This window comes from Schistocerca americana, chromosome X (assembly GCF_021461395.2).
Source record: "Schistocerca americana isolate TAMUIC-IGC-003095 chromosome X, iqSchAmer2.1, whole genome shotgun sequence".
Classification (NCBI taxonomy): Eukaryota; Metazoa; Arthropoda; class Insecta; order Orthoptera; family Acrididae; genus Schistocerca; species Schistocerca americana.
Window position 1 is genome coordinate 66,919,535 of NC_060130.1, and position 72,089 is coordinate 66,991,623.

Here is a 72,089-nt window from a genome sequence, read left to right on the forward strand (position 1 = left end):
TACTCCTGCCGGGAGCTCTCGAGTTTGCCGATGTATTTCGCCTGTTGACGAGGCATTTGGTTACCTTAAGAGAGTCATAGTTACCTCTTGCTGTTGCTCCCCATTTTACAACAGGCACATCTACAAGCTTACTCTGGCCAATTTATCTGAAGCGATACGCTAATATCTATTGACATAAAGACTTTCACAGTACTCCTGCCGGGGGCTTCTCGAGTTTGCCGATGTATTTCGCCTGTTGACGAGGCATTTGGATACCTTAAGAGAGTCATAGTTACACCTTGCTGTTGCTCACCATTTTACACCAGGCACATCTACAAGCTTACTCTATCCAATTCTGCTGAAGCGATACGCTAATATCTGTTGACATAAAGACTTTCACGGTTCTCCTGCCGGGAGCTTCTCGACTTTGCCGACGTATTTCGCATATTGACGAGGCACCTGGCTACCTTAAGAGAGTTATAGTTACTCCTGCCAGTGTCTCTCCGTTAAACCACATTCACATTTACAATTTTCCTCTGCCCCTTTCACCAGACACGATACGATATTATTCTTCGACATTATGACTTTCGCAGTACTCCTGCATGGGGCTCCTCCAGTTTACCAATGTATTTCGCCTGTTGACGAGGCATTTGGCTACCTTAAGAGAGTCATAGTTACTCCTGTCTGTTGCTCCCCGTTTTACCACAGTCACATTTTCAATCTTATTCTGGCCAGTTCACCTGAAGCGATACGCCATTGTCAGTCAACCTAAAGAATATCACAGTACTCCTGCCGGGAGCTTCTCGAGTTTGCCGATGTATTTCGCTGTTGACGAGGCATTTGGATACCGTAAGAGAGTCATAGTTACCCCTTGCTGTCGCTCCCCATTTTACAACAGGCACATCTACAAGCTTACTCTGGCCAATTCTCCTGAAGCGGTACGCTAATATCTGTTGACATAAAGACTTTCACAGTACTCCTGCCGGGAGCTTCTCGACTTTGCCGATGTATTTCGCCTATTGACGAGGCATTTGGCTACCTTAAGAGAGTTATAGTTACTCCTGCCAGTGTCTCTCCGTTAAACCACATTCACATTTACAATTTTCCTCTGCCCCTTTCACCAGACACGATACGATATTATTCTTCGACATTATGACTTTCACAGTACTCCTGCTAGGGGCTCCTCCAGTTAACCAATGAATGTCGCCTGTTGACGAGGCATTTGGCTACCTTAAGAGAGTCATAGTTAATCCTGTCTGTTTCTCCCCTTTTTACCACAGTCACATTTTCAATCTTATTCTGGCCAGTTCACCCGAAGCGATACGCCACTTGACGAGGCATTTGGCTACCGTAAGAGAGTCATAGTTACTCCTGTCAGTTGCTCCCCGTTAAACCACAGTCACATCTACGATTTTCCTCTGCCGCTTTCACCAGACGCGATACGCCATTATTTGTCGAAATTATGACTTTCACAGTACTCATGCTAGGGGTTCCTCCAGTTTTTCCAATGTATTTCGCCTGTTGACGAACCATTTGGCTACCTTAAGAGAGTCATAGTTACTCCTGTCAGTTGCTCCCCGTTTTACCACAGTCACATTTTCAATCTTATTCTGGCCAGTTCAATTGAAACGATACGCCATTATCGGTCAACCTAAAGAATTTCACAGTACACCTGCCGGGAGCTCTCGAGTTTGCCGATGTATTTCGCCTGTTGACGAGGCTTTTGGTTACCTTAAGAGAGTCATAGTTACCTCTTGCTGTTGCTCCCCATTTTACAACAGGCACATCTACAAGCTTACTCTGGCCAATTCTCCTGAAGCGATACGCTAATATCTGTTGACATAAAGACTTTCACAGTACTCCTGCCGGGATCTTTTCGACTTTGCCGATGTATTTCACCTATTGACGAGGCGTTTGGCTACCTTAAGAGAGTCATAGTTACTCCTGCCCGTGTCTCTCCGTTAAACCACAGTCACATCTACCATTTTCCTCTGCCCCTTTCACCAGACGCGATACGCCATTATTTGTAGACATCATGACTTTCAAAGTACTTCTGCTAGGGGCTCCTCCAGTTTACCAATGTATTTCGCCTGTTGACGAGGCATTTGGCTACCTTAAGAGAGTCATACTTACTCCTGTCAGTTGCTCCCCGTTTTACCACAGTCACATTTTCAATCATATTCTGGCCAGTTCACCCGAAGCGATACGCCACTTGACGAGGCATTTGGCTACCTTAAGAGAGTCATAGTTACTCCTGTCAGTTGCTCCCCGTTAAACCACAGTCACATCTACGATTTTCCTCTGCCGCTTTCACCAGACGCGATACGCCATTATTTGTCGAAATTATGACTTTCACAGTACTCATGCTAGGGGTTCCTCCAGTTTACCAATGTATTTCGCCTGTTGACGAACCATTTGGCTACCTTAAGAGAGTCATAGTTACTCCTGTCAGTTGCTCCCCGTTTTACCACAGTCACATTTTCAATCTTATTCTGGCCAGTTTACCTGAAGCGATACGCCATTATCGGTCAACCTAAAGAATTTCACAGTACTCCTGCCGGGAGCTCTCGAGTTTGCCGATGTATTTCGCCTGTTGACGAGGCATTTGGTTACCTTAAGAGAGTCATAGTTACCTCTTGCTGTTGCTCCCCATTTTACAACAGGCACATCTACAAGCTTACTCTGGCCAATTCTTCTGAAGCGATACGCTAATATCTATTGACATAAAGACTTTCACAGTACTCCTGCCGGGGGCTTCTCGAGTTTGCCGATGTATTTCGCCTGTAGACGAGGCATTTGGATACCTTAAGAGAGTCATAGTTACACCTTGCTGTTGCTCACCATTTTACACCAGGCACATCTACAAGCTTACTCTATCCAATTCTGCTGAAGCGATACGCTAATATCTGTTGACATAAAGACTTTCACGGTTCTCCTGCCGGGAGCTTCTCGACTTTGCCGACGTATTTCGCATATTGACGAGGCACCTGGCTACCTTAAGAGAGTTATAGTTACTCCTGCCAGTGTCTCTCCGTTAAACCACATTCACATTTACAATTTTCCTCTGCCCCTTTCACCAGACACGATACGATATTATTCTTCGACATTATGACTTTCGCAGTACTCCTGCATGGGGCTCCTCCAGTTTACCAATGTATTTCGCCTGTTGACGAGGCATTTGGCTACCTTAAGAGAGTCATAGTTACTCCTGTCTGTTGCTCCCCGTTTTACCACAGTCACATTTTCAATCTTATTCTGGCCAGTTCACCTGAAGCGATACGCCATTGTCAGTCAACCTAAAGAATATCACAGTACTCCTGCCGGGAGCTTCTCGAGTTTGCCGATGTATTTCGCTGTTGACGAGGCATTTGGATACCGTAAGAGAGTCATAGTTACCCCTTGCTGTCGCTCCCCATTTTACAACAGGCACATCTACAAGCTTACTCTGGCCAATTCTCCTGAAGCGGTACGCTAATATCTGTTGACATAAAGACTTTCACAGTACTCCTGCCGGGAGCTTCTCGACTTCGCCGATGTATTTCGCCTATTGACGAGGCATTTGGCTACCTTAAGAGAGTTATAGTTACTCCTGCCAGTGTCTCTCCGTTAAACCACATTCACATTTACAATTTTCCTCTGCCCCTTTCACCAGACACGATACGATATTATTCTTCGACATTATGACTTTCACAGTACTCCTGCTAGGGGCTCCTCCAGTTAACCAATGAATGTCGCCTGTTGACGAGGCATTTGGCTACCTTAAGAGAGTCATAGTTAATCCTGTCTGTTTCTCCCCTTTTTACCACAGTCACATTTTCAATCTTATTCTGGCCAGTTCACCCGAAGCAATACGCCACTTGACGAGGCATTTGGCTACCGTAAGAGAGTCATAGTTACTCCTGTCAGTTGCTCCCCGTTAAACCACAGTCACATCTACGATTTTCCTCTGCCGCTTTCACCAGACGCGATACGCCATTATTTGTCGAAATTATGACTTTCACAGTACTCATGCTAGGGGTTCCTCCAGTTTACCAATGTATTTCGCCTGTTGACGAACCATTTGGCTACCTTAAGAGAGTCATAGTTACTCCTGTCAGTTGCTCCCCGTTTTACCATGTCACATTTTCAATCTTATTCTGGCCAGTTCACCTGAAGCGATACGCCATTATCGGTCAACCTAAAGAATTTCACAGTACTCCTGCCGGGAGCTCTCGAGTTTGCCGATGTATTTCGCCTGTTGACGAGGCATTTGGTTACCTTAAGAGAGTCATAGTTACCTCTTGCTGTTGCTCCCCATTTTACAACAGGCACATCTACAAGCTTACTCTGGCCAATTCTTCTGAAGCGATACGCTAATATCTATTGACATAAAGACTTTCACAGTACTCCTGCCGGGGGCTTCTCGAGTTTGCCGATGTATTTCGCCTGTAGACGAGGCATTTGGATACCTTAAGAGAGTCATAGTTACACCTTGCTGTTGCTCACCATTTTACACCAGGCACATCTACAAGCTTACTCTATCCAATTCTGCTGAAGCGATACGCTAATATCTGTTGACATAAAGACTTTCACGGTTCTCCTGCCGGGAGCTTCTCGACTTTGCCGACGTATTTCGCATATTGACGAGGCACCTGGCTACCTTAAGAGAGTTATAGTTACTCCTGCCAGTGTCTCTCCGTTAAACCACATTCACATTTACAATTTTCCTCTGCCCCTTTCACCAGACACGATACGATATTATTCTTCGACATTATGACTTTCGCAGTACTCCTGCATGGGGCTCCTCCAGTTTACCAATGTATTTCGCCTGTTGACGAGGCATTTGGCTACCTTAAGAGAGTCATAGTTACTCCTGTCTGTTGCTCCCCGTTTTACCACAGTCACATTTTCAATCTTATTCTGGCCAGTTCACCTGAAGCGATACGCCATTGTCAGTCAACCTAAAGAATATCACAGTACTCCTGCCGGGAGCTTCTCGAGTTTGCCGATGTATTTCGCTGTTGACGAGGCATTTGGATACCGTAAGAGAGTCATAGTTACCCCTTGCTGTCGCTCCCCATTTTACAACAGGCACATCTACAAGCTTACTCTGGCCAATTCTCCTGAAGCGGTACGCTAATATCTGTTGACATAAAGACTTTCACAGTACTCCTGCCGGGAGCTTCTCGACTTCGCCGATGTATTTCGCCTATTGACGAGGCATTTGGCTACCTTAAGAGAGTTATAGTTACTCCTGCCAGTGTCTCTCCGTTAAACCACATTCACATTTACAATTTTCCTCTGCCCCTTTCACCAGACACGATACGATATTATTCTTCGACATTATGACTTTCACAGTACTCCTGCTAGGGGCTCCTCCAGTTAACCAATGAATGTCGCCTGTTGACGAGGCATTTGGCTACCTTAAGAGAGTCATAGTTAATCCTGTCTGTTTCTCCCCTTTTTACCACAGTCACATTTTCAATCTTATTCTGGCCAGTTCACCCGAAGCAATACGCCACTTGACGAGGCATTTGGCTACCGTAAGAGAGTCATAGTTACTCCTGTCAGTTGCTCCCCGTTAAACCACAGTCACATCTACGATTTTCCTCTGCCGCTTTCACCAGACGCGATACGCCATTATTTGTCGAAATTATGACTTTCACAGTACTCATGCTAGGGGTTCCTCCAGTTTACCAATGTATTTCGCCTGTTGACGAACCATTTGGCTACCTTAAGAGAGTCATAGTTACTCCTGTCAGTTGCTCCCCGTTTTACCATGTCACATTTTCAATCTTATTCTGGCCAGTTCACCTGAAGCGATACGCCATTATCGGTCAACCTAAAGAATTTCACAGTACTCCTGCCGGGAGCTCTCGAGTTTGCCGATGTATTTCGCCTGTTGACGAGGCATTTGGTTACCTTAAGAGAGTCATAGTTACCTCTTGCTGTTGCTCCCCATTTTACAACAGGCACATCTACAAGCTTACTCTGGCCAATTCTTCTGAAGCGATACGCTAATATCTATTGACATAAAGACTTTCACAGTACTCCTGCCGGGGGCTTCTCGAGTTTGCCGATGTATTTCGCCTGTTGACGAGGCATTTGGATACCTTAAGAGAGTCATAGTTACACCTTGCTGTTGCTCACCATTTTACAACAGGCACATCTACAAGCTTACTCTATCCAATTCTGCTGAAGCGATACGCTAATATCTGTTGACATAAAGACTTTCACGGTTCTCCTGCCGGGAGCTTCTCGACTTTGCCGACGTATTTCGCATATTGACGAGGCACCTGGCTACCTTAAGAGAGTTATAGTTACTCCTGCCAGTGTCTCTCCGTTAAACCACATTCACATTTACAATTTTCCTCTGCCCCTTTCACCAGACACGATACGATATTATTCTTCGACATTATGACTTTCGCAGTACTCCTGCATGGGGCTCCTCCAGTTTACCAATGTATTTCGCCTGTTGACGAGGCATTTGGCTACCTTAAGAGAGTCATAGTTACTCCTGTCTGTTGCTCCCCGTTTTACCACAGTCACATTTTCAATCTTATTCTGGCCAGTTCACCTGAAGCGATACGCCATTGTCAGTCAACCTAAAGAATATCACAGTACTCCTGCCGGGAGCTTCTCGAGTTTGCCGATGTATTTCGCTGTTGACGAGGCATTTGGATACCGTAAGAGAGTCATAGTTACCCCTTGCTGTCGCTCCCCATTTTACAACAGGCACATCTACAAGCTTACTCTGGCCAATTCTCCTGAAGCGGTACGCTAATATCTGTTGACATAAAGACTTTCACAGTACTCCTGCCGGGAGCTTCTCGACTTTGCCGATGTATTTCGCCTATTGACGAGGCATTTGGCTACCTTAAGAGAGTTATAGTTACTCCTGCCAGTGTCTCTCCGTTAAACCACATTCACATTTACAATTTTCCTCTGCCCCTTTCACCAGACACGATACGATATTATTCTTCGACATTATGACTTTCACAGTACTCCTGCTAGGGGCTCCTCCAGTTAACCAATGAATGTCGCCTGTTGACGAGGCATTTGGCTACCTTAAGAGAGTCATAGTTAATCCTGTCTGTTTCTCCCCTTTTTACCACAGTCACATTTTCAATCTTATTCTGGCCAGTTCACCCGAAGCGATACGCCACTTGACGAGGCATTTGGCTACCGTAATAGAGTCATAGTTACTCCTGTCAGTTGCTCCCCGTTAAACCACAGTCACATCTACGATTTTCCTCTGCCGCTTTCACCAGACGCGATACGCCATTATTTGTCGAAATTATGACTTTCACAGTACTCATGCTAGGGGTTCCTCCCATTTTTCCAATGTATTTCGCCTGTTGACGAACCATTTGGCTACCTTAAGAGAGTCATAGTTACTCCTGTCAGTTGCTCCCCGTTTTACCACAGTCACATTTTCAATCTTATTCTGGCCAGTTCAATTGAAGCGATACGCCATTATCGGTCAACCTAAAGAATTTCACAGTACACCTGCCGGGAGCTCTCGAGTTTGCCGATGTATTTCGCCTGTTGACGAGGCATTTGGTTACCTTAAGAGAGTCATAGTTACCTCTTGCTGTTGCTCCCCATTTTACAACAGGCACATCTACAAGCTTACTCTGGCCAATACTCCTGAAGCGATACGCTAATATCTGTTGACATAAAGACTTTCACAGTACTCCTGCCGGGATCTTTTCGACTTTGCCGATGTATTTCACCTATTGACGAGGCGTTTGGCTACCTTAAGAGAGTCATAGTTACTCCTGCCCGTGTCTCTCCGTTAAACCACAGTCACATCTACCATTTTCCTCTGCCCCTTTCACCAGACGCGATACGCCATTATTTGTAGACATCATGACTTTCAAAGTACTTCTGCTAGGGGCTCCTCCAGTTTACCAATGTATTTCGCCTGTTGACGAGGCATTTGGCTACCTTAAGAGAGTCATACTTACTCCTGTCAGTTGCTCCCCGTTTTACCACAGTCACGTTTTCAATCATATTCTGGCCAGTTCACCACTTGACGAGGCATTTGGCTACCTTAAGAGAGTCATAGTTACTCCTGTCAGTTGCTCCCCGTTAAACCACAGTCACATCTACGATTTTCCTCTGCCGCTTTCACCAGACGCGATACGCCATTATTTGTCGAAATTATGACTTTCACAGTACTCATGCTAGGGGTTCATCCAGTTTACCAATGTATTTCGCCTGTTGACGAACCATTTGGCTACCTTAAGAGAGTCATAGTTACTCCTGTCAGTTGCTCCCCGTTTTACCACAGTCACATTTTCAATCTTATTCTGGCCAGTTCACCTGAAGCGATACGCCATTATCGGTCAACCTAAAGAATTTCACAGTACTCCTGCCGGGAGCTCTCGAGTTTGCCGATGTATTTCGCCTGTTGACGAGGCATTTGGTTACCTTAAGAGAGTCATAGTTACCTCTTGCTGTTGCTCCCCATTTTACAACAGGCACATCTACAAGCTTACTCTGGCCAATTCTCCTGAAGCGATACGCTAATATCTATTGACATAAAGACTTTCACAGTACTCCTGCCGGGGGCTTCTCGAGTTTGCCGATGTATTTCGCCTGTTGACGAGGCATTTGGATACCTTAAGAGAGTCATAGTTACACCTTGCTGTTGCTCACCATTTTACAACAGGCACATCTACAAGCTTACTCTATCCAATTCTGCTGAAGCGATACGCTAATATCTGTTGACATAAAGACTTTCACGGTTCTCCTGCCGGGAGCTTCTCGACTTTGCCGACGTATTTCGCATATTGACGAGGCACCTGGCTACCTTAAGAGAGTTATAGTTACTCCTGCCAGTGTCTCTCCGTTAAACCACATTCACATTTACAATTTTCCTCTGCCCCTTTCACCAGACACGATACGATATTATTCTTCGACATTATGACTTTCGCAGTACTCCTGCATGGGGCTCCTCCAGTTTACCAATGTATTTCGCCTGTTGACGAGGCATTTGGCTACCTTAAGAGAGTCATAGTTACTCCTGTCTGTTGCTCCCCGTTTTACCACAGTCACATTTTCAATCTTATTCTGGCCAGTTCACCTGAAGCGATACGCCATTGTCAGTCAACCTAAAGAATATCACAGTACTCCTGCCGGGAGCTTCTCGAGTTTGCCGATGTATTTCGCTGTTGACGAGGCATTTGGATACCGTAAGAGAGTCATAGTTAAGCCTTGCTGTCGCTCCCCATTTTACAACAGGCACATCTACAAGCTTACTCTGGCCAATTCTCCTGAAGCGATACGCTAATATCTGTTGACATAAAGACTTTCACAGTACTCCTGCCGGGAGCTTCTCGACTTTGCCGATGTATTTCGCCTATTGACGAGGCATTTGGCTACCTTAAGAGAGTTATAGTTACTCCTGCCAGTGTCTCTCCGTTAAACAACATTCACATTTACAATTTTCCTCTGCCCCTTTCACCAGACACGATACGATATTATTCTTCGACATTATGACTTTCACAGTACTCCTGCTAGGGGCTCCTCCAGTTAACCAATGAATGTCGCCTGTTGACGAGGCATTTGGCTACCTTAAGAGAGACATAGTTAATTCTGTCTGTTTCTCCCCTTTTTACCACAGTCACATTTTCAATCTTATTCTGGCCGGTTCATCCGAAGCGATACGCCACTTGACGAGGCATTTGGCTACCTTAAGAGAGTCATAGTTACTCCTGTCAGTCGCTCCCCGTTAAACCACAGTCACATCTACGATTTTCCTCTGCCGCTTTCACCAGACGCGATACGCCATTATTTGTCGAAATTATGACTTTCACAGTACTCATGCTAGGGGTTCCTCCAGTTTACCAATGTATTTCACCTGTTGACGAACCATTTGGCTACCTTAAGAGAGTCATAGTTACTCCTGTCAGTTGCTCCCCGTTTTACCACAGTCACATTTTCAATCTTATTCTGGCCAGTTCACCTGAAGCGATACGCCATTATCGGTCAACCTAAAGAATTTCACAGTGCTCCTGCCGGGAGCTCTCGAGTTTGCCGATGTATTTCGCCTGTTGACGAGGCATTTGGTTACCTTAAGAGAGTCATAGTTACCTCTTGCTGTTGCTCCCCATTTTACAACAGGCACATCTACAAGCTTACTCTGGCCAATTCTCCTGAAGCGATACGCTAATATCTGTTGTCATAAAGACTTTCACAGTACTCCTGCCGGGATCTTTTCGACTTTGCCGATGTATTTCACCTATTGACGAGGCGTTTGGCTACCTTAAGAGAGTCATAGTTACTCCTGCCCGTGTCTCTCCGTTAAACCACAGTCACATCTACCATTTTCCTCTGCCCCTTTCACCAGACGCGATACGCCATTATTCTTCGACATTACGACTTTCGCAGTACTCCTGCATGGGGCTCCTCCAGTTAACCAATGTATTTCGCCTGTTGACGAGGCATTTAGCTACCTTAAGAGAGTCATAGTTACTCCTGTCTGTTGCTCCCCGTTTTACCACAGTCACATTTTCAATCTTATTCTGGCCAGTTCACCTGAAGCGATACGCCATTGTCAGTCAACCTAAAGAATATCACAGTACTCCTGCCGGGAGCTTCTCGAGTTTGCCGATGTATTTCGCTGTTGACGAGGCATTTGGATACCGTAAGAGAGTCATAGTTACCCCTTGCTGTCGCTCCCCATTTTACAACAGGCACATCTACAAGCTTACTCTGGCCAATTCTCCTGAAGCGGTACGCTAATATCTGTTGACATAAAGACTTTCACAGTACTCCTGCCGGGAGCTTCTCGACTTTGCCGATGTATTTCGCCTATTGACGAGGCATTTGGCTACCTTAAGAGAGTTATAGTTACTACTGCCAGTGTCTCTCCGTTAAACCACATTCACATTTACAATTTTCCTCTGCCCCTTTCACCAGACACGATACGATATTATTCTTCGACATTATGACTTTCACAGTACTCCTGCTAGGGGCTCCTCCAGTTAACCAATGAATGTCGCCTGTTGACGAGGCATTTGGCTACCTTAAGAGAGTCATAGTTAATCCTGTCTGTTTCTCCCCTTTTTACCACAGTCACATTTTCAATCTTATTCTGGCCAGTTCACCCGAAGCGATACGCCACTTGACGAGGCATTTGGCTACCGTAAGAGAGTCATAGTTACTCCTGTCAGTTGCTCCCCGTTAAACCACAGTCACATCTACGATTTTCCTCTGCCGCTTTCACCAGACGCGATACGCCATTATTTGTCGAAATTATGACTTTCACAGTACTCATGCTAGGGGTTCCTCCAGTTTTTCCAATGTATTTCGCCTGTTGACGAACCATTTGGCTACCTTAAGAGAGTCATAGTTACTCCTGTCAGTTGCTCCCCGTTTTACCACAGTCACATTATCAATCTTATTCTGGCCAGTTCAATTGAAGCGATACTCCATTATCGGTCAACCTAAAGAATTTCACAGTACACCTGCCGGGAGTTCTCGAGTTTGCCGATGTATTTCGCCTGTTGACGAGGCATTTGGTTACCTTAAGAGAGTCATAGTTACCTCTTGCTGTTGCTCCCCATTTTACAACAGGCACATCTACAAGCTTACTCTGGCCAATTCTCCTGAAGCGATACGCTAATATCTGTTGACATAAAGACTTTCACAGTACTCCTGCCGGGATCTTTTCGACTTTGCCGATGTATTTCACCTATTGACGAGGCGTTTGGCTACCTTAAGAGAGTCATAGTTACTCCTGCCCGTGTCTCTCCGTTAAACCACAGTCACATCTACCATTTTCCTCTGCCCCTTTCACCAGACGCGATACGCCATTATTTGTAGACATCATGACTTTCAAAGTACTTCTGCTAGGGGCTCCTCCAGTTTACCAATGTATTTCGCCTGTTGACGAGGCATTTGGCTACCTTAAGAGAGTCATACTTACTCCTGTCAGTTGCTCCCCGTTTTACCACAGTCACATTTTCAATCATATTCTGGCCAGTTCACCCGAAGCGATACGCCACTTGACGAGGCATTTGGCTACCTTAAGAGAGTCATAGTTACTCCTGTCAGTTGCTCCCCGTTAAACCACAGTCACATCTACGATTTTCCTCTGCCGCTTTCACCAGACGCGATACGCCATTATTTGTCGAAATTATGACTTTCACAGTACTCATGCTAGGGGTTCCTCCAGTTTACCAATGTATTTCGCCTGTTGACGAACCATTTGGCTACCTTAAGAGAGTCATAGTTACTCCTGTCAGTTGCTCCCCGTTTTACCACAGTCACATTTTCAATCTTATTCTGGCCAGTTCACCTGAAGCGATACGCCATTATCGGTCAACCTAAAGAATTTCACAGTACTCCTGCCGGGAGCTCTCGAGTTTGCCGATGTATTTCGCCTGTTGACGAGGCATTTGGTTACCTTAAGAGAGTCATAGTTACCTCTTGCTGTTGCTCCCCATTTTACAACAGGCACATCTACAAGCTTACTCTGGCCAATTCTCCTGAAGCGATACGCTAATATCTGTTGTCATAAAGACTTTCACAGTACTCCTGCCGGGATCTTTTCGACTTTGCCGATGTATTTCACCTATTGACGAGGCGTTTGGCTACCTTAAGAGAGTCATAGTTACTCCTGCCCGTGTCTCTCCGTTAAACCACAGTCACATCTACCATTTTCCTCTGCCCCTTTCACCAGACGCGATACGCCATTATTCTTCGACATTATGACTTTCGCAGTACTCCTGCATGGGGCTCCTCCAGTTAACCAATGTATTTCGCCTGTTGACGAGGCATTTAGCTACCTTAAGAGAGTCATAGTTACTCCTGTCTGTTGCTCCCCGTTTTACCACAGTCACATTTTCAATCTTATTCTGGCCAGTTCACCTGAAGCGATACGCCATTGTCAGTCAACCTAAAGAATATCACAGTACTCCTGCCGGGAGCTTCTCGAGTTTGCCGATGTATTTCGCTGTTGACGAGGCATTTGGATACCGTAAGAGAGTCATAGTTACCCCTTGCTGTCGCTCCCCATTTTACAACAGGCACATCTACAAGCTTACTCTGGCCAATTCTCCTGAAGCGGTACGCTAATATCTGTTGACATAAAGACTTTCACAGTACTCCTGCCGGGAGCTTCTCGACTTTGCCGATGTATTTCGCCTATTGACGAGGCATTTGGCTACCTTAAGAGAGTTATAGTTACTCCTGCCAGTGTCTCTCCGTTAAACCACATTCACATTTACAATTTTCCTCTGCCCCTTTCACCAGACACGATACGATATTATTCTTCGACATTATGACTTTCACAGTACTCCTGCTAGGGGCTCCTCCAGTTAACCAATGAATGTCGCCTGTTGACGAGGCATTTGGCTACCTTAAGAGAGTCATAGTTAATCCTGTCTGTTTCTCCCCTTTTTACCACAGTCACATTTTCAATCTTATTCTGGCCAGTTCACCCGAAGCGATACGCCACTTGACGAGGCATTTGGCTACCGTAAGAGAGTCATAGTTACTCCTGTCAGTTGCTCCCCGTTAAACCACAGTCACATCTACGATTTTCCTCTGCCGCTTTCACCAGACGCGATACGCCATTATTTGTCGAAATTATGACATTCACAGTACTCATGCTAGGGGTTCCTCCAGTTTTTCCAATGTATTTCGCCTGTTGACGAACCATTTGGCTACCTTAAGAGAGTCATAGTTACTCCTGTCAGTTGCTCCCCGTTTTACCACAGTCACATTATCAATCTTATTCTGGCCAGTTCAATTGAAGCGATACGCCATTATCGGTCAACCTAAAGAATTTCACAGTACACCTGCCGGGAGTTCTCGAGTTTGCCGATGTATTTCGCCTGTTGACGAGGCATTTGGTTACCTTAAGAGAGTCATAGTTACCTCTTGCTGTTGCTCCCCATTTTACAACAGGCACATCTACAAGCTTACTCTGGCCAATTCTCCTGAAGCGATACGCTAATATCTGTTGACATAAAGACTTTCACAGTACTCCTGCCGGGATCTTTTCGACTTTGCCGATGTATATCACCTATTGACGAGGCGTTTGGCTACATTAAGAGAGTCATAGTTACTCCTGCCCGTGTCTCTCCGTTAAACCACAGTCACATCTACCATTTTCCTCTGCCCCTTTCACCAGACGCGATACGCCATTATTTGTAGACATCATGACTTTCAAAGTACTTCTGCTAGGGGCTCCTCCAGTTTACCAATGTATTTCGCCTGTTGACGAGGCATTTGGCTACCTTAAGAGAGTCATACTTACTCCTGTCAGTTACTCCCCGTTTTACCACAGTCACATTTTCAATCATATTCTGGCCAGTTCACCCGAAGCGATACGCCACTTGACGAGGCATTTGGCTACCTTAAGAGAGTCATAGTTACTCCTGTCAGTTGCTCCCCGTTAAACCACAGTCACATCTACGATTTTCCTCTGCCGCTTTCACCAGACGCGATACGCCATTATTTGTCGAAATTATGACTTTCACAGTACTCATGCTAGGGGTTCCTCCGGTTTACCAATGTATTTCGCCTGTTGACGAACCATTTGGCTACCTTAAGAGAGTCATAGTTACTCCTGTCAGTTGCTCCCCGTTTTACCACAGTCACATTTTCAATCTTATTCTGGCCAGTTCACCTGAAGCGATACGCCATTATCGGTCAACCTAAAGAATTTCACAGTACTCCTGCCGGGAGCTCTCGAGTTTGCCGATGTATTTCGCCTGTTGACGAGGCATTTGGTTACCTTAAGAGAGTCATAGTTACCTCTTGCTGTTGCTCCCCATTTTACAACAGGCACATCTACAAGCTTACTCTGGCCAATTCTCCTGAAGCGATACGCTAATATCTGTTGTCATAAAGACTTTCACAGTACTCCTGCCGGGATCTTTTAGACTTTGCCGATGTATTTCACCTATTGACGAGGCGTTTGGCTACCTTAAGAGAGTCATAGTTACTCCTGCCCGTGTCTCTCCGCTAAACCACAGTCACATCTACCATTTTCCTCTGCCCCTTTCGCCAGACGCGATACGCCATTATTCTTCGACATTATGACTTTCGCAGTACTCCTGCATGGGGCTCCTCCAGTTAACCAATGTATTTCGCCTGTTGACGAGGCATTTAGCTACCTTAAGAGAGTCATAGTTACTCCTGTCTGTTGCTCCCCGTTTTACCACAGTCACATTTTCAATCTTATTCTGGCCAGTTCACCTGAAGCGATACGCCATTGTCAGTCAACCTAAAGAATATCACAGTACTCCTGCCGGGAGCTTCTCGAGTTTGCCGATGTATTTCGCTGTTGACGAGGCATTTGGATACCGTAAGAGAGTCATAGTTACCCCTTGCTGTCGCTCCCCATTTTACAACAGGCACATCTACAAGCTTACTCTGGCCAATTCTCCTGAAGCGGTACGCTAATATCTGTTGACATAAAGACTTTCACAGTACTCCTGCCGGGAGCTTCTCGACTTTGCCGATGTATTTCGCCTATTGACGAGGCATTTGGCTACCTTAAGAGAGTTATAGTTACTCCTGCCAGTGTCTCTCCGTTAAACCACATTCACATTTACAATTTTCCTCTGCCCCTTTCACCAGACACGATACGATATTATTCTTCGACATTATGACTTTCACAGTACTCCTGCTAGGGGCTCCTCCAGTTAACCAATGAATGTCGCCTGTTGACGAGGCATTTGGCTACCTTAAGAGAGTCATAGTTAATCCTGTCTGTTTCTCCCCTTTTTACCACAGTCACATTTTCAATCTTATTCTGGCCAGTTCACCCGAAGCGATACGCCACTTGACGAGGCATTTGGCTACCGTAAGAGAGTCATAGTTACTCCTGTCAGTTGCTCCCCGTTAAACCACAGTCACATCTACGATTTTCCTCTGCCGCTTTCACCAGACGCGATACGCCATTATTTGTCGAAATTATGACATTCACAGTACTCATGCTAGGGGTTCCTCCAGTTTTTCCAATGTATTTCGCCTGTTGACGAACCATTTGGCTACCTTAAGAGAGTCATAGTTACTCCTGTCAGTTGCTCCCCGTTTTACCACAGTCACATTATCAATCTTATTCTGGCCAGTTCAATTGAAGCGATACGCCATTATCGGTCAACCTAAAGAATTTCACAGTACACCTGCCGGGAGTTCTCGAGTTTGCCGATGTATTTCGCCTGTTGACGAGGCATTTGGTTACCTTAAGAGAGTCATAGTTACCTCTTGCTGTTGCTCCCCATTTTACAACAGGCACATCTACAAGCTTACTCTGGCCAATTCTCCTGAAGCGATACGCTAATATCTGTTGACATAAAGACTTTCACAGTACTCCTGCCGGGATCTTTTCGACTTTGCCGATGTATTTCACCTATTGACGAGGCGTTTGGCTACCTTAAGAGAGTCATAGTTACTCCTGCCCGTGTCTCTCCGTTAAACCACAGTCACATCTACCATTTTCCTCTGCCCCTTTCACCAGACGCGATACGCCATTATTTGTAGACATCATGACTTTCAAAGTACTTCTGCTAGGGGCTCCTCCAGTTTACCAATGTATTTCGCCTGTTGACGAGGCATTTGGCTACCTTAAGAGAGTCATACTTACTCCTGTCAGTTGCTCCCCGTTTTACCACAGTCACATTTTCAATCATATTCTGGCCAGTTCACCCGAAGCGATACGCCACTTGACGAGGCATTTGGCTACCTTAAGAGAGTCATAGTTACTCCTGTCAGTTGCTCCCCGTTAAACCACAGTCACATCTACGATTTTCCTCTGCCGCTTTCACCAGACGCGATACGCCATTATTTGTCGAAATTATGACTTTCACAGTACTCATGCTAGGGGTTCCTCCAGTTTACCAATGTATTTCGCCTGTTGACGAACCATTTGGCTACCTTAAGAGAGTCATAGTTACTCCTGTCAGTTGCTCCCCGTTTTACCACAGTCACATTTTCAATCTTATTCTGGCCAGTTCACCTGAAGCGATACGCCATTATCGGTCAACCTAAAGAATTTCACAGTACTCCTGCCGGGAGCTCTCGAGCTTGCCGATGTATTTCGCCTGTTGACGAGGCATTTGGTTACCTTAAGAGAGTCATAGTTACCTCTTGCTGTTGCTCCCCATTTTACAACAGGCACATCTACAAGCTTACTCTGGCCAATTCTCCTGAAGCGATACGCTAATATCTATTGACATAAAGACTTTCACAGTACTCCTGCCGGGGGCTTCTCGAGTTTGCCGATGTATTTCGCCTGTTGACGAGGCATTTGGATACCTTAAGAGAGTCATAGTTACACCTTGCTGTTGCTCACCATTTTACAACATTCACATCTACAAGCTTACTCTGGCCAATTCTGCTGAAGCGATACGCTAATATCTGTTGACATAAAGACTTTCACGGTTCTCCTGCCGGGAGCTTCTCGACTTTGCCGACGTATTTCGCATATTGACGAGGCACCTGGCTACCTTAAGAGAGTTATAGTTACTCCTGCCAGTGTCTCTCCGTTAAACCACATTCACATTTACAATTTTCCTCTGCCCCTTTCACCAGACACGATACGATATTATTCTTCGACATTATGACTTTCGCAGTACTCCTGCATGGGGCTCCTCCAGTTTACCAATGTATTTCGCCTGTTGACGAGGCATTTGGCTACCTTAAGAGAGTCATAGTTACTCCTGTCTGTTGCTCCCCGTTTTACCACAGTCACATTTTCAATCTTATTCTGGCCAGTTCACCTGAAGCGATACGCCATTGTCAGTCAACCTAAAGAATATCACAGTACTCCTGCCGGGAGCTTCTCGAGTTTGCCGATGTATTTCGCTGTTGACGAGGCATTTGGATACCGTAAGAGAGTCATAGTTACCCCTTGCTGTCGCTCCCCATTTTACAACAGGCACATCTACAAGCTTACTCTGGCCAATTCTCCTGAAGCGGTACGCTAATACTTGTTGACATAAAGACTTTCACAGTACTCCTGCCGGGAGCTTCTCGACTTTGCCGATGTATTTCGCCTATTGACGAGGCATTTGGCTACCTTAAGAGAGTTATAGTTACTCCTGCCAGTGTCTCTCCGTTAAACCACATTCACATTTACAATTTTCCTCTGCCCCTTTCACCAGACACAATACGATATTATTCTTCGACATTATGACTTTCACAGTACTCCTGCTAGGGGCTCCTCCAGTTAACCAATGAATGTCGCCTGTTGACGAGGCATTTGGCTACCTTAAGAGAGTCATAGTTAATCCTGTCTGTTTCTCCCCTTTTTACCACAGTCACATTTTCAATCTTATTCTGGCCAGTTCACCTGAAGCGATACGCCACTTGACGAGGCATTTGGCTACCGTAAGAGAGTCATAGTTACTCCTGTCAGTTGCTCCCCGTTAAACCACAGTCACATCTCCGATTTTCCTCTGCCGCTTTCACCAGACGCGATACGCCATTATTTGTCGAAATTATGACTTTCACAGTACTCATGCTAGGGGTTCCTCCAGTTTTTCCAATGTATTTCGCCTGTTGACGAACCATTTGGCTACCTTAAGAGAGTCATAGTTACTCCTGTCAGTTGCTCCCCGTTTTACCACAGTCACATTTTCAATCTTATTCTGGCCAGTTCAATTGAAGCGATACGCCATTATCGGTCAACCTAAAGAATTTCACAGTACACCTGCCGGGAGTTCTCGAGTTTGCCGATGTATTTCGCCTGTTGACGAGGCATTTGGTTACCTTAAGAGAGTCATAGTTACCTCTTGCTGTTGCTCCCCATTTTACAACAGGCACATCTACAAGCTTACTCTGGCCAATTCTCCTGAAGCGATACGCTAATATCTGTTGACATAAAGACTTTCACAGTACTCCTGCCGGGATCTTTTCGACTTTGCCGATGTATTTCACCTATTGACGAGGCGTTTGGCTACCTTAAGAGAGTCATAGTTACTCCTGCCCGTGTCTCTCCGTTAAACCACAGTCACATCTACCATTTTCCTCTGCCCCTTTCACCATACGCGATACGCCATTATTTGTAGACATCATGACTTTCAAAGTACTTCTGCTAGGGGCTCCTCCAGTTTACCAATGTATTTCGCCTGTTGACGAGGCATTTGGCTACCTTAAGAGAGTCATACTTACTCCTGTCAGTTGCTCCCCGTTTTACCACAGTCACATTTTCAATCATATTCTGGCCAGTTCACCCGAAGCGATACGCCACTTGACGAGGCATTTGGCTACCTTAAGAGAGTCATAGTTACTCCTGTCAGTTGCTCCCCGTTAAACCACAGTCACATCTACGATTTTCCCCTGCCGCTTTCACCAGACGCGATACGCCATTATTTGTCGAAATTATGACTTTCACAGTACTCATGCTAGGGGTTCCTCCAGTTTACCAATGTATTTCGCCTGTTGACGAACCATTTGGCTACCTTAAGAGAGTCATAGTTACTCCTGTCAGTTGCTCCCCGTTTTACCACAGTCACATTTTCAATCTTATTCTGGCCAGTTCACCTGAAGCGATACGCCATTATCGGTCAACCTAAAGAATTTCACAGTACTCCTGCCGGGAGCTCTCGAGTTTGCCGATGTATTTCGCCTGTTGACGAGGCATTTGGTTACCTTAAGAGAGTCATAGTTACCTCTTGCTGTTGCTCCCCATTTTACAACAGGCACATCTACAAGCTTACTCTGGCCAATTCTCCTGAAGCGATACGCTAATATCTATTGACATAAAGACTTTCACAGTACTCCTGCCGGGGGCTTCTCGAGTTTGCCGATGTATTTCGCCTGTTGACGAGGCATTTGGATACCTTAAGAGAGTCATAGTTACACCTTGCTGTTGCTCACCATTTTACAACAGGCACATCTACAAGCTTACTCTATCCAATTCTGCTGAAGCGATACGCTAATATCTGTTGACATAAAGACTTTCACGGTTCTCCTGCCGGGAGCTTCTCGACTTTGCCGACGTATTTCGCATATTGACGAGGCACCTGGCTACCTTAAGAGAGTTATAGTTACTCCTGCCAGTGTCTCTCCGTTAAACCACATTCACATTTACAATTTTCCTCTGCCCCTTTCACCAGACACGATACGATATTATTCGTCGACATTATGACTTTCGCAGTACTCCTGCATGGGGCTCCTCCAGTTTACCAATGTATTTCGCCTGTTGACGAGGCATTTGGCTACCTTAAGAGAGTCATAGTTACTCCTGTCTGTTGCTCCCCGTTTTACCACAGTCACATTTTCAATCTTATTCTGGCCAGTTCACCTGAAGCGATACGCCATTGTCAGTCAACCTAAAGAATATCACAGTACTCCTGCCGGGAGCTTCTCGAGTTTGCCGATGTATTTCGCTGTTGACGAGGCATTTGGATACCGTAAGAGAGTCATAGTTACCCCTTGCTGTCGCTCCCCATTTTACAACAGGCACATCTACAAGCTTACTCTGGCCAATTCTCCTGAAGCGATACGCTAATATCTGTTGACATAAAGACTTTCACAGTACTCCTGCCTGGAGCTTCTCGACTTTGCCGATGTATTTCGCCTATTGACGAGGCATTTGGCTACCTTAAGAGAGTTATAGTTACTCCTGCCAGTGTCTCTCCGTTAAACCACATTCACATTTACAATTTTCCTCTGCCCCTTTCACCAGACACGATACGATATTATTCTTCGACATTATGACTTTCACAGTACTCCTGCTAGGGGCTCCTCCAGTTAACCAATGAATGTCGCCTGTTGACGAGGCATTTGGCTACCTTAAGAGAGACATAGTTAATCCTGTCAGTTGCTCCCCGTTAAACCACAGTCACATCTACCATTTTCCTCTGCCCCTTTCACCAGACGCGATACGCCATTATTTGTAGACATCATGACTTTCAAAGTACTTCTGCTAGGGGCTCCTCCATTTTACCAATGTATTTCGCCTGTTGACGAGGAATTTAGCTACCTTAAGAGAGTCATACTTACTCCTGTCAGTTGCTCCCCGTTTTACCACAGTCACATTTTCAATCTTATTCTGGCCAGTTCACCTGAAGCGATACGCCATTATCGGTCAACCTAAAGAATTTCACAGTACTCCTGCCGGGAGCTCTCGAGCTTGCCGATGTATTTCGCCTGTTGACGAGGCATTTGGTTACCTTAAGAGAGTCATAGTTACCTCTTGCTGTTGCTCCCCATTTTACAACAGGCACATCTACAAGCTTACTCTGGCCAATTCTCCTGAAGCGATACGCTAATATCTATTGACATAAAGACTTTCACAGTACTCCTGCCGGGGGCTTCTCGAGTTTGCCGATGTATTTCGCCTGTTGACGAGGCATTTGGATACCTTAAGAGAGTCATAGTTACACCTTGCTGTTGCTCACCATTTTACAACAGGCACATCTACAAGCTTACTCTGGCCAATTCTGCTGAAGCGATACGCTAATATCTGTTGACATAAAGACTTTCACGGTTCTCCTGCCGGGAGCTTCTCGACTTTGCCGACGTATTTCGCATATTGACGAGGCACCTGGCTACCTTAAGAGAGTTATAGTTACTCCTGCCAGTGTCTCTCCGTTAAACCACATTCACATTTACAATTTTCCTCTGCCCCTTTCACCAGACACGATACGATATTATTCTTCGACATTATGACTTTCGCAGTACTCCTGCATGGGGCTCCTCCAGTTTACCAATGTATTTCGCCTGTTGACGAGGCATTTGGCTACCTTAAGAGAGTCATAGTTACTCCTGTCTGTTGCTCCCCGTTTTACCACAGTCACATTTTCAATCTTATTCTGGCCAGTTCACCTGAAGCGATACGCCATTGTCAGTCAACCTAAAGAATATCACAGTACTCCTGCCGGGAGCTTCTCGAGTTTGCCGATGTATTTCGCTGTTGACGAGGCATTTGGATACCGTAAGAGAGTCATAGTTACCCCTTGCTGTCGCTCCCCATTTTACAACAGGCACATCTACAAGCTTACTCTGGCCAATTCTCCTGAAGCGGTACGCTAATACTTGTTGACATAAAGACTTTCACAGTACTCCTGCCGGGAGCTTCTCGACTTTGCCGATGTATTTCGCCTATTGACGAGGCATTTGGCTACCTTAAGAGAGTTATAGTTACTCCTGCCAGTGTCTCTCCGTTAAACCACATTCACATTTACAATTTTCCTCTGCCCCTTTCACCAGACACAATACGATATTATTCTTCGACATTATGACTTTCACAGTACTCCTGCTAGGGGCTCCTCCAGTTAACCAATGAATGTCGCCTGTTGACGAGGCATTTGGCTACCTTAAGAGAGTCATAGTTAATCCTGTCTGTTTCTCCCCTTTTTACCACAGTCACATTTTCAATCTTATTCTGGCCAGTTCACCCGAAGCGATACGCCACTTGACGAGGCATTTGGCTACCGTAAGAGAGTCATAGTTACTCCTGTCAGTTGCTCCCCGTTAAACCACAGTCACATCTCCGATTTTCCTCTGCCGCTTTCACCAGACGCGATACGCCATTATTTGTCGAAATTATGACTTTCACAGTACTCATGCTAGGGGTTCCTCCAGTTTTTCCAATGTATTTCGCCTGTTGACGAACCATTTGGCTACCTTAAGAGAGTCATAGTTACTCCTGTCAGTTGCTCCCCGTTTTACCACAGTCACATTTTCAATCTTATTCTGGCCAGTTCAATTGAAGCGATACGCCATTATCGGTCAACCTAAAGAATTTCACAGTACACCTGCCGGGAGTTCTCGAGTTTGCCGATGTATTTCGCCTGTTGACGAGGCATTTGGTTACCTTAAGAGAGTCATAGTTACCTCTTGCTGTTGCTCCCCATTTTACAACAGGCACATCTACAAGCTTACTCTGGCCAATTCTCCTGAAGCGATACGCTAATATCTGTTGACATAAAGACTTTCACAGTACTCCTGCCGGGATCTTTTCGACTTTGCCGATGTATTTCACCTATTGACGAGGCGTTTGGCTACCTTAAGAGAGTCATAGTTACTCCTGCCCGTGTCTCTCCGTTAAACCACAGTCACATCTACCATTTTCCTCTGCCCCTTTCACCAGACGCGATACGCCATTATTTGTAGACATCATGACTTTCAAAGTACTTCTGCTAGGGGCTCCTCCAGTTTACCAATGTATTTCGCCTGTTGACGAGGCATTTGGCTACCTTAAGAGAGTCATACTTACTCCTGTCAGTTGCTCCCCGTTTTACCACAGTCACATTTTCAATCATATTCTGGCCAGTTCACCCGAGCCGATACGCCACTTGACGAGGCATTTGGCTACCTTAAGAGAGTCATAGTTACTCCTGTCAGTTGCTCCCCGTTAAACCACAGTCACATCTACGATTTTCCCCTGCCGCTTTCACCAGACGCGATACGCCATTATTTGTCGAAATTATGACTTTCACAGTACTCATGCTAGGGGTTCCTCCAGTTTACCAATGTATTTCGCCTGTTGACGAACCATTTGGCTACCTTAAGAGAGTCATAGTTACTCCTGTCAGTTGCTCCCCGTTTTACCACAGTCACATTTTCAATCTTATTCTGGCCAGTTCACCTGAAGCGATACGCCATTATCGGTCAACCTAAAGAATTTCACAGTACTCCTGCCGGGAGCTCTCGAGTTTGCCGATGTATTTCGCCTGTTGACGAGGCATTTGGTTACCTTAAGAGAGTCATAGTTACCTCTTGCTGTTGCTCCCCATTTTACAACAGGCACATCTACAAGCTTACTCTGGCCAATTCTCCTGAAGCGATACGCTAATATCTATTGACATAAAGACTTTCACAGTACTCCTGCCGGGGGCTTCTCGAGTTTGCCGATGTATTTCGCCTGTTGACGAGGCATTTGGATACCTTAAGAGAGTCATAGTTACACCTTGCTGTTGCTCACCATTTTACAACAGGCACATCTACAAGCTTACTCTATCCAATTCTGCTGAAGCGATACGCTAATATCTGTTGACATAAAGACTTTCACGGTTCTCCTGCCGGGAGCTTCTCGACTTTGCCGACGTATTTCGCATATTGACGAGGCACCTGGCTACCTTAAGAGAGTTATAGTTACTCCTGCCAGTGTCTCTCCGTTAAACCACATTCACATTTACAATTTTCCTCTGCCCCTTTCACCAGACACGATACGATATTATTCGTCGACATTATGACTTTCGCAGTACTCCTGCATGGGGCTCCTCCAGTTTACCAATGTATTTCGCCTGTTGACGAGGCATTTGGCTACCTTAAGAGAGTCATAGTTACTCCTGTCTGTTGCTCCCCGTTTTACCACAGTCACATTTTCAATCTTATTCTGGCCAGTTCACCTGAAGCGATACGCCATTGTCAGTCAACCTAAAGAATATCACAGTACTCCTGCCGGGAGCTTCTCGAGTTTGCCGATGTATTTCGCTGTTGACGAGGCATTTGGATACCGTAAGAGAGTCATAGTTACCCCTTGCTGTCGCTCCCCATTTTACAACAGGCACATCTACAAGCTTACTCTGGCCAATTCTCCTGAAGCGATACGCTAATATCTGTTGACATAAAGACTTTCACAGTACTCCTGCCTGGAGCTTCTCGACTTTGCCGATGTATTTCGCCTATTGACGAGGCATTTGGCTACCTTAAGAGAGTTATAGTTACTCCTGCCAGTGTCTCTCCGTTAAACCACATTCACATTTACAATTTTCCTCTGCCCCTTTCACCAGACACGATACGATATTATTCTTCGACATTATGACTTTCACAGTACTCCTGCTAGGGGCTCCTCCAGTTAACCAATGAATGTCGCCTGTTGACGAGGCATTTGGCTACCTTAAGAGAGACATAGTTAATCCTGTCAGTTGCTCCCCGTTAAACCACAGTCACATCTACGATTTTCCTCTGCCGCTTTCACCAGACGAGATACGCCATTATTTGTCGAAATTATGACTTTCACAGTACTCATGCTAGGGGTTCCTCCAGTTTACCAATGTATTTCACCTGTTGACGAACCATTTGGCTACCTTAAGAGAGTCATAGTTACTCCTGTCAGTTGCTCCCCGTTTTACCACAGTCACATTTTCAATCTTATTCTGGCCAGTTCACCTGAAGCGATACGCCATTATCGGTCAACCTAAAGAATTTCACAGTACTCCTGCCGGGAGCTCTCGAGTTTGCCGATGTATTTCGCCTGTTGACGAGGCATTTGGTTACCTTAAGAGAGTCATAGTTACCTCTTGCTGTTGCTCCCCATTTTACAACAGGCACATCTACAAGCTTACTCTGGCCAATTCTCCTGAAGCGATACGCTAATATCTGTTGTCATAAAGACTTTCACAGTACTCCTGCCGGGATCTTTTCGACTTTGCCGATGTATTTCACCTATTGACGAGGCGTTTGGCTACCTTAAGAGAGTCATAGTTACTCCTGCCCGTGTCTCTCCGTTAAACCACAGTCACATCTACCATTTTCCTCTGCCCCTTTCACCAGACGCGATACGCCATTATTTGTAGACATCATGACTTTCAAAGTACTTCTGCTAGGGGCTCCTCCATTTTACCAATGTATTTCGCCTGTTGACGAGGAATTTAGCTACCTTAAGAGAGTCATACTTACTCCTGTCAGTTGCTCCCCGTTTTACCACAGTCACATTTTCAATCTTATTCTGGCCAGTTCACCTGAAGCGATACGCCATTATCGGTCAACCTAAAGAATTTCACAGTACTCCTGCCGGGAGCTCTCGAGCTTGCCGATGTATTTCGCCTGTTGACGAGGCATTTGGTTACCTTAAGAGAGTCATAGTTACCTCTTGCTGTTGCTCCCCATTTTACAACAGGCACATCTACAAGCTTACTCTGGCCAATTCTCCTGAAGCGATACGCTAATATCTATTGACATAAAGACTTTCACAGTACTCCTGCCGGGGGCTTCTCGAGTTTGCCGATGTATTTCGCCTGTTGACGAGGCATTTGGATACCTTAAGAGAGTCATAGCTACACCTTGCTGTTGCTCACCATTTTACAACAGGCACATCTACAAGCTTACTCTATCCAATTCTGCTGAAGCGATACGCTAATATCTGTTGACATAAAGACTTTCACGGTTCTCCTGCCGGGAGCTTCTCGACTTTGCCGACGTATTTCGCATATTGACGAGGCACCTGGCTACCTTAAGAGAGTTATAGTTACTCCTGCCAGTGACTCTCCGTTAAACCACATTCACATTTACAATTTTCCTCTGCCCCTTTCACCAGACACGATACGATATTATTCTTCGACATTATGACTTTCGCAGTACTCCTGCATGGGGCTCCTCCAGTTTACCAATGTATTTCGCCTGTTGACGAGGCATTTGGCTACCTTAAGAGAGTCATAGTTACTCCTGTCTGTTGCTCCCCGTTTTACCACAGTCACATTTTCAATCTTATTCTGGCCAGTTCACCTGAAGCGATACGCCAGTGTCAGTCAACCTAAAGAATATCACAGTACTCCTGCCGGGAGCTTCTCGAGTTTGCCGATGTATTTCGCTGTTGACGAGGCATTTGGATACCGTAAGAGAGTCATAGTTACCCCTTGCTGTCGCTCCCCATTTTACAACAGGCACATCTACAAGCTTACTCTGGCCAATTCTCCTGAAGCGATACGCTAATATCTATTGACATAAAGACTTTCACAGTACTCCTGCCTGGAGCTTCTCGACTTTGCCGATGTATTTCGCCTATTGACGAGGCATTTGGCTACCTTAAGAGAGTTATAGTTACTCCTGCCAGTGTCTCTCCGTTAAACCACATTCACATTTACAATTTTCCTCTGCCCCTTTCACCAGACACGATACGATATTATTCTTCGACATTATGACTTTCACAGTACTCCTGCTAGGGGCTCCTCCAGTTAACCAATGAATGTCGCCTGTTGACGAGGCATTTGGCTACCTTAAGAGAGACATAGTTAATCCTGTCTGTTTCTCCCCTTTTTACCACAGTCACATTTTCAATCTTATTCTGGCCAGTTCACCCGAAGCGATACGCCACTTGACGAGGCATTTGGCTACCTTAAGAGAGTCATAGTTACCCCTGTCAGTTGCTCTCCGTTAAACCACAGTCACATCTACGATTTTCCTCTGCCGCTTTCACCAGACGCGATACGCCATTATTTGTCGAAATTATGACTTTTACAGTACTCATGCTAGGGGTTCCTCCAGTTTACCATTGTATTTTGCCTGTTGACGAACCACTTGGCTACCTTAAGAGAGTCATAGTTACTCCTGTCAGTTGCTCCCCGTTTTACCACAGTCACATTTTCAATCTTATTCTGGCCAGTTCACCTGAAGCGATACGCCATTATCGGTCAACCTAAAGAATTTCACAGTACTCCTGCCGGGAGCTCTCGAGTTTGCCGATGTATTTCGCCTGTTGACGAGGCATTTGGTTACCTTAAGAGAGTCATAGTTACCTCTTGCTGTTGCTCCCCATTTTACAACAGGCACATCTACAAGCTTACTCTGGCCAATTCTCCTGAAGCGATACGCTAATATGTATTGACATAAAGACTTTCACGGTTCTCCTGCCGGGAGCTTCTCGACTTTGCCGACGTATTTCGCATATTGACGAGGCACCTGGCTACCTTAAGAGAGTTATAGTTACTCCTGCCAGTGTCTCTCCGTTAAACCACATTCACATTTACAATTTTCCTCTGCCCCTTTCACCAGACACGATACGATATTATTCTTCGACATTATGACTTTCGCAGTACTCCTGCATGGGGCTCCTCCAGTTTACCAATGTATTTCGCCTGTTGACGAGGCATTTGGCTACCTTAAGAGAGTCATAGTTACTCCTTTCTGTTTCTCCCCGTTTTACCACAGTCACATTTTCAATCTTATTCTGGCCAGTTCACCTGAAGCGATACGCCATTGTCAGTCAACCTAAAGAATATCACAGTACTCCTGCCGGGAGCTTCTCGAGTTTGCCGATGTATTTCGCTGTTGACGAGGCATTTGGATACCGTAAGAGAGTCATAGTTACCCCTTGCTGTCGCTCCCCATTTTACAACAGGCACATCTACAAGCTTACTCTGGCCAATTCTCCTGAAGCGATACGCTAATATCTGTTGACATAAAGACTTTCACAGTACTCCTGCCTGGAGCTTCTCGACTTTGCCGATGTATTTCGCCTATTGACGAGGCATTTGGCTACCTTAAGAGAGTTATAGTTACTCCTGCCAGTGTCTCTCCGTTAAACCACATTCACATTTACAATTTTCCTCTGCCCCTTTCACCAGACACGATACGATATTATTCTTCGACATTATGACTTTCACAGTACTCCAGCTAGGGGCTCCTCCAGTTAACCAATGAATGTCGCCTGTTGACGAGGCATTTGGCTACCTTAAGAGAGACATAGTTAATCCTGTCTGTTTCTCCCCTTTTTACCACAGTCACATTTTCAATCTTATTCTGGCCAGTTCACCCGAAGCGATACGCCACTTGACGAGGCATTTGGCTACCTTAAGAGAGTCATAGTTACTCCTGTCAGTTGCTCCCCGTTAAACCACAGTCACATCTACGATTTTCCTCTGCCGCTTTCACCAGACGCGATACGCCATTATTTGTCGAAATTATGACTTTTACAGTACTCATGCTAGGGGTTCCTCCAGTTTACCATTGTATTTCGCCTGTTGACGAACCATTTGGCTACCTTAAGAGAGTCATAGTTACTCCTGTCAGTTGCTCCCCGTTTTACCACAGTGACATTTTCAATCTTATTCTGGCCAGTTCACCTGAAGCGATACGCCATTATCGGTCAACCTAAAGAATTTCACAGTACTCCTGCCGGGAGCTCTCGAGTTTGCCGATGTAGTTCGCCTGTTGACGAGGCATTTGGTTACCTTAAGAGAGTCATAGTTACCTCTCGCTGTTGCTCCCCATTTTACAACAGGCACATCTACAAGCTTACTCTGGCCAATTCTCCTGAAGCGATACGCTAATATCTATTGACATAAAGACTTTCACAGTACTCCTGCCGGGGGCTTCTCGAGTTTGCCGATGTATTTCGCCTGTTGACGAGGCATTTGGATACCTTAAGAGAGTCATAGTTACACCTTGCTGTTGCTCACCATTTTACAACAGGCACATCTACAAGCTTACTCTGGCCAATTCTCCTGAAGCGATACGCTAATATCTGTTGTCATAAAGACTTTCACAGTACTCCTGCCGGGATCTTTTCGACTTTGCCGATGTATTTCACCTATTGACGAGGCGTTTGGATACCTTAAGAGAGTCATAGTTACTCCTGCCCGTGTCTCTCCGTTAAACCACAGTCACATCTACCATTTTCCTCTGCCCCTTTCACCAGACGCAATACGCCATTATTTGTAGACATCATGACTTTCAAAGTACTTCTGCTAGGGGCTCCTCCAGTTTACCAATGTATTTCGCCTGTTGACGAGGCATTTAGCTACCTTAAGAGAGTCATACTTACTCCTGTCAGTTGCTCCCCGTTTTACCACAGTCACATTTTCAATCTTATTCTGGCCAGTTCACCTGAAGCGATACGCCATTATCGGTCAACCTAAAGAATTTCACAGTACCCCTGCCGGGAGCTCTCGAGCTTGCCGATGTATTTCGCCTGTTGACGAGGCATTTGGTTACCTTAAGAGAGTCATAGTTACCTCTTGCTGTTGCTCCCCATTTTACAACAGGCACATCTACAAGCTTACTCTGGCCAATTCTCCTGAAGCGATACGCTAATATCTATTGACATAAAGACTTTCACAGTACTCCTGCCGGGGGCTTCTCGAGTTTGCCGATGTATTTCGCCTGTTGACGAGGCATTTGGATACCTTAAGAGAGTCATAGTTACACCTTGCTGTTGCTCACCATTTTACAACAGGCACATCTACAAGCTTACTCTGGCCAATTCTCCTGAAGCGATACGCTAATATCTGTTGACATAAAGACTTTCACGGTTCTCCTGCCGGGAGCTTCTCGACATTGCCGACGTATTTCGCATATTGACGAGGCACCTGGCTACCTTAAGAGAGTTATAGTTACTCCTGCCAGTGTCTCTCCGTTAAACCACATTCACATTTACAATTTTCCTCTGCCCCTTTCACCAGACACGATACGATATTATTCTTCGACATTATGACTTTCGCAGTACTCCTGCATGGGGCTCCTCCAGTTTACCAATGTATTTCGCCTGTTGACGAGGCATTTGGCTACCTTAAGAGAGTCATAGTTACTCCTGTCTGTTGCTCCCCGTTTTACCACAGTCACATTTTCAATCTTATTCTGGCCAGTTCACCTGAAGCGATACGCCATTGTCAGTCAACCTAAAGAATATCACAGTACTCCTGCCGGGAGCTTCTCGAGTTTGCTGATGTATTTCGCTGTTGACGAGGCATTTGGATACCGTAAGAGAGTCATAGTTACCCCTTGCTGTCGCTCCCCATTTTACAACAGGCACATCTACAAGCTTACTCTGGCCAATTCTCCTGAAGCGATACGCTAATATCTGTTGACATAAAGACTTTCACAGTACTCCTGCCGGGAGCTTCTCGACTTTGCCGATGTATTTCGCCTATTGACGAGGCATTTGGCTACCTTAAGAGAGTTATAGTTACTCCTGCCAGTGTCTCTCCGTTAAACCACATTCACATTTACAATTTTCCTCTGCCCCTTTCACCAGACACGATACGATATTATTCTTCGACATTATGACTTTCACAGTACTCCTGCTAGGGGCTCCTCCAGTTAACCAATGAATGTCGCCTGTTGACGAGGCATTTGGCTACCTTAAGAGAGACATAGTTAATCCTGTCTGTTTCTCCCCTTTTTACCACAGTCACATTTTCAATCTTATTCTGGCCAGTTCACCCGAAGCGATACGCCACTTGACGAGGCATTTGGCTACCTTAAGAGAGTCATAGTTACTCCTGTCAGTTGCTCCCCGTTAAACCACAGTCACATCTACGATTTTCCTCTGCCGCTTTCACCAGACGCGATACGCCATTATTTGTCGAAATTATGACTTTCACAGTACTCATGCTAGGGGTTCCTCCAGTTTACCATTGTATTTCGCCTGTTGACGAACCATTTGGCTACCTTAAGAGAGTCATAGTTACTCCTGTCAGTTGCTCCCCGTTTTACCACAGTCACATTTTCAATCTTATTCTGGCCAGTTCACCTGAAGCGATACGCCATTATCGGTCAACCTAAAGAATTTCACAGTACTCCTGCCGGGAGCTCTCGAGTTTGCCGATGTATTTCGCCTGTTGACGAGGCATTTGGTTACCTTACGAGAGTCATAGTTACCTCTTGCTGTTGCTCCCCATTTTACAACAGGCACATCTACAAGCTTACTCTGGCCAATTCTCCTGAAGCGATACGCTAATATCTATTGACATAAAGACTTTCACAGTACTCCTGCCGGGGGCTTCTCGAGTTTGCCGATGTATTTCGCCTGTTGACGAGGCATTTGGATACCTTAAGAGAGTCATAGTTACACCTTGCTGTTGCTCACCATTTTACAACAGGCACATCTACAAGCTTACTCTATCCAATTCTGCTGAAGCGATACGCTAATATCTGTTGACATAAAGACTTTCACGGTTCTCCTGCCGGGAGCTTCTCGACTTTGCCGACGTATTTCGCATATTGACGAGGCACCTGGCTACCTTAAGAGAGTTATAGTTACTCCTGCCAGTGTCTCTCCGTTAAACCACATTCACATTTACAATTTTCCTCTGCCCCTTTCACCAGACACGATACGATATTATTCTTCGACATTATGACTTTCGCAGTACTCCTGCATGGGGCTCCTCCAGTTTACCAATGTATTTCGCCTGTTGACGAGGCATTTGGCTACCTTAAGAGAGTCATAGTTACTCCTGTCTGTTGCTCCCCGTTTTACCACAGTCACATTTTCAATCTTATTCTGGCCAGTTCACCAGAAGCGATACGCCATTGTCAGTCAACCTAAAGAATATCACAATACTCCTGCCGGGAGCTTCTCGAGTTTGCCGATGTATTTCGCTGTTGACGAGGCATTTGGATACCGTAAGAGAGTCATAGTTACCCCTTGCTGCCGCTCCCCATTTTACAACAGGCACATCTACAAGCTTACTCTGGCCAATTCTCCTGAAGCGATACGCTAATATCTGTTGACATAAAGACTTTCACAGTACTCCTGCCGGGAGTTTCTCGACTTTGCCGATGTATTTCGCCTATTGACGAGGCATTTGGCTACCTTAAGAGAGTTATAGTTACTCCTGCCAGTGTCTCTCCGTTAAACCACATTCACATTTACAATTTTCCTCTGCCCCTTTCACCAGACACGATACGATATTATTCTTCGACATTATGACTTTCACAGTACTCCTGCTAGGGGCTCCTCCAGTTAACCAATGAATGTCGCCTGTTGACGAGGCATTTGGCTACCTTAAGAGAGACATAGTTAATCCTGTCTGTTTCTCCCCTTTTTACCACAGTCACATTTTCAATCTTATTCTGGCCAGTTCACCCGAAGCGATACGCCACTTGACGAGGCATTTGGCTACCTTAAGAGAGTCATAGTTACTCCTGTCAGTTGCTCCCCGTTAAACCACAGTCACATCTACGATTTTCCTCTGCCACTTTCACTAGACGCGATACGCCATTATTTGTCGAAATTATGACTTTCACAGTACTCATGCTAGGGGTTCCTCCAGTTTACCAATGTATTTCGCCTGTTGACGAACCATTTGGCTACCTTAAGAGAGTCATAGTTACTCCTGTCAGTTGCTCCCCGTTTTACCACAGTCACATTTTCAATCTTATTCTGGCCAGTTCACCTGAAGCGATACGCCATTATCGGTCAACCTAAAGAAATTCACAGTACTCCTGCCGGGAGCTCTCGAGTTTGCCGATGTATTTCGCCTGTTGACGAGGCATTTGGTTACCTTAAGAGAGTCATAGTTACCTCTTGCTGTTGCTCCCCATTTTACAACAGGCACATCTACAAGCTTACTCTGGCCAATTCTCCTGAAGCGATACGCTAATATCTATTGATATAAAGACTTTCACAGTACTCCTGCCGGGGGCTTCTCGAGTTTGCCGATGTATTTCGCCTGTTGACGAGGCATTTGGATACCTTAAGAGAGTCATAGTTACACCTTGCTGTTGCTCACCATTTTACAACAGGCACATCTACAAGCTTACTCTATCCAATTCTGCTGAAGCGATACGCTAATATCTGTTGACATAAAGACTTTCACGGTTCTCCTGCCAGGAGCTTCTCGACTTTGCCGACGTATTTCGCATATTGACGAGGCACCTGGCTACCTTAAGAGAGTTATAGTTACTCCTGCCAGTGTCTCTCCGTTAAACCACATTCACATTTACAATTTTCCTCTGCCCCTTTCACCAGACACGATACGATATTATTCTTCGACATTATGACTTTCGCAGTACTCCTGCATGGGGCTCCTCCAGTTTACCAATGTATTTCGCCTGTTGACGAGGCATTTGGCTACCTTAAGAGAGTCATAGTTACTCCTGTCTGTTGCTCCCCGTTTTACCACAGTCACATTTTCAATCTTATTCTGGCCAGTTCACCTGAAGCGATACGCCATTGTCAGTCAACCTAAAGAATATCACAGTACTCCTGCCGGGAGCTTCTCGAGTTTGCCGATGTATTTCGCTGTTGACGAGGCATTTGGATACCGTAAGAGAGTCATAGTTACCCCTTGCTGTCGCTCCCCATTTTACAACAGGCACATCTACAAGCTTACTCTGGCCAATTCTCCTGAAGCGATACGCTAATATCTGTTGACATAAAGACTTTCACAGTACTCCTGCCGGGAGCTTCTCGACTTTGCCGATGTATTTCGCCTATTGACGAGGCATTTGGCTACCTTAAGAGAGTTATAGTTACTCCTGCCAGTGTCTCTCCGTTAAACCACATTCACATTTACAATTTTCCTCTGCCCCTTTCACCAGACACGATACGATATTATTCTTCGACATTATGACTTTCACAGTACTCCTGCTAGGGGCTCCTCCAGTTAACCAATGAATGTCGCCTGTTGACGAGGCATTTGGCTACCTTAAGAGAGACATAGTTAATCCTGTCTGTTTCTCCCCTTTTTACCACAGTCACATTTTCAATCTTATTCTGGCCAGTTCACCCGAAGCGATACGCCACTTGACGAGGCATTTGGCTACCTTAAGAGAGTCATAGTTACTCCTGTCAGTTGCTCCCCGTTAAACCACAGTCACATCTACGACTTTCCTCTGCCGCTTTCACCAGACGCGATACGCCATTATTTGTCGAAATTATGACTTTCACAGTACTCATGCTAGGGGTTCCTCCAGTTTACCAATGTATTTCGCCTGTTGACGAACCATTTGGCTACCTTAAGAGAGTCATAGTTACTCCTGTCAGTTGCTCCCCGTTTTACCACAGTCACATTTTCAATCTTATTCTGGCCAGTTCACCTGAAGCGATACGCCATTATCGGTCAACCTAAAGAATTTCACAGTACTCCTGCCGGGAGCTCTCGAGTTTGCCGATGTATTTCGCCTGTTGACGAGGCATTTGGTTACCTTAAGAGAGTCATAGTTACCTCTTGCTGTTGCTCCCCATTTTACAACAGGCACATCTACAAGCTTACTCTGGCCAATTCTCCTGAAGCGATACGCTAATATCTATTGACATAAAGACTTTCACAGTACTCCTGCCGGGGGCTTCTCGAGTTTGCCGATGTATTTCGCCTGTTGACGAGGCATTTGGATACCTTAAGAGAGTCATAGTTACACCTTGCTGTTGCTCACCATTTTACGACAGGCACATCTACAAGCTTACTCTATCCAATTCTGCTGAAGCGATACGCTAATATCTGTTGACATAAAGACTTTCACGGTTCTCCTGCCGGGAGCTTCTCGACTTTGCCGACGTATTTCGCATATTGACGAGGCACCTGGCTACCTTAAGAGAGTTATAGTTACTCCTGCCAGTGTCCCTCCGTTAAACCACATTCACATTTACAATTTTCCTCTGCCCCTTTCACCAGACACGATACGATATTATTCTTCGACATTATGACTTTCGCAGTACTCCTGCATGGGGCTCCTCCAGTTTACCAATGTATTTCGCCTGTTGACGAGGCATTTGGCTACCTTAAGAGAGTCATAGTTACTCCTGTCTGTTGCTCCCCGTTTTACCACAGTCACATTTTCAATCTTATTCTGGCCAGTTCACCTGAAGCGATACGCCATTGTCAGTCAACCTAAAGAATATCACAGTACTCCTGCCGGGAGCTTCTCGAGTTTGCCGATGTATTTCGCTGCTGACGAGGCATTTGGATACCGTAAGAGAGTCATAGTTACCCCTTGCTGTCGCTCCCCATTTTACAACAGGCACATCTACAAGCTTACTCTTGCCAATTCTCCTGAAGCGATACGCTAATATCTGTTGACATAAAGACTTTCACAGTACTCCTGCCGGGAGCTTCTCGACTTTGCCGATGTATTTCGCCTATTGACGAGGCATTTGGCTACCTTAAGAGAGTTATAGTTACTCCTGCCAGTGTCTCTCCGTTAAACCACGTTCACATTTACAATTTTCCTCTGCCCCTTTCACCAGACACGATACGATATTATTCTTCGACATTATGACTTTCACAGTACTCCTGCTAGGGGCTCCTCCAGTTAACCAATGAATGTCGCCTGTTGACGAGGCATTTGGCTACCTTAAGAGAGTCATAGTTAATCCTGTCTGTTTCTCCCCTTTTTACCACAGTCACATTTTCAATCTTATTCTGGCCAGTTCACCCGAAGCGATACGCCACTTGACGAGGCATTTGGCTACCTTAAGAGAGTCATAGTTACTCCTGTCAGTTGCTCCCCGTTAAACCACCGTCACATCTACGATTTTCCTCTGCCGCTTTCACCAGACGCGATACGCCATTATTTGTCGAAATTATGACTTTCACAGTACTCATGCTAGGGGTTCCTCCAGTTTTTCCAATGTATTTCGCCTGTTGACGAACCATTTGGCTACCTTAAGAGAGTCATAGTTACTCCTGTCAGTTGCTCCCCGTTTTACCACAGTCACATTTTCAATCTTATTCTGGCCAGTTCAATTGAAGCGATACGCCATTATCGGTCAACCTAAAGAATTTCACAGTACACCTGCCGGGAGCTCTGGAGTTTGCCGATGTATTTCGCCTGTTGACGAGGCATTTGGTTACCTTAAGAGAGTCATAGTTACCTCTTGCTGTTGCTCCCCATTTTACAACAGGCACATCTACAACTTACTCTGGCCAATTCTCCTGAAGCGATACGCTAATATCTGTTGACATAAAGACTTTCACAGTACTCCTGCCGGGATCTTTTCGACTTTGCCGATGTATTTCACCTATTGACGAGGCGTTTGGCTACCTTAAGAGAGTCATAGTTACTCCTGCCCGTGTCTCTCCGTTAAACCACAGTCACGTCTACCATTTTCCTCTGCCCCTTCCACCAGACGCGATACGCCATTATTTGTAGACATCATGACTTTCAAAGTACTTCTGCTAGGGGCTCCTCCAGTTTACCAATGTATTTCGCCTGTTGACGAGGCATTTGGCTACCTTAAGAGAGTCATACTTACTCCTGTCAGTTGCTCCCCGTTTTACCACAGTCACATTTTCAGTCATATTCTGGCCAGTTCACCCGAAGCGATACGCCACTTGACGAGGCATTTGGCTACCTTAAGAGAGTCATAGTTACTCCTGTCAGTTGCTCCCCGTTAAACCACAGTCACATCTACGATTTTCCTCTGCCGCTTTCACCAGACGCGATACGCCATTATTTGTCGAAATTATGACTTTCACAGTACTCATGCTAGGGGTTCCTCCAGTTTACCAATGTATTTCGCCTGTTGACGAACCATTTGGCTACCTTAAGAGAGTCACAGTTACTCCTGTCAGTTGCTCCCCGTTTTACCACAGTCACATTTTCAATCTTATTCTGGCCAGTTCACCTGAAGCGATACGCCATTATCGGTCAACCTAAAGAATTTCACAGTACTCCTGCCGGGAGCTCTCGAGTTTGCCGATGTATTTCGCCTGTTGACGAGGCATTTGGTTACCTTAAGAGAGTCATAGTTACCTCTTGCTGTTGCTCCCCATTTTACAACAGGCACATCTACAAGCTTACTCTGGCCGATTCTCCTGAAGCGATACGCTAATATCTGTTGACATAAAGACTTTCACAGTACTCCTGCCGGGAGCTTCTCGACTTTGCCGATGTATTTCGCCTATTGACGAGGCATTTGGCTACCTTAAGAGAGTTATAGTTACTCCTGCCAGTGTCTCTCCGTTAAACCACGTTCACATTTACAATTTTCCTCTGCCCCTTTCACCAGACACGATACGATATTATTCTTCGACATTATGACTTTCACAGTACTCCTGCTAGGGGCTCCTCCAGTTAACCAATGAATGTCGCCTGTTGACGAGGCATTTGGCTACCTTAAGAGAGTCATAGTTAATCCTGTCTGTTTCTCCCCTTTTTACCACAGTCACATTTTCAATCTTAATCTGGCCAGTTCACCCGAAGCGATACGCCACTTGACGAGGCATTTGGCTACCTTAAGAGAGTCATAGTTACTCCTGTCAGTTGCTCCCCGTTAAACCACAGTCACATCTACGATTTTCCTCTGCCGCTTTCACCAGACGCGATACGCCATTATTTGTCGAAATTATGACTTTCACAGTACTCATGCTAGGGGTTCCTCCAGTTTTTCCAATGTATTTCGCCTGTTGACGAACCATTTGGCTACCTTAAGAGAGTCATAGTTACTCCTGTCAGTTGCTCCCCGTTTTACCACAGTCACATTTTCAATCTTATTCTGGCCAGTTCAATTGAAGCGATACGCCATTATCGGTCAACCTAAAGAATTTCACAGTACACCTGCCGGGAGCTCTCGAGTTTGCCGATGTATTTCGCCTGTTGACGAGGCATTTGGTTACCTTAAGAGAGTCATAGTTACCTCTTGCTGTTGCTCCCCATTTTACAACAGGCACATCTACAACTTACTCTGGCCAATTCTCCTGAAGCGATACGCTAATATCTGTTGACATAAAGACTTTCACAGTACTCCTGCCGGGATCTTTTCGACTTTGCCGATGTATTTCACCTATTGACGAGGCGTTTGGCTACCTTAAGAGAGTCATAGTTACTCCTGCCCGTGTCTCTCCGTTAAACCACAGTCACATCTACCATTTTCCTCTGCCCCTTTCACCAGACGCGATACGCCATTATTTGTAGACATCATGACTTTCAAAGTACTTCTGCTAGGGGCTCCTCCAGTTTACCAATGTATTTCGCCTGTTGACGAGGCATTTGGCTACCTTAAGAGAGTCATACTTACTCCTGTCAGTTGCTCCCCGTTTTACCACAGTCACATTTTCAGTCATATTCTGGCCAGTTCACCCGAAGCGATACGCCACTTGACGAGGCATTTGGCTACCTTAAGAGAGTCATAGTTACTCCTGTCAGTTGCTCCCCGTTAAACCACAGTCACATCTACGATTTTCCTCTGCCGCTTTCACCAGACGCGATACGCCATTATTTGTCGAAATAATGACTTTCACAGTACTCATGCTAGGGGTTCCTCCAGTTTACCAATGTATTTCGCCTGTTGACGAACCATTTGGCTACCTTAAGAGAGTCACAGTTACTCCTGTCAGTTGCTCCCCGTTTTACCACAGTCACATTTTCAATCTTATTCTGGCCAGTTCACCTGAAGCGATACGCCATTATCGGTCAACCTAAAGAATTTCACAGTACTCCTGCCGGGAGCTCTCGAGTTTGCCGATGTATTTCGCCTGTTGACGAGGCATTTGGTTACCTTAAGAGAGTCATAGTTACCTTTTGCTGTTGCTCCCCATTTTACAACAGGCACATCTACAAGCTTACTCTGGCCAATTCTCCTGAAGCGATACGCTAATATCTATTGACATAAAGACTTTCACAGTACTCCTGCCGGGGGCTTCTCGAGTTTGCCGATGTATTTCGCCTGTTGACGAGGCATTTGGATACCTTAAGAGAGTCATAGTTACACCATGCTGTTGCTCACCATTTTACAACAGGCACATCTACAAGCTTACTCTATCCAATTCTGCTGAAGCGATACGCTAATATCTGTTGACATAAAGACTTTCACGGTTCTCCTGCCGGGAGCTTCTCGACTTTGCCGACGTATTTCGCATATTGACGAGGCACCTGGCTACCTTAAGAGAGTTATAGTTACTCCTGCCAGTGTCTCTCCGTTAAACCACATTCACATTTACAATTTTCCTCTGCCCCTTTCACCAGACACGATACGATATTATTCTTCGACATTATGACTTTCGCAGTACTCCTGCATGGGGCTCCTCCAGGTTACCATTGTATTTCGCCTGTTGACGAGGCATTTGGCTACCTTAAGAGAGTCATAGTTACTCCTGTCTGTTGCTCCCCGTTTTACCACAGTCACATTTTCAATCTTATTCTGGCCAGTTCACCTGAAGCGATACGCCATTCTCAGTCAACCTAAAGAATATCACAGTACTCCTGCCGGGAGCTTCTCGAGTTTGCCGATGTATTTCGCTGTTGACGAGGCATTTGGATACCGTAAGAGAGTCATAGTTACCCCTTGCTGTCGCTCCCCATTTTACAACAGGCACATCTACAAGCTTACTCTGGCCAATTCTCCTGAAGCGATACGCTAATATCTGTTGACATAAAGACTTTCACAGTACTCCTGCCGGGAGCTTCTCGACTTTGCCGATGTATTTCGCCTATTGACGAGGCATTTGGCTACCTTAAGAGAGTTATAGTTACTCCTGCCAGTGTCTCTCCGTTAAACCACATTCACATTTACAATTTTCCTCTGCCCCTTTCACCAGACACGATACGATATTATTCTTCGACATTATGACTTTCACAGTACTCCTGCTAGAGGCTCCTCCAGTTAACCAATGAATGTCGCCTGTTGACGAGGCATTTGGCTACCTTAAGAGAGTCATAGTTAATCCTGTCTGTTTCTCCCCTTTTTACCACAGTCACATTTTCAATCTTATTCTGGCCAGTTCACCTGAAGCGATACGCCACTTGACGAGGCATTTGGCTACCTTAAGAGAGTCATAGTTACTCCTGTCAGTTGCTCCCCGTTAAACCACAGTCACATCTACGATTTTCCTCTGCCGCTTTCACCAGACGCGATACGCCATTATTTGTCGAAATTATGACTTTCACAGTACTCATGCTAGGGGTTCCTCCAGTTTTTCCAATGTATTTCGCCTGTTGACGAACCATTTGGCTACCTTAAGAGAGTCATAGTTACTCCTGTCAGTTGCTCCCCGTTTTACCACAGTCACATTTTCAATCTTATTCTGGCCAGTTCAATTGAAGCGATACGCCATTATCGGTCAACCTAAAGAATTTCACAGTACTCCTGCCGGGAGCTCTCGAGTTTGCCGATGTATTTCGCCTGTTGACGAGGCATTTGGTTACCTTAAGAGAGTCATAGTTACCTCTTGCTGTTGCTCCCCATTTTACAACAGGCATATCTACAAGCTTACTCTGGCCAATTCTCCTGAAGCGATACGCTAATATCTATTGACATAAAGACTTTCACAGTACTCCTGCCGGGAGCTTTTCGACTTTGCCGATGTATTTCGCCTATTGACGAGGCGTTTGGCTACCTTAAGAGAGTCATAGTTACTCCTGCCAGTGTCTCTCCGTTAAACCACAGTCACATCTACCATTTTCCTCTGCCCCTTTCACCAGACGCGATACGCCATTATTTGTAGACATCATGACTTTCAAAGTACTTCTGCTAGGGGCTCCTCCAGTTTACCAATGTATTTCGCCTGTTGACGAGGCATTTGGCTACCTTAAGAGAGTCATACTTACTCCTGTCAGTTGCTCCCCGTTTTACCACAGTCACATTTTCAATCATATTCTGGCCAGTTCACCCGAAGCGATACGCCACTTGACGAGGCATTTGGCTACCTTAAGAGAGTCATAGTTACTCCTGTCAGTTGCTCCCCGTTAAACCACAGTCACATCTACGATTTTCCTCTGCCGCTTTCACCAGACGCGATACGCCATTATTTGTCGAAATTATGACTTTCACAGTACTCATGCTAGGGGTTCCTCCAGTTTTTCCAATGTATTTCGCCTGTTGACGAACCATTTGGCTACCTTAAGAGAGTCATAGTTACTCCTGTCAGTTGCTCCCCGTTTTACCACAGTCACATTTTCAATCTTATTCTGGCCAGTTCAATTGAAGCGATACGTCATTATCGGTCAACCTAAAGAATTTCACAGTACACCTGCCGGGAGCTCTCGAGTTTGCCGATGTATTTCGCCTGTTGACGAGGCATTTGGTTACCTTAAGAGAGTCATAGTTACCTCTTGCTGTTGCTCCCCATTTTACAACAGGCACATCTACAAACTTACTCTGGCCAATTCTCCTGAAGCGATACGCTAATATCTGTTGACATAAAGACTTTCACAGTACTCCTGCCGGGATCTTTTCGACTTTGCCGATGTATTTCACCTATTGACGAGGCGTTTGGCTACCTTAAGAGAGTCATAGTTACTCCTGCCCGTGTCTCTCCGTTAAACCACAGTCACATCTACCATTTTCCTCTGCCCCTTTCACCAGACGCGATACGCCATTATTTGTAGACATCATGACTTTCAAAGTACTTCTGCTAGGGTCTCCTCCAGTTTACCAATGTATTTCGCCTGTTGACGAGGCATTTGGCTACCTTAAGAGAGTCATACTTACTCCTGTCAGTTGCTCCCCGTTTTACCTCAGTCACATATTCAGTCATATTCTGGCCAGTTCACCCGAAGCGATACGCCACTTGACGAGGCATTTGGCTACCTTAAGAGAGTCATAGTTACTCCTGTCAGTTGCTCCCCGTTAAACCACAGTCACATCTACGATTTTCCTCTGCCGCTTTCACCAGACGCGATACGCCATTATTTGTCGAAATTATGACTTTCACAGTACTCATGCTAGGGGTTCCTCCAGTTTACCAACGTATTTCGCCTGTTGACGAACCATTTGGCTACCTTAAGAGAGTCATAGTTACTCCTGTCAGTTGCTCCCCGTTTTACCACAGTCACATTTTCAATCTTATTCTGGCCAGTTCACCTGAAGCGATACGCCATTATCAGTAAACCTAAAGAATTTCACAGTACTCCTGCCGGGAGCTCTCGAGTTTGCCGATGTATTTCGCCTGTTGACGAGGCATTTGGTTACCTTAAGAGAGTCATAGTTACCTCTTGCTGTTGCTCCCCATTTTACAACAGGCACATCAACAAGCTTACTCTGGCCAATTCTCCTGAAGCGATACGCTAATATCTATTGACATAAAGACTTTCACAGTACTCCTGCCGGGGGCTTCTCGAGTTTGCCGATGTATTTCGCCTGTTGACGAGGCATTTGGCTACCTTAAGAGAGTTATAGTTACTCCTGCCAGTGTCTCTCCGTTAAACCACATTCACATTTACAATTTTCCTCTGCCCCTTTCACCAGACACGATACGATATTATTCTTCGACATTATGACTTTCACAGTACTCCTGCTAGGGGCTCCTCCAGTTAACCAATGAATGTCGCCTGTTGACGAGGCATTTGGCTACCATAAGAGAGTCATAGTTACTCCTGTCTGTTGCTCCCCGTTTTACCACAGTCACATTTTCAATCTTATTCTGGCCAGTTCACCCGAAGCGATACGCCACTTGACGAGGCATTTGGCTACCTTAAGAGAGTCATAGTTACTCCTGTCAGTTGCTCCCCGTTAAACCACAGTCACATCTACGATTTTCCTCTGCCGCTTTCACCAGACGCGATACGCCATTATTTGTCGAAATTATGACTTTCACAGTACTCATGCTAGGGGTTCCTCCAGTTTTTCCAATGTATTTCGCCTGTTGACGAACCATTTGGCTACCTTAAGAGAGTCATAGTTACTCCTGTCAGTTGCTCCCCGTTTTACCACAGTCACATTTTCAATCTTTTTCTGGCCAGTTCAATTGAAGCGATACGCCATTATCGGTCAACCTAATGAATTTCACAGTACACCTGCCGGGAGCTCTCGAGTTTCCCGATGTATTTCGCCTGTTGACGAGGCATTTGGTTACCTTAAGAGAGTCATAGTTACCTCTTGCTGTTGCTCCCCATTTTACAACAGGCACATCTACAAGCTTACTCTGGCCAATTCTCCTGAAGCGATACGCTAATATCTGTTGACATAAAGACTTTCACAGTACTCCTGCCGGGATCTTTTCGACTTTGCCGATGTATTTCACCTATTGACGAGGCGTTTGGCTACCTTAAGAGAGTCATAGTTACTCCTGCCCGTGTCTCTCCGTTAAACCACAGTCACATCTACCATTTTCCTCTGCCCCTTTCACCAGACGCGATACGCCATTATTTGTAGACATCATGACTTTCAAAGTACTTCTGCTAGGGGCTCCTCCAGTTTACCAATGTATTTCGCCTGTTGACGAGGCATTTGGCTACCTTAAGAGAGTCATACTTACTCCTGTCAGTTGCTCCCCGTTTTACCACAGTCACATATTCAGTCATATTCTGGCCAGTTCACCCGAAGCGATACGCCACTTGACGAGGCATTTGGCTACCTTAAGAGAGTCATAGTTACTCCTGTCAGTTGCTCCCCGTTAAACCACAGTCACATCTACGATTTTCCTCTGCCGCTTTCACCAGACGCGATACGCCATTATTTGTCGAAATTATGACTTTCACAGTACTCATGCTAGGGGTTCCTCCAGTTTACCAATGTATTTCGCCTGTTGACGAACCATTTGGCTACCTTAAGAGAGTCATAGTTTCTCCTGTCAGTTGCTCCCCGTTTTGCCACAGTCACATTTTCAATCTTATTCTGGCCAGTTCACCCGAAGCGATACGCCACTTGACGAGGCATTTGGCTACCTTAAGAGAGTCATAGTTACTCCTGTCAGTTGCTCCCCGTTAAACCACAGTCACATCTACGATTTTCCTCTGCCGCTTTCACCAGACGCGATACGCCATTATTTGTCGAAATTATGACTTTCACAGTACTCATGCTAGGGGTTCCTCCAGTTTTTCCAATGTATTTCGCCTGTTGACGAACCATTTGGCTACCTTAAGAGAGTCATAGTTACTCCTGTCAGTTGCTCCCCGTTTTACCACAGTCACATTTTCAATCTTATTCTGGCCAGTTCACCTGAAGCGATACGCCATTATCAGTAAACCTAAAGAATTTCACAGTACTCCTGCCGGGAGCTCTCGAGTTTGCCGATGTATTTCGCCTGTTGACGAGGCATTTGGTTACCTTAAGAGAGTCATAGTTACCTCTTGCTGTTGCTCCCCATTTTACAACAGGCACATCAACAAGCTTACTCTGGCCAATTCTCCTGAAGCGATACGCTAATATCTATTGACATAAAGACTTTCACAGTACTCCTGCCGGGGGCTTCTCGAGTTTGCCGATGTATTTCGCCTGTTGACGAGGCATTTGGCTACCTTAAGAGAGTTATAGTTACTCCTGCCAGTGTCTCTCCGTTAAACCACATTCACATTTACAATTTTCCTCTGCCCCTTTCACCAGACACGATACGATATTATTCTTCGACATTATGACTTTCACAGTACTCCTGCTAGGGGCTCCTCCAGTTAACCAATGAATGTCGCCTGTTGACGAGGCATTTGGCTACCATAAGAGAGTCATAGTTACTCCTGTCTGTTGCTCCCCGATTTACCACAGTCACATTTTCAATCTTATTCTGGCCAGTTCACCCGAAGCGATACGCCACTTGACGAGGCATTTGGCTACCTTAAGAGAGTCATAGTTACTCCTGTCAGTTGCTCCCCGTTAAACCACAGTCACATCTACGATTTTCCTCTGCCGCTTTCACCAGACGCGATACGCCATTATTTGTCGAAATTATGACTTTCACAGTACTCATGCTAGGGGTTCCTCCAGTTTTTCCAATGTATTTCGCCTGTTGACGAACCATTTGGCTACCTTAAGAGAGTCATAGTTACTCCTGTCAGTTGCTCCCCGTTTTACCACAGTCACATTTTCAATCTTTTTCTGGCCAGTTCAATTGAAGCGATACGCCATTATCGGTCAACCTAATGAATTTCACAGTACACCTGCCGGGAGCTCTCGAGTTTCCCGATGTATTTCGCCTGTTGACGAGGCATTTGGTTACCTTAAGAGAGTCATAGTTACCTCTTGCTGTTGCTCCCCATTTTACAACAGGCACATCTACAAGCTTACTCTGGCCAATTCTCCTGAAGCGATACGCTAATATCTGTTGACATAAAGACTTTCACAGTACTCCTGCCGGGATCTTTTCGACTTTGCCGATGTATTTCACCTATTGACGAGGCGTTTGGCTACCTTAAGAGAGTCATAGTTACTCCTGCCCGTGTCTCTCCGTTAAACCACAGTCACATCTACCATTTTCCTCTGCCCCTTTCACCAGACGCGATACGCCATTATTTGTAGACATCATGACTTTCAAAGTACTTCTGCTAGGGGCTCCTCCAGTTTACCAATGTATTTCGCCTGTTGACGAGGCATTTGGCTACCTTAAGAGAGTCATACTTACTCCTGTCAGTTGCTCCCCGTTTTACCACAGTCACATATTCAGTCATATTCTGGCCAGTTCACCCGAAGCGATACGCCACTTGACGAGGCATTTGGCTACCTTAAGAGAGTCATAGTTACTCCTGTCAGTTGCTCCCCGTTAAACCACAGTCACATCTACGATTTTCCTCTGCCGCTTTCACCAGACGCGATACGCCATTATTTGTCGAAATTATGACTTTCACAGTACTCATGCTAGGGGTTCCTCCAGTTTACCAATGTATTTCGCCTGTTGACGAACCATTTGGCTACCTTAAGAGAGTCATAGTTTCTCCTGTCAGTTGCTCCCCGTTTTGCCACAGTCACATTTTCAATCTTATTCTGGCCAGTTCACCCGAAGCGATACGCCACTTGACGAGGCATTTGGCTACCTTAAGAGAGTCATAGTTACTCCTGTCAGTTGCTCCCCGTTAAACCACAGTCACATCTACGATTTTCCTCTGCCGCTTTCACCAGACGCGATACGCCATTATTTGTCGAAATTATGACTTTCACAGTACTCATGCTAGGGGTTCCTCCAGTTTTTCCAATGTATTTCGCCTGTTGACGAACCATTTGGCTACCTTAAGAGAGTCATAGTTACTCCTGTCAGTTGCTCCCCGTTTTACCACAGTCACATTTTCAATCTTTTTCTTGCCAGTTCAATTGAAGCGATACGCCATTATCGGTCAACCTAAAGAATTTCACAGTACACCTGCCGGGAGCTCTCGAGTTTGCCGATGTATTTCGCCTGTTGACGAGGCATTTGGTTACCTTAAGAGAGTCATAGTTACCTCTTGCTGTTGCTCCCCATTTTACAACAGGCACATCTACAAGCTTACTCTGGCCAATTCTCCTGAAGCGATACGCTAATATCTGTTGACATAAAGACTTTCACAGTACTCCTGCCGGGATCTTTTCGACTTTGCCGATGTATTTCACCTATTGACGAGGCGTTTGGCTACCTTAAGAGAGTCATAGTTACTCCTGCCCGTGTCTCTCCGTTAAACCACAGTCACATCTACCATTTTCCTCTGCCCCTTTCACCAGACGCGATACGCCATTATTTGTAGACATCATGACTTTCAAAGTACTTCTGCTAGGGGCTCCTCCAGTTTACCAATGTATTTCGCCTGTTGACGAGGCATTTGGCTACCTTAAGAGAGTCATACTTACTCCTGTCAGTTGCTCCCCGTTTTACCACAGTCACATATTCAGTCATATTCTGGCCAGTTCACCCGAAGCGATACGCCACTTGACGAGGCATTTGGCTACCTTAAGAGAGTCATAGTTACTCCTGTCAGTTGCTCCCCGTTAAACCACAGTCACATCTACGATTTTCCTCTGCCGCTTTCACCAGACGCGATACGCCATTATTTGTCGAAATTATGACTTTCACAGTACTCATGCTAGGGGTTCCTCCAGTTTACCAATGTATTTCGCCTGTTGACGAACCATTTGGCTACCTTAAGAGAGTCATAGTTACTCCTGTCAGTTGCTCCCCGTTTTACCACAGTCACATTTTCAATCTTATTCTGGCCAGTTCACCTGAAGCGATACGCCATTATCGGTAAACCTAAAGAATTTCACAGTACTCCTGCCGGGAGCTCTCGAGTTTGCCGATGTATTTCGCCTGTTGACGAGGCATTTGGTTACCTTAAGAGAGTCATAGTTACCTCTTGCTGTTGCTCCCCATTTTACAACAGGCACATCAACAAGCTTACTCTGGCCAATTCTCCTGAAGCGATACGCTAATATCTATTGACATAAAGACTTTCACAGTACTCCTGCCGGGGGCTTCTCGAGTTTGCCGATGTATTTCGCCTGTTGACGAGGCATTTGGATACCTTAAGAGAGTCATAGTTACACCTTGCTGTTGCTCACCATTTTACAACAGGCACATCTACAAGCTTACTCTATCCAATTCTGCTGAAGCGATACGCTAATATCTGTTGACATAAAGACTTTCACGGTTCTCCTGCCGGGAGCATCTCGACTTTGCCGACGTATTTCGCATATTGACGAGGCACCTGGCTACCTTAAGAGAGTTATAGTTACTCCTGCCAGTGTCTCTCCGTTAAACCACATTCACATTTACAATTTTCCTCTGCCCCTTTCACCAGACACGATACGATATTATTCTTCGACATTATGACTTTCGCAGTACTCCTGCATGGGGCTCCTCCAGTTTACCAATGTATTTCGCCTGTTGACGAGGCATTTGGCTACCTTAAGAGAGTCATAGTTACTCCTGTCTGTTGCTCCCCGTTTTACCACAGTCACATTTTCAATCTTATTCTGGCCAGTTCACCTGAAGCGATACGCCATTGTCAGTCAACCTAAAGAATATCACAGTACTCCTGCCGGGAGCTTCTCGAGTTTGCCGATGTATTTCGCTGTTGACGAGGCATTTGGATACCGTAAGAGAGTCATAGTTACCCCTTGCTGTCGCTCCCCATTTTACAACAGGCACATCTACAAGCTTACTCTGGCCAATTCTCCTGAAGCGATACGCTAATATCTGTTGACATAAAGACTTTCACAGTACTCCTGCCTGGAGCTTCTCGACTTTGCCGATGTATTTCGCCTATTGACGAGGCATTTGGCTACCTTAAGAGAGTTATAGTTACTCCTGCCAGTGTCTCTCCGTTAAACCACATTCACATTTACAATTTTCCTCTGCCCCTTTCACCAGACACGATACGATATTATTCTTCGACATTATGACTTTCACAGTACTCCTGCTAGGGGCTAATCCAGTTAACCAATGAATGTCGCCTGTTGACGAGGCATTTGGCTACCATAAGAGAGTCATAGTTACTCCTGTCTGTTGCTCCCCGTTTTACCACAGTCACATTTTCAATCTTATTCTGGCCAGTTCACCCGAAGCGATACGCCACTTGACGAGGCATTTGGCTACCTTAAGAGAGTCATAGTTACTCCTGTCAGTTGCTCCCCGTTAAACCACAGTCACATCTACGATTTTCCTCTGCCGCTTTCACCAGACGCGATACGCCATTATTTGTCGAAATTATGACTTTCACAGTACTCATGCTAGGGGTTCCTCCAGTTTTTCCAATGTATTTCGCCTGTTGACGAACCATTTGGCTACCTTAAGAGAGTCATAGTTACTCCTGTCAGTTGCTCCCCGTTTTACCACAGTCACATTTTCAATCTTTTTCTGGCCAGTTCAATTGAAGCGATACGCCATTATCGGTCAACCTAAAGAATTTCACAGTACACCTGCCGGGAGCTCTCGAGTTTGCCGATGTATTTCGCCTGTTGACGAGGCATTTGGTTACCTTAAGAGAGTCATAGTTACCTCTTGCTGTTGCTCCCCATTTTACAACAGGCACATCTACAAGCTTACTCTGGCCAATTCTCCTGAAGCGATACGCTAATATCTGTTGACATAAAGACTTTCACAGTACTCCTGCCGGGATCTTTTCGACTTTGCCGATGTATTTCACCTATTGACGAGGCGTTTGGCTACCTTAAGAGAGTCATAGTTACTCCTGCCCGTGTCTCTCCGTTAAACCACAGTCACATCTACCATTTTCCTCTGCCCCTTTCACCAGACGCGATACGCCATTATTTGTCGAAATTATGACTTTCAAAGTACTTCTGCTAGGGGCTCCTCCAGTTTACCAATGTATTTCGCCTGTTGACGAGGCATTTGGCTACCTTAAGAGAGTCATACTTACTCCTGTCAGTTGCTCCCCGTTTTACCACAGTCACATTTTCAGTCATATTCTGGCCAGTTCACCCGAAGCGATACGCCACTTGACGAGGCATTTGGCTACCTTAAGAGAGTCATAGTTACTCCTGTCAGTTGCTCCCCGTTAAACCACAGTCCTATCTACGATTTTCCTCTGCCGCTTTCACCAGACGCGATACGCCATTATTTGTCGAAATTATGACTTTCACAGTACTCATGCTAGGGGTTCCTCCAGTTTACCAATGTATTTCGCCTGTTGACGAACCATTTGGCTACCTTAAGAGAGTCATAGTTACTCCTGTCAGTTGCTCCCCGTTTTACCACAGTCACATTTTCAATCTTATTCTGGCCAGTTCACCTGAAGCGATACGCCATTATCGGTCAACCTAAAGAATTTCACAGTACTCCTGCCGGGAGCTCTCGAGTTTGCCGATGTATTTCGCCTGTTGACGAGGCATTTGGTTACCTTAAGAGAGTCATAGTTACCTCTTGCTGTTGCTCCCCATTTTACAACAGGCACATCTACAAGCTTACTCTGGCCAATTCTCCTGAAGCGATACGCTAATATCTATTGACATAAAGACTTTCACAGTACTCCTGCCGGGGGCTTCTCGAGTTTGCCGATGTATTTCGCCTGTTGACGAGGCATTTGGATACCGTAAGAGAGTCATAGTTACACCTTGCTGTTGCTCACCATTTTACAACAGGCACATCTACAAGCTTACTCTATCCAATTCTGCTGAAGCGATACGCTAATATCTGTTGACATAAAGACTTTCACGGTTCTCCTGCCGGGAGCTTCTCGACTTTGCCGACGTATTTCGCATATTGACGAGGCACCTGGCTACCTTAAGAGAGTTATAGTTACTCCTGCCAGTGTCTCTCCGTTAAACCACATTCACATTTACAATTTTCCTCTGCCCCTTTCACCAGACACGATACGATATTATTCTTCGACATTATGACTTTCGCAGTACTCCTGCATGGGGCTCCTCCAGTTTACCAATGTATTTCGCCTGTTGACGAGGCATTTGGCTACCTTAAGAGAGTCATAGTTACTCCTGTCTGTTGCTCCCCGTTTTACCACAGTCACATTTTCAATCTTATTCTGGCCAGTTCACCCGAAGCGATACGCCACTTGACGAGGCATTTGGCTACCTTAAGAGAGTCATAGTTACTCCTGTCAGTTGCTCCCCGTTAAACCACAGTCACATCTACGATTTTCCTCTGCCGCTTTCACCAGACGCGATACGCCATTATTTGTCGAAATTATGACTTTCACAGTACTCATGCTAGGGGTTCCTCCAGTTTTTCCAATGTATTTCGCCTGTTGACGAACCATTTGGCTACCTTAAGAGAGTCATAGTTACTCCTGTCAGTTGCTCCCCGTTTTACCACAGTCACATTTTCAATCTTATTCTGGCCAGTTCAATTGAAGCGATACGCCATTATCGGTCAACCTAAAGAATATCACAGTACTCCTGCCGGGAGCTCTCGAGTTTGCCGATGTATTTCGCCTGTTGACGAGGCATTTGGTTACCTTAAGAGAGTCATAGTTACCTCTTGCTGTTGCTCCCCATTTTACAACAGGCACATCTACAAGCTTACTCTGGCCAATTCTCCTGAAGCGATACGCTAATATCTATTGACATAAGGACTTTCACAGTACTCCTGCCGGGAGCTTTTCGACTTTGCCGATGTATTTCGCCTATTGACGAGGCGTTTGGCTACCTTAAGAGAGTCATAGTTACTCCTGCCAGTGTCTCTCCGTTAAACCACAGTCACATCTACCATTTTCCTCTGCCCCTTTCACCAGACGCGATACGCCATTATTTGTAGACATCATGACTTTCAAAGTACTTCTGCTAGGGGCTCCTCCAGTTTACCAATGTATTTCGCCTGTTGACGAGGCATTTGGCTACCTTAAGAGAGTCATACTTACTCCTGTCAGTTGCTCCCCGTTTTACCACAGTCACATTTTCAATCTTATTCTGGCCAGTTCACCTGAAGCGATACGCCATTATCTGTAAACCTAAAGAATTTCACAGTACTCCTGCCGGGAGCTCTCGAGTTTGCCGATGTATTTCGCCTGTTGACGAGGCATTTGGTTACCTTAAGAGAGTCATAGTTACCTCTTGCTGTTGCTCCCCATTTTACAACAGGCACATCTACAAGCTTACTCTGGCCAATTCTCCTGAAGCGATACGCTAATATCTATTGACATAAAGACTTTCACAGTACTCCTGCCGGGGGCTTCTCGAGTTTGCCGATGTATTTCGCCTGTTGACGAGGCATTTGGATACCTTAAGAGAGTCATAGTTACACCTTGCTGTTGCTCACCATTTTACAACAGGCACATCTACAAGCTTACTCTATCCAATTCTGCTGAAGCGATACGCTAATATCTGTTGACATAAAGACTTTCACGGTTCTCCTGCCGGGAGCTTCTCGACTTTGCCGACGTATTTCGCATATTGACGAGGCACCTGGCTACCTTAAGAGAGTTATAGTTACTCCTGCCAGTGTCTCTCCGTTAAACCACATTCACATTTACAATTTTCCTCTGCCCCTTTCACCAGACACGATACGATATTATTCTTCGACATTATGACTTTCGCAGTACTCCTGCATGGGGCTCCTCCAGTTTACCAATGTATTTCGCCTGTTGACGAGGCATTTGGCTACCTTAAGAGAGTCATAGTTACTCCTGTCTGTTGCTCCCCGTTTTACCACAGTCACATTTTCAATCTTATTCTGGCCAGTTCACCTGAAGCGATACGCCATTGTCAGTCAACCTAAAGAATATCACAGTACTCCTGCCGGGAGCTTCTCGAGTTTGCCGATGTATTTCGCTGTTGACGAGGCATTTGGATACCGTAAGAGAGTCATAGTTACCACTTGCTGTCGCTCCGCATTTTACAACAGGCACATCTACAAGCTTACTCTGGCCAATTCTCCTGAAGCGATACGCAAATATCTGTTGACATAAAGACTTTCACAGTACTCCTGCCTGGAGCTTCTCGACTTTGCCGATGTATTTCGCCTATTGACGAGGCATTTGGCTACCTTAAGAGAGTTATAGTTACTCCTGCCAGTGTCTCTCCGTTAAACCACATTCACATTTACAATTTTCCTCTGCCCCTTTCACCAGACACGATACGATATTATTCTTCGACATTATGACTTTCACAGTACTCCTGCTAGGGGCTCCTCCAGTTAACCAATGAATGTCGCCTGTTGACGAGGCATTTGGCTACCGTAAGAGAGTCATAGTTAATCCTGTCTGTTTCTCCCCTTTTTACCACAGTCACATTTTCAATCTTATTCTGGCCAGTTCACCCGAAGCGATACGCCACTTGACGAGGCATTTGGCTACCTTAAGAGAGTCATAGTTACTCCTGTCAGTTGCTCCCCGTTAAACCACAGTCACATCTACGATTTTCCTCTGCCCCTTTCACCAGACGCGATACGCCATTATTTGTCGAAATTATGACTTTCACAGTACTCATGCTAGGGGTTCCTCCAGTTTTTCCAATGTATTTCGCCTGTTGACGAACCATTTGGCTACCTTAAGAGAGTCATAGTTACTCCTGTCAGTTGCTCCCCGTTTTACCACAGTCACATTTTCAATCTTATTCTGGCCAGTTCAATTGAAGCGATACGCCATTATCGGTCAACCTAAAGAATTTCACAGTACTCCTGCCGGGAGCTCTCGAGTTTGCCGATGTATTTCCCCTGTTGACGAGGCATTTGGTTACCTTAAGAGAGTCATAGTTACCTCTTGCTGTTGCTCCCCATTTTACAACAGGCACATCTACAAGCTTACTCTGGCCAATTCTCCTGAAGCGATACGCTAATATCTATTGACATAAAGACTTTCACAGTACTCCTGCCGGGGGCTTCTCGAGTTTGCCGATGTATTTCGCCTGTTGACGAGGCATTTGGATACCTTAAGAGAGTCATAGTTACACCTTGCTGTTGCTCACCATTTTACAACAGGCACATCTACAAGCTTACTCTATCCAATTCTGCTGAAGCGATACGCTAATATCTGTTGACATAAAGACTTTCACGGTTCTCCTGCCGGGAGCTTCTCGACTTTGCCGACGTATTTCGCATATTGACGAGGCACCTGGCTACCTTAAGAGAGTTATAGTTACTCCTGCCAGTGTCTCTCCGTTAAACCACATTCACATTTACAATTTTCCTCTGCCCCTTTCACCAGACACGATACGATATTATTCTTCGACATTATGACTTTCGCAGTACTCCTGCATGGGGCTCCTCCAGTTTACCAATGTATTTCGCCTGTTGACGAGGCATTTGGCTTCCTTAAGAGAGTCATAGTTACTCCTGTCTGTTGCTCCCCGTTTTACCACAGTCACATTTTCAATCTTATTCTGGCCAGTTCACCCGAAGCGATACGCCACTTGACGAGGCATTTGGCTACCTTAAGAGAGTTATAGTTACTCCTGCCAGTGTCTCTCCGTTAAACCACATTCACATTTACAATTTTCCTCTGCCCCGTTCACCAGACACGATACGATATTATTCTTCGACATTATGACTTTCACAGTACTCCTGCTAGGGGTTCCTCCAGTTTTTCCAATGTATTTCGCCTGTTGACGAACCATTTGGCTACCTTAAGAGAGTCATAGTTACTCCTGTCAGTTGCTCCCCGTTTTACCACAGTCACATTTTCAATCTTATTCTGGCCAGTTCAATTGAAGCGATACGCCATTATCGGTCAACCTAAAGAATATCACAGTACTCCTGCCGGGAGCTCTCGAGTTTGCCGATGTATTTCGCCTGTTGACGAGGCATTTGGTTACCTTAAGAGAGTCATAGTTACCTCTTGCTGTTGCTCCCCATTTTACAACAGGCACATCTACAAGCTTACTCTGGCCAATTCTCCTGAAGCGATACGCTAATATCTATTGACATAAAGACTTTCACAGTACTCCTGCCGGGAGCTTTTCGACTTTGCCGATGTATTTCGCCTATTGACGAGGCGTTTGGCTACCTTAAGAGAGTCATAGTTACTCCTGCCAGTGTCTCTCCGTTAAACCACAGTCACATCTACCATTTTCCTCTGCCCCTTTCACCAGACGCGATACGCCATTATTTGTAGACATCATGATTTTCAAAGTACTTCTGCTAGGGGCTCCTCCAGTTTACCAATGTATTTCGCCTGTTGACGAGGCATTTGGCTACCTTAAGAGAGTCATACTTACTCCTGTCAGTTGCTCCCCGTTTTACTACAGTCACATTTTCAATCTTATTCTGGCCAGTTCACCTGAAGCGATACGCCATTGTCAGTCAACCTAAAGAATATCACAGTACTCCTGCCGGGAGCTTCTCGAGTTTGCCGATGTATTTCGCTGTTGACGAGGCATTTGGATACCGTAAGAAAGTCATAGTTACCCCTTGCTGTCGCTCCCCATTTTACAACAGGCACATCTACAAGCTTACTCTGGCCAATTCTCCTGAAGCGATACGCTAATATCTGTTGACATAAAGACTTTTACAGTACTCCTGCCGGGAGCTTCTCGACTTTGCCGATGTATTTCGCCTATTGACGAGGCATTTGGCTACCTTAAGAGAGTTATAGTTACTCCTGCCAGTGTCTCTCCGTTAAACCACATTCACATTTACAATTTTCCTCTGCCCCTTTCACCAGACACGATACGATATTATTCTTCGACATTATGACTTTCACAGTACTCCTGCTAGGGGCTCCTCCAGTTAACCAATGAATGTCGCCTGTTGACGAGGCATTTGGCTACCTTAAGAGAGTCATAGTTAATCCTGTCTGTTTCTCCCCTTTTTACCACAGTCACATTTTCAATCTTATTCTGGCCAGTTCACCCGAAGCGATACGCCACTTGACGAGGCATTTGGCTACCTTAAGAGAGTCATAGTTACTCCTGTCAGTTGCTCCCCGATAAACCACAGTCACATCTACGATTTTCCTCTGCCGCTTTCCCCAGACGCGATACGCCATTATTTGTCGAAATTATGACTTTCACAGTACTCATGCTAGGGGTTCCTCCAGTTTTTCCAATGTATTTCGCCTGTTGACGAACCATTTGGCTACCTTTAGAGAGTCATAGTTACTCCTGTCAGTTGCTCCCCGTTTTACCACAGTCACATTTTCAATCTTATTCTGGCCAGTTCAATTGAAGCGATACGCCATTATCGGTCAACCTAAAGAATTTCACAGTACTCCTGCCGGGAGCTCTCGAGTTTGCCGATGTATTTCGCCTGTTGACGAGGCACTTGGTTACCTTAAGAGAGTCATAGTTACCTCTTGCTGTTGCTCCCCATTTTACAACAGGCACATCTACAAGCTTACTCTGGCCAATTCTCCTGAAGCGATACGCTAATATCTATTGACATAAAGACATTCACAGTACTCCTGCCGGGAGCTTTTCGACTTTGCCGATGTATTTCGCCTATTGACGAGGCGTTTGGCTACCTTAAGAGAGTCATAGTTACTCCTGCCAGTGTCTCTCCGTTAAACCACAGTCACATCTACCATTTTCCTCTGCCCCTTTCACCAGACGCGATACGCCATTATTTGTCGACATCATGACTTTCAAAGTACTCCTGCTAGTTGCTCCTCCAGTTTACCAATGTGTTTCGCCTGTTGACGAGGCATTTGGCTACCTTAAGAGAGTCATACTTACTCCTGTCAGTTGCTCCCCGTTTTACCACAGTCACATTTTCAATCTTATTCTGGCCAGTTCACCTGAAGCGATACGCCATTATCGGTCAACCTAAAGAATTTCACGGTACTCCTGCCGGGAGCTCTCGAGTTTGCCGAAGTATTTCGCCTGTTGACGAGGCATTTGGATACCTTAAGAGAGTCATAGTTACCCCTTGCTGTCGCTCCCCATTTTACAACAGGCACATCTACAAGCTTACTCTGGCCAATTCTCCTGAAGCGATACGCTAATATCTGTTGACATAAAGACTTTCACAGTACTCCTGCCTGGAGCTTCTCGACTTTGCCGATGTATTTCGCCTATTGACGAGGCATTTGGCTACGTTAAGAGAGTTATAGTTACTCCTGCCAGTGTCTCTCCGTTAAACCACATTCACATTTACAATTTTCCTCTGCCCCTTTCACCAGACACGATACGATATTATTCTTCGACATTATGACTTTCACAGTACTCCTGCTAGGGGCTCCTCCAGTTAACCAATGAATGTCGCCTGTTGACGAGGCATTTGGCTACCTTAAGAGAGTCATAGTTAATCCTGTCTGTTTCTCCCCTTTTTACCACAGTCACATTTTCAATCTTATTCTGGCCAGTTCACCCGAAGCGATACGCCACTTGACGAGGCATTTGGCTACCTTAAGAGAGTCATAGTTACTCCTGTCAGTTGCTCCCCGTTAAACCACAGTCACATCTACGATTTTCCTCTGCCCCTTTCACCAGACGCGATACGCCATTGTTTGTCGAAATTATGACTTTCACAGTACTCATGCTAGGGGTTCCTCCAGTTTTTCCAATGTATTTCGCCTGTTGACGAACCATTTGGCTACCTTAAGAGAGTCATAGTTACTCCTGTCAGTTGCTCCCCGTTTTACCACAGTCACATTTTCAATCTTATTCTGGCCAGTTCAATTGAAGCGATACGCCATTATCGGTCAACCTAAAGAATTTCACAGTACTCCTGCCGGGAGCTCTCGAGTTTGCCGATGTATTTCGCCTGTTGACGAGGCATTTGGTTACCTTAAGAGAGTCATAGTTACCTCTTGCTGTTGCTCCCCATTTTACAACAGGCACATCTACAAGCTTACTCTGGCCAATTCTCCTGAAGCGATACGGTAATATCTATTGACATAAAGACTTTCACAGTACTCCTGCCGGGGGCTTCTCGAGTTTGCCGATGTATTTCGCCTGTTGACGAGGCATTTGGATACCTTAAGAGAGTCATAGTTACACCTTGCTGTTGCTCACCATTTTACAACAGGCACATCTACAAGCTTACTCTATCCAATTCTGCTGAAGCGATACGCTAATATCTGTTGACATAAAGACTTTCACGGTTCTCCTGCCGGGAGCTTCTCGACTTTGCCGACGTATTTCGCATATTGACGAGGCACCTGGCTACCTTAAGAGATTTATAGTTACTCCTGCCAGTGTCTCTCCGTTAAACCACATTCACATTTACAATTTTCCTCTGCCCCTTTCACCAGACACGATACGATATTATTCTTCGACATTATGACTTTCGCAGTACTCCTGCATGGGGCTCCTCCAGTTTACCAATGTATTTCGCCTGTTGACGAGGCATTTGGCTACCTTAAGAGAGTCATAGTTACTCCTGTCTGTTGCTCCCCGTTTTACCACAGTCACATTTTCAATCTTATTCTGGCCAGTTCACCTGAAGCGATACGCCATTGTCAGTCAACCTAAAGAATATCACAGTACTCCTGCCGGGAGTTTCTCGAGTTTGCCGATGTATTTCGCTGTTGACGAGGCATTTGGATACCGGAAGAGAGTCATAGTTACCCCTTGCTGTCGCTCCCCATTTTACAACAGGCACATCTACAAGCTTACTCTGGCCAATTCTCCTGAAGCGATACGCTAATATCTGTTGACATAAAGACTTTCACAGTACTCCTGCCTGGAGCTTCTCGACTTTGCCGATGTATTTCGCCTATTGACGAGGCATTTGGCTACCTTAAGAGAGTTATAGTTACTCCTGCCAGTGTCTCTCCGTTAAACCACATTCACATTTGCAATTTTCCTCTGCCCCTTTCACCAGACACGATACGATATTATTCTTCGACATTATGACTTTCACAGTACTCCTGCTAGGGGCTCCTCCAGTTAACCAATGAATGTCGCCTGTTGACGAGGCATTTGGCTACCTTAAGAGAGTCATAGTTACTCCTGTCTGTTGCTCCCCGTTTTACCACAGTCACATTTTCAATCTTATTCTGGCCAGTTCACCCGAAGCGATACGTCACTTGACGAGGCATTTGGCTACCTTAAGAGAGTCATAGTTACTCCTGTCAGTTGCTCCCCGTTAAACCACAGTCACATCTACGATTTTCCTCTGCCGCTTTCACCAGACGCGATACGCCATTATTTGTCGAAATTATGACTTTCACAGTACTCATGCTAGGGGTTCCTCCAGTTTTTCCAATGTATTTCGCCTGTTGACGAACCATTTGGCTACCTTAAGAGAGTCATAGTTACTCCTGTCAGTTGCTCCCCGTTTTACCACAGTCACATTTTCAATCTTATTCTGGCCAGTTCAATTGAAGCGATACGCCATTATCGGTCAACCTAAAGAATATCACAGTACTCCTGCCGGGAGCTCTCGAGTTTGCCGATGTATTTCGCCTGTTGACGAGGCATTTGGTTACCTTAAGAGAGTCATAGTTACCTCTTGCTGTTGCTCCCCATTTTACAACAGGCACATCTACAAGTTTACTCTGGCCAATTCTCCTGAAGCGATACGCTAATATCTATTGACATAAAGACTTTCACAGTACTCCTGCCGGGAGCTTTTCGACTTTGCCGATGTATTTCGCCTATTGACGAGGCGTTTGGCTACCTTAAGAGAGTCATAGTTACTCCTGCCAGTGTCTCTCCGTTAAACCACAGTCACATCTACCATTTTCCTCTGCCCCTTTCACCAGACGCGATACGCCATTATTTGTAGACATCATGACTTTCAAAGTACTTCTGCTAGGGGCTCCTCCAGTTTACCAATGTATTTCGCCTGTTGACGAGGCATTTGGCTACCTTAAGAGAGTCATACTTACTCCTGTCAATTGCTCCCCGTTTTACCACAGTCACATTTTCAATCTTATTCTGGCCAGTTCACCTGAAGCGATACGCCATTATCTGTCAACCTAAAGAATTTCACAGTACTCCTGCCGGGAGCTCTCGAGTTTGCCGATGTATTTCGCCTGTTGACGAGGCATTTGGTTACCTTAAGAGAGTCATAGTTACCTCTTGCTGTTGCTCCCCATTTTACAACCGGCACATCTACAAGCTTACTCTGGCCAATTCTCCTGAAGCGATACGCTAATATCTATTGACATAAAGACTTTCACAGTACTCCTGCGGGGGCTTCTCGAGTTTGCCGATGTATTTCGCCTGTTGACGAGGCATTTGGATACCTTAAGAGAGTCATAGTTACACCTTGCTGTTGCTCACCATTTTACAACAGGCACATCTACAAGCTTACTCTATCCAATTCTGCTGAAGCGATACGCTAATATCTGTTGACATAAAGACTTTCACGGTTCTCCTGCCGGGAGCTTCTCGACTTTGCCGACGTATTTCGCATATTGACGAGGCACCTGGCTACCTTAAGAGAGTTATAGTTACTCCTGCCAGTGTCTCTCCGTTAAACCACATTCACATTTACAATTTTCCTCTGCCCCTTTCACCAGACACGATACGATATTATTCTTCGACATTATGACTTTCGCAGTACTCCTGCATGGGGCTCCTCCAGTTTACCAATGTATTTCGCCTGTTGACGAGGCATTTGGCTACCTTAAGAGAGTCATAGTTACTCCTGTCTGTTGCTCCCCGTTTTACCACAGTCACATTTTCAATCTTATTCTGGCCAGTTCACCTGAAGCGATACGCCATTGTCAGTCAACCTAAAGAATATCACAGTACTCCTGCCGGGAGCTTCTCGAGTTTGCCGATGTATTTCGCTGTTGACGAGGCATTTGGATACCGTAAGAAAGTCATAGTTACCCCTTGCTGTCGCTCCCCATTTTACAACAGGCACATCTACAAGCTTACTCTGGCCAATTCTCCTGAAGCGATACGCTAATATCTGTTGACATAAAGACTTTTACAGTACTCCTGCCGGGAGCTTCTCGACTTTGCCGATGTATTTCGCCTATTGACGAGGCATTTGGCTACCTTAAGAGAGTTATAGTTACTCCTGCCAGTGTCTCTCCGTTAAACCACATTCACATTTACAATTTTCCTCTGCCCCTTTCACCAGACACGATACGATATTATTCTTCGACATTATGACTTTCACAGTACTCCTGCTAGGGGCTCCTCCAGTTAACCAATGAATGTCGCCTGTTGACGAGGCATTTGGCTACCTTAAGAGAGTCATAGTTAATCCTGTCTGTTTCTCCCCTTTTTACCACAGTCACATTTTCAATCTTATTCTGGCCAGTTCACCCGAAGCGATACGCCACTTGACGAGGCATTTGGCTACCTTAAGAGAGTCATAGTTACTCCTGTCAGTTGCTCCCCGTTAAACCACAGTCACATCTACGATTTTCCTCTGCCGCTTTACCCAGACGCGATACGCCATTATTTGTCGAAATTATGACTTTCACAGTACTCATGCTAGGGGTTCCTCCAGTTTTTCCAATGTATTTCGCCTGTTGACGAACCATTTGGCTACCTTAAGAGAGTCATAGTTACTCCTGTCAGTTGCTCCCCGTTTTACCACAGTCACATTTTCAATCTTATTCTGGCCAGTTCAATTGAAGCGATACGCCATTATCGGTCAACCTAAAGAATTTCACAGTACTCCTGCCGGGAGCTCTCGAGTTTGCCGATGTATTTCGCCTGTTGACGAGGCATTTGGTTACCTTAAGAGAGTCATAGTTACCTCTTGCTGTTGCTCCCCATTTTACAACAGGCACATCTACAAGCTTACTCTGGCCAATTCTCCTGAAGCGATACGCTAATATCTATTGACATAAAGACTTTCACAGTACTCCTGCCGGGAGCTTTTCGACTTTGCCGATGTATTTCGCCTATTGACGAGGCGTTTGGTTACCTTAAGAGAGTCATAGTTACTCCTGCCAGTGTCTCTCCGTTAAACCACAGTCACATCTACCATTTTCCTCTGCCCCTTTCACCAGACGCGATACGCCATTATTTGTCGACATCATGACTTTCAAAGTACTCCTGCTAGGGGCTCCTCCAGTTTACCAATGTATTTCGCCTGTTGACGAGGCATTTGGCTACCTTAAGAGAGTCATACTTACTCCTGTCAGTTGCTCCCCGTTTTACCACAGTCACATTTTCAATCTTATTCTGGCCAGTTCACCTGAAGCGATACGCCATTATCGGTCAACCTAAAGAATTTCACGGTACTCCTGCCGGGAGCTCTCGAGTTTGCCGAAGTATTTCGCCTGTTGACGAGGCATTTGGATACCTTATGAGAGTCATAGTTACCCCTTGCTGTCGCTCCCCATTTTACAACAGGCACATCTACAAGCTTACTCTGGCCAATTCTCCTGAAGCGATACGCTAATATCTGTTGACATAAAGACTTTCACAGTACTCCTGCCGGGATCTTTTCGACTTTGCCGATGTATTTCACCTATTGACGAGGCGTTTGGCTACCTTAAGAGAGTCATAGTTACTCCTGCCCGTGTCTCTCCGTTAAACCACAGTCACATCTACCATTTTCCTCTGCCCCTTTCACCAGACGCGATACGCCATTATTTGTAGACATCATGACTTTCAAACTACTCCTGCTAGGGGCTCCTCCAGTTTACCAATGTATTTCGCCTGTTGACGAGGCATTTGGCTACCTTAAGAGAGTCATAGTTACTCCTGTCTGTTGCTCCCCGTTTTACCACAGTCACATTTTCAATCTTATTCTGGCCAGTTCACCTGAAGCGATACGCCATTGTCAGTCAACCTAAAGATTATCACAGTACTCCTGCCGGGAGCTTCTCGAGTTTGCCGATGTATTTCGCCTGTTGACGAGGCATTTGGATACCTTAAGAGAGTCATAGTTACCCCTTGCTGTCGCTCCCCATTTTACAACAGGCACATCTACAAGCTTACTCTGGCCAATTCTCCTGAAGCGATACGCTAATATCTGTTGACATAAAGACTTTCACAGTACTCCTGCCGGGATCTTTTCGACTTTGCCGATGTATTTCGCCTATTGACGAGGCGTTTGGCTACCTTAAGAGAGTCATAGTTACTCCTGCCCTCGTCTCTCCGTTAAACCACAGTCACATCTACCATTTTCCTCTGCCCCTTTCACCAGACGCGATACGCCATTATTTGTAGACATCATGACTTTCAAAGTACTTCTGCTAGGGGCTCCTCCAGTTTACCAATGTATTTCGCCTGTTGACGAGGCATTTGGCTACCTTAAGAGAGTCATACTTACTCCTGTCAGTTGCTCCCCGTTTTACCACAGTCACATTTTCAATCTTATTCTGGCCAGTTCACCCGAAGCGATACGCCACTTGACGAGGCATTTGGCTACCTTAAGAGAGTCATAGTTACTCCTGTCAGTTGCTCCCCGTTAAACCACAGTCACATCTACGATTTTCCTCTGCCGCTTTCACCAGACGCGATACGCCATTATTTGTCGAAATTATGACTTTCACAGTACTCATGCTAGGGGTTCCTCCAGTTTACCAATGTATTTCGCCTGTTGACGAACCATTTGGCTACCTTAAGAAAGTCATAGTTACTCCTGTCAGTTGCTCCCCGTTTTACCACAGTCACATTTTCAATCTTATTCTGGCCAGTTCACCTGAAGCGATATGCCATTATCGGTCAACCTAAAGAATTTCACAGTACTCCTGCCGGGAGCTTCTCGAGTTTGCCGATGTATTTCGCCTGTTGACGAGGCATTTGGATACCTTAAGAGAGTCATAGTTACCCCTTGCTGTCGCTCCCCATTTTACAACAGGCACATCTACAAGCTTACTCTGGCCAATTCTCCTGAAGCGATACGCTAATATCTGTTGACATAAAGACTTTCACAGTACTCCTGCCTGGAGCTTCTCGACTTTGCCGATGTATTTCGCCTATTGACGAGGCATTTGGCTACCTTAAGAGAGTTATAGTTACTCCTGCCAGTGTCTCTCCGTTAAACCACATTCACATTTACAATTTTCCTCTGCCCCTTTCACCAGACACGATACGATATTATTCTTCGACATTATGACTTTCACAGTACTCCTGCTAGGGGCTCCTCCAGTTAACCAATGAATGTCGCCTGTTGACGAGGCATTTGGCTACCTTAAGAGAGTCATAGTTAATCCTGTCTGTTTCTCCCTTTTTTACCACAGTCACATTTTCAATCTTATTCTGGCCAGTTCACCCGAAGCGATACGCCACTTGACGAGGCATTTGGCTACCTTAAGAGAGTCATAGTTACTCCTGTCAGTTGCTCCCCGTTAAACCACAGTCACATCTACGATTTTCCTCTGCCCCTTTCACCAGACGCGATACGCCATTATTTGTCGAAATTATGACTTTCACAGTACTCATGCTAGGGGTTCCTCCAGTTTTTCCAATGTATTTCGCCTGTTGACGAACCATTTGGCTACCTTAAGAGAGTCATAGTTACTCCTGTCAGTTGCTCCCCGTTTTACCACAGTCACATTTTCAATCTTATTCTGGCCAGTTCAATTGAAGCGATACGCCATTATCGGTCAACCTAAAGAATTTCACAGTACTCCTGCCGGGAGCTCTCGAGTTTGCCGATGTATTTCGCCTGTTGACGAGGCATTTGGTTACCTTAAGAGAGTCATAGTTACCTCTTGCTGTTGCTCCCCATTTTACAACAGGCACATCTACAAGCTTACTCTGGCCAATTCTCCTGAAGCGATACGCTAATATCTATTGACATAAAGACTTTCACAGTACTCCTGCCGGGGGCTTCTCGAGTTTGCCGATGTATTTCGCCTGTTGACGAGGCATTTGGATACCTTAAGAGAGTCATAGTTACACCTTGCTGTTGCTCACCATTTTACAACAGGCACATCTACAAGCTTACTCTATCCAATTCTGCTGAAGCGATACGCTAATATCTGTTGACATAAAGACTTTCACGGTTCTCCTGCCGGGAGCTTCTCGACTTTGCCGACGTATTTCGCATATTGACGAGGCACCTGGCTACCTTAAGAGAGTTATAGTTACTCCTGCCAGTGTCTCTCCGTTAAACCACATTCACATTTACAATTTTCCTCTGCCCCTTTCACCAGACACGATACGATATTATTCTTCGACATTATGACTTTCGCAGTACTCCTGCATGGGGCTCATCCAGTTTACCAATGTATTTCGCCTGTTGACGAGGCATTTGGCTACCTTAAGAGAGTCATAGTTACTCCTGTCTGTTGCTCCCCGTTTTACCACAGTCACATTTTCAATCTTATTCTGGCCAGTTCACCTGAAGCGATACGCCATTGTCAGTCAACCTAAAGAATATCACAGTACTCCTGCCGGGAGCTTCTCGAGTTTGCCGATGTATTTCGCTGTTGACGAGGCATTTGGATACCGTAAGAGAGTCATAGTTACCCCTTGCTGTCGCTCCCCATTTTACAACAGGCACATCTACAAGCTTACTCTGGCCAATTCTCCTGAAGCGATACGCTAATATCTGTTGACATAAAGACTTTCACAGTACTCCTGCCTGGAGCTTCTCGACTTTGCCGATGTATTTCGCCTATTGACGAGGCATTTGGCTACCTTAAGAGAGTTATAGTTACTCCTGCCAGTGTCTCTCCGTTAAACCACATTCACATTTACAATTTTCCTCTGCCCCTTTCACCAGACACGATACGATATTATTCTTCGACATTATGACTTTCACAGTACTCCTGCTAGGGGCTCCTCCAGTTAACCAATGAATGTCGCCTGTTGACGAGGCATTTGGCTACCTTAAGAGAGTCATAGTTACTCCTGTCTGTTGCTCCCCGTTTTACCACAGTCACATTTTCAATCTTATTCTGGCCAGTTCACCTGAAGCGATACGCCGTTATCGGTCAACCTAAAGAATTTCACGGTACTCCTGCCGGGAGCTCTCGAGTTTGCCGAAGTATTTCGCCTGTTGACGAGGCATTTGGATACCTTAAGAGAGTCATAGTTACCCCTTGCTGTCGCTCCCCATTTTACAACAGGCACATCTACAAGCTTACTCTGGCCAATTCTCCTGAAGCGATACGCTAATATCTGTTGACATAAAGACTTTCACAGTACTCCTGCCGGGATCTTTTCGACTTTGCCGATGTATTTCACCTATTGACGAGGCGTTTGGCTACCTTAAGAGAGTCATAGTTACTCCTGCCCGTGTCTCTCCGTTAAACCACAGTCACATCTACCATTTTCCTCTGCCCCTTTCACCAGACGCGATACGCCATTATTTGTAGACATCATGACTTTCAAACTACTCCTGCTAGGGGCTCCTCCAGTTTACCAATGTATTTCGCCTGTTGACGAGGCATTTGGCTACCTTAAGAGAGTCATAGTTACTCCTGTCTGTTGCTCCCCGTTTTACCACAGTCACATTTTCAATCTTATTCTGGCCAGTTCACCTGAAGCGATACGCCATTGTCAGTCAACCTAAAGATTATCACAGTACTCCTGCCGGGAGCTTCTCGAGTTTGCCGATGTATTTCGCCTGTTGACGAGGCATTTGGATACCTTAAGAGAGTCATAGTTACCCCTTGCTGTCGCTCCCCATTTTACAACAGGCACATCTACAAGCTTACTCTGGCCAATTCTCCTGAAGCGATACGCTAATATCTGTTGACATAAAGACTTTCACAGTACTCCTGCCGGGATCTTTTCGACTTTGCCGATGTATTTCGCCTATTGACGAGGCGTTTGGCTACCTTAAGAGAGTCATAGTTACTCCTGCCCTCGTCTCTCCGTTAAACCACAGTCACATCTACCATTTTCCTCTGCCCCTTTCACCAGACGCGATACGCCATTATTTGTAGACATCATGACTTTCAAAGTACTTCTGCTAGGGGCTCCTCCAGTTTACCAATGTATTTCGCCTGTTGACGAGGCATTTGGCTACCTTAAGAGAGTCATACTTACTCCTGTCAGTTGCTCCCCGTTTTACCACAGTCACATTTTCAATCTTATTCTGGCCAGTTCACCCGAAGCGATACGCCACTTGACGAGGCATTTGGCTACCTTAAGAGAGTCATAGTTACTCCTGTCAGTTGCTCCCCGTTAAACCACAGTCACATCTACGATTTTCCTCTGCCGCTTTCACCAGACGCGATACGCCATTATTTGTCGAAATTATGACTTTCACAGTACTCATGCTAGGGGTTCCTCCAGTTTACCAATGTATTTCGCCTGTTGACGAACCATTTGGCTACCTTAAGAAAGTCATAGTTACTCCTGTCAGTTGCTCCCCGTTTTACCACAGTCACATTTTCAATCTTATTCTGGCCAGTTCACCTGAAGCGATATGCCATTATCGGTCAACCTAAAGAATTTCACAGTACTCCTGCCGGGAGCTTCTCGAGTTTGCCGATGTATTTCGCCTGTTGACGAGGCATTTGGATACCTTAAGAGAGTCATAGTTACCCCTTGCTGTCGCTCCCCATTTTACAACAGGCACATCTACAAGCTTACTCTGGCCAATTCTCCTGAAGCGATACGCTAATATCTGTTGACATAAAGACTTTCACAGTACTCCTGCCTGGAGCTTCTCGACTTTGCCGATGTATTTCGCCTATTGACGAGGCATTTGGCTACCTTAAGAGAGTTATAGTTACTCCTGCCAGTGTCTCTCCGTTAAACCACATTCACATTTACAATTTTCCTCTGCCCCTTTCACCAGACACGATACGATATTATTCTTCGACATTATGACTTTCACAGTACTCCTGCTAGGGGCTCCTCCAGTTAACCAATGAATGTCGCCTGTTGACGAGGCATTTGGCTACCTTAAGAGAGTCATAGTTAATCCTGTCTGTTTCTCCCTTTTTTACCACAGTCACATTTTCAATCTTATTCTGGCCAGTTCACCTGAAGCGATACGCCACTTGACGAGGCATTTGGCTACCTTAAGAGAGTCATAGTTACTCCTGTCAGTTGCTCCCCGTTAAACCACAGTCACATCTACGATTTTCCTCTGCCCCTTTCACCAGACGCGATACGCCATTATTTGTCGAAATTATGACTTTCACAGTACTCATGCTAGGGGTTCCTCCAGTTTTTCCAATGTATTTCGCCTGTTGACGAACCATTTGGCTACCTTAAGAGAGTCATAGTTACTCCTGTCAGTTGCTCCCCGTTTTACCACAGTCACATTTTCAATCTTATTCTGGCCAGTTCAATTGAAGCGATACGCCATTATCGGTCAACCTAAAGAATTTCACAGTACTCCTGCCGGGAGCTCTCGAGTTTGCCGATGTATTTCGCCTGTTGACGAGGCATTTGGTTACCTTAAGAGAGTCATAGTTACCTCTTGCTGTTGCTCCCCATTTTACAACAGGCACATCTACAAGCTTACTCTGGCCAATTCTCCTGAAGCGATACGCTAATATCTATTGACATAAAGACTTTCACAGTACTCCTGCCGGGAGCTTTTCGACTTTGCCGATGTATTTCGCCTATTGACGAGGCGTTTGGCTACCTTAAGAGAGTCATAGTTACTCCTGCCAGTGTCTCTCCGTTAAACCACAGTCACATCTACCATTTTCCTCTGCCCCTTTCACCAGACGCGATACGCCATTATTTGTAGACATCATGACTTTCAAAGTACTTCTGCTAGGGGCTCCTCCAGTTTACCAATGTATTTCGCCTGTTGACGAGGCATTTGGCTACCTTAAGAGAGTCACACTTACTCCTGTCAGTTGCTCCCCGTTTTACCACAGTCACATTTTCAATCTTATTCTGGCCAGTTCACCTGAAGCGATACGCCATTATCTGTCAACCTAAAGAATTTCACAGTACTCCTGCCGGGAGCTCTCGAGTTTGCCGATGTATTTCGCCTGTTGACGAGGCATTTGGTTACCTTAAGAGAGTCATAGTTACCTCTTGCTGTTGCTCCCCATTTTACAACAGGTACATCTACAAGCTTACTCTGGCCAATTCTCCTGAAGCGATACGCTAATATCTGTTGACATAAAGACTTTCACAGTACTCCTGCCTGGAGCTTCTCGACTTTGCCGATGTATTTCGCCTATTGACGAGGCATTTGGCTACCTTAAGAGAGTTATAGTTACTCCTGCCAGTGTCTCTCCGTTAAACCACATTCACATTTACAATTTTCCTCTGCCCCTTTCACCAGACACGATACGATATTATTCTTCGACATTATGACTTTCACAGTACTCCTGCTAGGGGCTCCTCCAGTTAACCAATGAATGTCGCCTGTTGACGAGGCATTTGGCTACCTTAAGAGAGTCATAGTTACTCCTGTCAGTTGCTCCCCGTTTTACCACAGTCACATTTTCAATCTTATTCTGGCCAGTTCAATTGAAGCGATACGCCATTATCGGTCAACCTAAAGAATTTCACAGTACTCCTGCCGGGAGCTCTCGAGTTTGCCGATGTATTTCGCCTGTTGACGAGGCATTTGGTTACCTTAAGAGAGTCATAGTTACCTCTTGCTGTTGCTCCCCATTTTACAACAGGCACATCTACAAGCTTACTCTGGCCAATTCTCCTGAAGCGATACGCTAATATCTATTGACATAAAGACTTTCACAGTACTCCTGCCGGGGGCTTCTCGAGTTTGCCGATGTATTTCGCCTGTAGACGAGGCATTTGGATACCTTAAGAGAGTCATAGTTACACCTTGCTGTTGCTCACCATTTTACAACAGGCACATCTACAAGCTTACTCTATCCAATTCTGCTGAAGCGATACGCTAATATCTGTTGACATAAAGACTTTCACGGTTCTCCTGCCGGGAGCTTCTCGACTTTGCCGACGTATTTCGCATATTGACGAGGCACCTGGCTACCTTAAGAGAGTTATAGTTACTCCTGCCAGTGTCTCTCCGTTAAACCACATTCACATTTACAATTTTCCTCTGCCCCTTTCACCAGACACGATACGATATTATTCTTCGACATTATGACTTTCGCAGTACTCCTGCATGGGGCTCCTCCAGTTTACCAATGTATTTCGCCTGTTGACGAGGCATTTGGCTACCTTAAGAGAGTCATAGTTACTCCTGTCTGTTGCTCCCCGTTTTACCACAGTCACATTTTCAATCTTATTCTGGCCAGTTCACCTGAAGCGATACGCCATTGTCAGTCAACCTAAAGAATATCACAGTACTCCTGCCGGGAGCTTCTCTAGTTTGCCGATGTATTTCGCTGTTGACGAGGCATTTGGATACCGTAAGAGAGTCATAGTTACCCCTTGCTGTCGCTCCCCATTTTACAACAGGCACATCTACAAGCTTACTCTGGCCAATTCTCCTGAAGCGATACGCTAATATCTGTTGACATAAAGACTTTCACAGTACTCCTGCCTGGAGCTTCTCGACTTTGCCGATGTATTTCGCCTATTGACGAGGCATTTGGCTACCTTAAGAGAGTTATAGTTACTCCTGCCAGTGCCTCTCCGTTAAACCACATTCACATTTACAATTTTCCTCTGCCCCTTTCACCAGACACGATACGATATTATTCTTCGACATTATGACTTTCACAGTACTCCTGCTAGGGGCTCCTCCAGTTAACCAATGAATGTCGCCTGTTGACGAGGCATTTGGCTACCTTAAGAGAGTCATAGTTAATCCTGTCTGTTTCTCCCCTTTTTACCACAGTCACATTTTCAATCTTATTCTGGCCAGTTCACCCGAAGCGATACGCCACTTGACGAGGCATTTGGCTTCCTTAAGAGAGTCATAGTTACTCCTGTCAGTTGCTCCCCGTTAAACCACAGTCACATCTACGATTTTCCTCTGCCCCTTTCACCAGACGCGATACGCCATTATTTGTCGAAATTATGACTTTCACAGTACTCATGCTAGGGGTTCCTCCAGTTTTTCCAATGTATTTCGCCTGTTGACGAACCATTTGGCTACCTTAAGAGAGTCATAGTTACTCCTGTCAGTTGCTCCCCGTTTTACCACAGTCACATTTTCAATCTTATTCTGGCCAGTTCAATTGAAGCGATACGCCATTATCGGTCAACCTAAAGAATTTCACAGTACTCCTGCCGGGAGCTCTCGAGTTTGCCGATGTATTTCGCCTGTTGACGAGGCATTTGGTTACCTTAAGAGAGTCATAGTTACCTCTTGCTGTTGCTCCCCATTTTACAACAGGCACATCTACTAGCTTACTCTGGCCAATTCTCCTGAAGCGATACGCTAATATCTATTGACATAAAGACTTTCACAGTACTCCTGCCGGGGGCTTCTCGAGTTTGCCGATGTATTTCGCCTGTAGACGAGGCATTTGGATACCTTAAGAGAGTCATAGTTACACCTTGCTGTTGCTCACCATTTTACAACAGGCACATCTACAAGCTTACTCTATCCAATTCTGCTGAAGCGATACGCTAATATCTGTTGACATAAAGACTTTCACGGTTCTCCTGCCGGGAGCTTCTCGACTTTGCCGACGTATTTCGCATATTGACGAGGCACCTGGCTACCTTAAGAGAGTTATAGTTACTCCTGCCAGTGTCTCTCCGTTAAACCACATTCACATTTACAATTTTCCTCTGCCCCTTTCACCAGACACGATACGATATTATTCTTCGACATTATGACTTTCGCAGTACTCCTGCATGGGGCTCCTCCAGTTTACCAATGTATTTCGCCTGTTGACGAGGCATTTGGCTACCTTAAGAGAGTCATAGTTACTCCTGTCTGTTGCTCCCCGTTTTACCACAGTCACATTTTCAATCTTATTCTGGCCAGTTCACCTGAAGCGATACGCCATTGTCAGTCAACCTAAAGAATATCACAGTACTCCTGCCGGGAGCTTCTCGAGTTTGCCGATGTATTTCGCTGTTGACGAGGCATTTGGATACCGTAAGAGAGTCATAGTTACCCCTTGCTGTCGCTCCCCATTTTACAACAGGCACATCTACAAGCTTACTCTGGCCAATTCTCCTGAAGCGATACGCTAATATCTGTTGACATAAAGACTTTCACAGTACTCCTGCCTGGAGCTTCTCGACTTTGCCGATGTATTTCGCCTATTGACGAGGCATTTGGCTACCTTAAGAGAGTTATAGTTACTCCTGCCAGTGTCTCTCCGTTAAACCACATTCACATTTACAATTTTCCTCTGCCCCTTTCACCAGACACAATACGATATTATTCTTCGACATTATGACTTTCACAGTACTCCTGCTAGGGGCTCCTCCAGTTAACCAATGAATGTCGCCTGTTGACGAGGCATTTGGCTACCTTAAGAGAGTCATAGTTACTCCTGTCTGTTGCTCCCCGTTTTACCACAGTCACATTTTCAAACTTATTCTGGCCAGTTCACCCGAAGCGATACGCCACTTGACGAGGCATTTGGCTACCTTAAGAGAGTCATAGTTACTCCTGTCAGTTGCTCCCCGTTAAACCACAGTCACATCTACGATTTTCCTCTGCCGCTTTCACCAGACGCGATACGCCATTATTTGTCGAAATTATGACTTTCACAGTACTCATGCTAGGGGTTCCTCCAGTTTTTCCAATGTATTTCGCCTGTTGACGAACCATTTGGCTACCTTAAGAGAGTCATAGTTACTCCTGTCAGTTGCTCCCCGTTTTACCACAGTCACATTTTCAATCTTATTCTGGCCAGTTCAATTGAAGCGATACGCCATTATCGGTCAACCTAAAGAATATCACAGTACTCCTGCCGGGAGCTCTCGAGTTTGCCGATGTATTTCGCCTGTTGACGAGGCATTTGGTTACCTTAAGAGAGTCATAGTTACCTCTTGCTGTTGCTCCCCATTTTACAACAGGCACATCTACAAGCTTACTCTGGCCAATTCTCCTGAAGCGATACGCTAATATCTATTGACATAAAGACTTTCACAGTACTCCTGCCGG